This window comes from Clytia hemisphaerica, unplaced genomic scaffold, assembly GCF_902728285.1.
Source record: "Clytia hemisphaerica strain Z4C2 unplaced genomic scaffold, Clytia hemisphaerica genome assembly, whole genome shotgun sequence".
NCBI classification, from domain to species: Eukaryota; Metazoa; Cnidaria; class Hydrozoa; order Leptothecata; family Clytiidae; genus Clytia; species Clytia hemisphaerica.
Genome location: NW_027103761.1, coordinates 910,032 through 978,922, shown reverse-complemented (window position 1 = coordinate 978,922; position 68,891 = coordinate 910,032). Strand labels below are relative to the sequence as shown.

The window sequence follows — 68,891 nt, the reverse complement described above, 5'->3', positions numbered from 1 at the left end:
ATTATAGTCTATTTCATAGGTTTCGTATTTTCCTACATGATTTTTCTACCTCACGGCAGCAATCAACTTTTTATGATTGAAAACATTCTTTTGCGATTATAGATTATAACTTTTACAAAGGCAACAGCAATGGAAAAGAGTTCTTGAATTTCCAAGTCAATTTCAAAGGGAAATCTGCACATATTTATGTACTAGAGAAATTATGTATCTGGAAATAGCGAGTAAGGCAAGTAATGGCGGGTGAAAGCAAGTTCGATTTTTGACATACGGCATTATGTCGGCTTTGCTTATATACGGTGTTTTGGTGTTTTTCCCGCCTTTGGTCATGACACGCATCGGCAGCCCCGCAACCGTAGTCGTAGAATATCTCCGATACATTATCTGTCTATCTTTTCTACCATACAGTATAAATTGAATAGAGAAAAAGTATGTAACAGATACGTGAATCATATATATAAGCAAATTAGATTCTTTCTCAAGTACTGATACACCAAAGTCCACCAATCCCTTCTAGAGCATTTTTTGAAAGTGCTGATTTAAAGAGTGACTCCCCTACAGTTCTATAAAATGTTTTAATTTAGCTAGACATTATTTTCAAATATTTCCCAAAATATTTGGCCCCATATTTTATTCAACGTCTCCTAGCCGTTCCTTCCAAAGGTCAATACAATACTACGATACAAGGTGCCATGATCGTTACTAGGTAACAACAGCTAAACACATTCTTTTTTTATACGCGATCTCTAGAGTTCCCAAGTGAGGATCGATTGGATGCAAGTTTTCATTCATAGGACAAATTGCGGGTTATATTTATAAAAGCATAAACAACACGGCATGAAAATCATTGACCTGTCGAATTTGAAATTCACAATATTGTCTAAATATTTATCCTGAAATCTATTTATAAAAACATTTTAAAAGATTGAACAATTTTATTGATCATCTAGCATATTCAAATACGTCAAACAACTGTTGGTAAATCAATGGACAACCATTTACAACTGATAATATTCGCTGGCTAAATATAATTTGTTGAAATTTCTAAATTTTTCATGATTTTTTGGCTTAAATGTTCCTAAATTGAATTAATATGCTTACTTTATCAATCGAATGGGGCTCTAAAACCACCATTTTCTTTCTTAGGGCGGCGAAACTCGGACTCGGAATTAATTTACGGCCGTTGACCTTTCCAGTTAAAATAAATTAGGAAATATAATGACTCCCCTAGAGTAAAAGATTTCTTAGGAAATAATATCTCCCCATAAAAAAGATGAGAGAGTCATACTAAACTAGTTGATCATGAACTAACCATGAACCAATTGAACCAATTGAACCAATTGATTATATTTCTTATAAAATGCATGCTCTCGTTGATTTCAATTGTCCCCTTTATTTTAAACCCAGTTACTGTAGAGACACAGTCTTGGCACAATTCCACTGGAACCCCTTTCCACTGGAAATGTTAACCAAAAATATTGTCCGAAGTGGAAAATTATACCCCAATTTTTGTCCCCGTTGAAAATAATCAGATAAGCAAATCCTCACTTCAAAATATCGTGCTAGTTTTTCTCTCCCCATTGACTTTTCTGGCTTGAAAACAATGAAATTCTAATCCCAAGCCATAAAAAAACATGGGAATATCAATCTCCATCGAGTTTCTTTTCCCACCGGGTCTTTGAGAAGGAAGTGGGTAGAGTGCTCAAGCACCGAACCGTTTTTCGTTATTCATCCGGCTTATCGTCAACATTTTTCAATTAAATTATTTTCCAAAAATGGATATTTGGTTATGTTTTGGTAGGGATACAAGTACTGTTACTCGTTGTGGTACAACAGTAAATATAAAGATTTTTTGAACGAAAAAGTCTAACAGGATTGTAATAAAGAGAGAAGTGTATAGCAGGTTTTAAGTGTACAAAAGTTAAGCTAAATCTAATAATTTTTCAGGGAAATAAAAAATCATTTAACGAGGGAAGGAGAGTGAACAATAATATCATAACTGCGGACATAGCTAGTACACAAGAAATCGGCAAAAATCTGTTACTTGTATATCCAGCGTATAATAAATCCTTGATGTCAGGCATGATGTCGAACAGGTTGTAATACTTAACGAGGTCATTTCTTGGATGTTTGGAGTGTTGAAAGATAAAGATGTACTCGAACGAAAAAGTCTAACAGGATTGTAATAAAGAGAGAAGTGTATAGCAGGTTTTAAGTGTACAAAAGTTGAGCTAAATCTAATAATTTTTCAGGGAAACGAACGCTGCCATCAGATAAAATAGCGAGTTTATGTATGTGTGTTTTTCAGCGACGGAGACGGTAAGGTTCTAATTTGAGTAGATCCTGACCAGCTGAGGACGACGGTAAATCAGCACTTTTACCGTCCTCGATTTTGCGGGGCGGAATTGCGGGTTTTTCCAAATCGCTTCAGTCACTCTACCGTCCTCAAAAGTGCAAATACATAAACTCGGTAATATTTCTTTTTTGGGGGATCTGTAGGGATAACCCTGGATTGCCAAATGAATTTTCATTTTGTCATTTTAAACCAACGGAGGTCAATATTTCTAGGAAATAGGAAATCTAAGGGGTCTTAATTTACTAGTTTATTTTGAGGTGGGGAGTCACTATCTTCTACAATGAAGGTCATGATATTTGAGAAAAAAGGGAAATTCAAGTTTTGAAACCACAATCGATTTGTAAGTACTAGTTTTATAAGTAGAGTTTTAGCGCTAGACTTAGGACCTTAGGATCTGAGGATCCAAAAGCTAAAAAATAGTCCAATAAGGCTCAGAATATAGCCTGGAAGTCTGCCAACCAATCCCAAAATGAAATATTCGATTAAATTAAAGAGATAGCCCAAAATCGACTTTATCACAGGAACTTTAAATCTACTTTAAATCTTGAAAAACGTTAAAATTACCGGAATTCTCGATTTATTTCGACCATGATTGTAGTTCATCATAGCTGGGGAGTCATTATTTAGGTGTGTTGAATTTGTCGGTGACAAAATGATAAAACATGAAAAAATTGAGCTTTGCAGTAATAAGTGTATAATCCAGAGTTTTCTCACTCATTTTCAATATGCGCGTATAATGTAAATGAGGCTTTATGATAAAACGAATTTAAACATTCGAAAGTTTGAGTTCGAATGTGTTCCTTTTTTTTGAAAACTTTGTTGGAATCAAAACATTGTTAAAGTTTGATGAGAGTGAGGAGTTGCGAAAAGTCAGAAAATCAGAAAATGCTTAACAATTCTTACTATTTTTTAGTGGCGCTGAGATTTTGGCAAAGCAGCAAATGAACTTTAAAGTTGAAATTTTGATGTTACTGTTGTCTTTACCCTGAAATGAGAACCACATCTTTTTAACAGCCATGATTCATCCAGGTAATAAATTTTCAATTAAATTAAAGTTTCATTGTTTATCTATTCCGATTTCGAAATTCTAAAACATTCAACCTTTTACACGTTTTTTTTTTTATTAGAACACCTAAAATTTGGCTGAGCCTGGATATGCTTATTTTTTTTAGCAATTTTCAGCCTAAAATGTTCTTAAATGCGTTCTTAATTTTTCAGACTACGCTAAATCTACAATATGATACAAAATAAAGAGCACTTAAATTTGGCAAAATTTGGACAATATTTGACTCTCGAATTTTGAAGATCCACCCCTAGACTGGGAATCCAGTCGTTTATAACGTTTTTGTTGAAAGCGAGAAATTTTTATGTCGGGATATGGTTAAAATAAACGACTGGGCTAAGGTGGTTTCCGTAGCTTACGGGAGTTCCAGCAGGGCCCGCAGATTTCTGCGGGGTGAGAAAACAATCATATACAACAAAATATATAAACAAATAAAAATTTCAGCCAATGAGAATTTCTAAGTGAAAGAAAAAAAAACAAACCAAATCAAACCAACAAGACCCCCTGAAAATGTTATCCAAAAACATGAAAAAAGTGAATTTTTATGAAAAGTTTGTTGTGCACAAAATATTCTAGACGACTATATTGATGCTCCTGTCAAGTTTTCTACTTCCTATTTTTTACCGAGTTAAGTCGTATAGCATGCTAGACTAATCCACCCCTAAATTCGGTTAAAACTGCTTAAAAAGAGGAAAAAATTGTAGTTTCTTGTCATTTTTCCAAACTGAGGCTGGGCATGTTCTAAAGATGTTCTTAATTTTTCGACGAATTTCAGCCTATATGTTCTTATAAACTAAGTTCTAATAAAAAAACGTGTATTCGAATAAACTTTCACGAGCTGTTACGTTTACGAAACTTCAAAGACATTTATTTTCTATTTACATTTACCTAGAGTTTTACAAGAACAAACTATATAAGAACTTAAGGCTTCGATCGCCAAAATCTTAAGAACAAGTGATTTAAGGCCTAAACCCCCTGGAAAAATCATTTTGGGATTGGATAGTTGTTTCAGAATGTCATATACATGAGTTGTTAGGGTATAACCAAACTAAGAAATTTTTGATTTTTTTTTCGAAAAATGTCGCCATGGCAACCAACAATAATGGCTTTTGCAATCCACCTGAAATTTTCACTGAATGTTCAGCTATATTAACTGTACAAAATGAGCGAAGCAGATTTCTTAATTTCTTTTCTAATTATTGTTGACAGAATTCACAAGTGTCAAATTTTCGTGAAACGATTTGAGCATAATTCTTGAGACCGGTACAAAAAGTTAACAACCTGTTCAAAAAATCTGTTTCGCTCATTTTGTAGGCATGTATCTTAGGATTCTTGAGCCAAAATTTCAAACTGAACCGACAACTGGTTGGTCCTGAATCCTTGCCGGGGTAAGGCGCATATTTCAGATATTCGCTATACTCTACAGCCACTTTTTTCCGTAAACCGCCCGAATGCCCTGACTCTGCGCATATATATTGCCGCGTTTACTGAGCCTCTAACGGAAGATAGGAGTTTATAGACTTCCAGGCTTTATTCTGAGCCTTATTGGACCATTTTGGAACTTTTGGATCCTCAGAGCCTAAGGTCTAAAGTCTAGAACTAAAGTCTAGTCTAAACTCAGAGGTAAAACTCTTCCCTTCCAACCTAAGTTAGAGCGCTTCCAAATTGTTTTGTAGCTATCATATTTCGTGGGAATTTCCCTTTTTTCTCAAATATTATGACCTTGATTGTAGTTTCCTCACCAATCAAAAAAGAGATGAGGTTAGAGTAAGGTTGTCTAAAATTGTTTGTTCCAAAATAATTGGCTGTCCGCACATTTAGATATATTGTTCTTGAAGGAGAAAAGACATAATTGAAATGAATACCTCGTTGAAAAGATCATCTTAAGTGGATGATTGTAAGACTTTAAAATCTTTCAAAAATCTCAAAAATTAAGGAGAAAATGAAAATCAAATGATTAAAGATTTTTTATCCTTGACCAAAAATTTTGAATTCATACTTTTCAGATTTTTTAAAAGTTAAATACCTTCAAAGAAGGCTAAAAATGGCTACCCATTTTGGGGATGAGCTGGAGTTTTTATAAGATACTTCACTAATTGGTCATTTGAAATAATAGAGATGACGCGTTCTTTAGAAAAAGCAATAAAATCCTTTGTCTCAAGATTCAACCATCAACCGAATCATCGAAAACCTTGTAAAAACTCCAGCTTGACCCCCATTTTGAAGGCTGTAAATTTTGATCCAAAAAAAAAAATATATATAATGAAATCAGCGGAGTTCAAATTTTCAAAACAGATAAAATTCAAAATTTTTGATCTAGTAGAAAGAATCTTCACTTTTTCCTTCATTTTCATTTTCAAAATTTTCGAAAGATTTTAAAGTTTAAAAATTATTCGCTTAATAGTATCTTTTCAATGAGGTATTACTCGCAGCTATATATTTTCTCATTCAAGAGGAATGTATCAAAATGCGCGATTGCCAAATCTTTTGGAACATACTTATTAACCTAGTCAAGCAAGTGATTCTAATTTCAAAAGTAATTTATTAGTAATTTTAATCCAAATTTATAACTCTTTATAAGCCGAATAGACTTTGCATTTTCGTAATTTTGGAACCATCACAAATAGAGACTTAATGGTTTTGTTTTTAGATAGAAATTTGACCTTCCTGCTTTTGATGTCAGGCATGATGTCGAACAGGTTGTAATACTTAACGAGGTCATTTCTTGCATGTTTGGAGATCCCCCAAGGGATCAAAGGGGGCGCCATCCCGTTTGCTCACTCATCAATTTTAATTCACAAGCTTTTTCACATTGGATTGAGATGTGGAGCAAGATTGGTCAGAAAGAGTAAAAGAAAAACCTTTTTTTGCTTATATCTTCATAATATAACAATAGGCAGACACTGTCCTGATACGAAGTATGTGTCTGATATAAAAAGGGAACATTTATGTAAAAGTAAAACCTTTAATTATGTGGCTGTGAAAAGGTTTTATTAATGACTGGTCGAAATATTAAGAACTTAAGTAGAAAACTAGAAATCCAAACAGAAAATAGACAACGAAAAATGTAAAGTCAAGTTCTCAAGTTCTTGTAAAAACGACAGTAAAAATTATTTTGCTTCTACTAGCACAACACACAAAAACGCTCTCTTACTCTCTCCATGGAGGTATAAAGAAACAGGAGAAGTATGCTATTGTAACCATGCTCGCCCTACGATTAAAAAAATTACGAGGTATACATGCTCATAATCTCATATATCGTGCATTCTTAATGAGCTCTTTTGTTGACAGGTGAAATCTTATTGGCTAACTTAAGTGTTGGAAATAAGATGAGACGAGATTCATTGTTTCTGACATTGGTGTAAGAAAATATTTGGATTAAAAAAAGGCCTGTAAACTTTGCAATCCTTCATCAAATGATAAGATTTTTCGATCAACATTTTCTTCAAGGTGAACTCTATTGCTTAATACTTTCCTCCAAAATTCTCCAGCGACTTTTTGTCTACAAATTGGGTCTGAAATTGTGTGTGCTTATACATAACTTTTTATTTTCTGGCTGGAGAAAATATCTTTTCAAAACAAAATTTAATGGATGACAAAATTGAACGCAAACTTATTTCGTGGAGCTAAATTTTATTTTATTCTCGTATATTAGAAGGCTAAAAATATTCGATGCTGATAGTAAGAATGTTCAGAGCAAACTTGAGTTCTACTAAAAAGTCGTATTTCTTCGGGCGAGCCTAGAATTTCTTTTGATTTATTACATAAAAGAAATCAAAAGACTTTAACGACCAATTACCGACAAATTCATCTCCTGTCTTTCTTTATACCTCTATGCTCTCTCTGTGTCGAACTAGTTTACAAACAAAATAGTTACAAATATAAACCCAATCTAATTTCCCATGAGGGGCAATTATCTAGACGCAAGGGAATGTGACGCAATGCAAAACAAAGAAGCCTCATGAGACGCAATGAAATGAAAAGACACTAAACAAAAGAACTTATATACACCCGGGATTACAAATTAAACATAATTAAAACTCAATCATCAAGTTCATTAAAGATGGCTTTTCTGCCATCAACAACTGGCTCCCCTTCAATTTTTTAATTTTTTTATAGAAGTGTATTTCTCAGGTCTATTGACCTCTATGAAACAATCTTACATCTTTACAATTTATAGATCTTATCTTTCCATTCGTTTGTCAATTCTAGTTTGAATTTCCCTACGGACGGTGCATTTACAACATTTACAACATTGGTTGCCAAACTGTTCCAAGTATCAATGCTCCTATAGTAAAGTGAATTCGTTTGGTATCCTCTGATGCCGTCTTCAGCGAAATTCCTCTTCGAGATTGTGCTTACGTTGAGGTCGATTTCGAAGAACGAGTTTCTGACATAGGGAAGATTTATCATAGACATTAAGATGTTTATATACTTCCACCATGTCCCCGATTTTACGCCGGATCTTGAGGCTGGGTAGGTTCATGACTTGTAAACGTTCTTCATATGAATGGTTTCTATAACCACCGACAAGTCTTGTGGCCCTACGTTGGACACTTTCAATTGCATCAGAGTGTTTGATCAGTCGTGGAGACCAAACAGCTTGCGCGTACTCAAGGTGAGGTCTCACAAATGCAATGAAAAGTGTGCGGAGCATCTCGGGAGAAAGGAAGTCGAAGCTTCTATTAATCAATCCAACGATCGAGTTAGCCTTCTTGATCTTGGTGTAGATGTGTCCTTCGAAATTCAATTCACTTTCAATAATCACTCCAAGATCCTTCTCTTGATCAACATGTTCTAGGACAGAGCCAGCGATCTCGTAAGGATGTGCATGTTGAATGTTCCAGAATTTCCCTAGTGTCAACACGTGGCACTTGTCAGGATGGAATTTCAACAACCAGTCACCAGACCACTTTTCCATTGCCTCGATATCGTGCTGAAGTCTAATTGCATCTTCAGCGTTATTTATTTCTTCAACAAGCTTTGTGTCATCGGCAAAGAGAAACATTTCTGAGTTGGTAACTTCAGCTAGATCATTGATGTAAATAACGAAAAGGAGTGGACCTAAGACACTTCCTTGTGGTACACCACTTTGCACCTGGCATTTCTTAGATAACTTTCCATTGACCTTCACATATTGGTAACGATCGGACAAAAATGCTTTCATCCAACCAAGTACCCTTCCTCTGATACCATACGCTTCGAGTTTTCTTAGTAATCTGCGATGTGGAACGGTGTCAAATGCCTTTGCGAAGTCGAAATAGATTACGTCAACAACCTTATCATTGGATATCGAGTCTGCACATTTGTCTAAGTAGTGAAGTAGTTGTGTCACTGTCGATCGTTTACCCATGAACCCATGTTGTTTGGTTGATAGCAATTTCTCATTCGTGAGGTGTTCCATTATTTGTTTCTTTAGGATTCTTTCCATTACTCTACACGCAACTGATGTTAAACTAACGGGCCTGTAATTTTCTGCAAGGTTCTTTTTTCCTTTCTTGTAGATCGGGGACACATGTGCAGTCTTCCAATCATCAGGTAGTTTACTTTCTACGAAGGACTTGGCCATGATAGTATGTAAAGGACCGGCTATGTAAAAGGCCAGCTTTTTCAGCATGACTGGGTGAATCTCATCAGGTCCTAGCGATTTATTAGGATTCAAATCTTTCAGTTCCTTTTTGATCATGTCGATTGTTAGATCGAATGCTACATCTGTGTCTGTTCGTGATGGAAACTCAGGTAGTGATCCAGCAGGTTCATTCGTAAAAACACTGCAAAACTGATCCTGTAGGATGTCAGCTTTATCCTCATCAGTAAAACGAAGTGATGATTTATCATTTGGATCAAGGAGAAGAGGGGAATTCCCGTTTTGGTCTTCATTGAGTTCCGGATATGCTTCCAAAACTTCTTAGGGCTTCTTTTTGCTTGACCACAAATTCGTTCTTCTAGTGTTCTTCTTTCTCGTCTGATCTTTCCTGTAACCTTGTTTCTCGCAGTAGCGTAAATAGCTCTATTTCTCTGTTCCGAAGTTGTACCTATTGATCTTATCCATTTGCGATGAAGGCGACGTTTTTCTTTTAAGCTTTGTTGAATATCTTGATCGATTGCAAAACTTCCCTTTTTTCCGTAGGCATGTTTCCCCTTCGTACGAGGAACGTACCGATTTCTAAGCTCGAATAATTTATCTCGCAACATCTTCCAGCAATCATTTACGTTTGCATTTTCTGCTTTTTGATGGAAACCTGTAACCCAGTCAGAGTTCTCAAGATGTCCTTTCATTGCTTCAAAATCTGCCTTATTGTAGTTATAGTTTTCAATAATGCATTCTGTTTCAAGGTAACATTCGAACGTAAATGATAGAACACTGTGATCACTTTTATGAAGTGGTGAAAGATAGGTTATGTTGCTAACCTGGCTTTCTTCATTTGTCAGAATCAGGTCAATAATTGATGGCGTATCGGTACCTCTAGCTCTTGTTGGTTCATCGACGTGTTGGTAAAAGAAGGGGTCTCTTAAAGCTTCGAGAAATTGTTCGTCTTCCTTCGTGTCATCGTGAGGAGTTGACCAGTTTTCCCAATTGATATCTTTATAGTTGAAGTCACCGACGATACACTTATGACTGTATTTCTTATTCATTGCTATTTCCTTCAGAAGAAGATTAAGTGCTGTATTGTTTTTTGCTGATGTTGGCGTGTTGGTTGGACTTCGATACATACATCCAAAAAGCAAAGAATCCGCTCCTTTGAGTTTGATTTCCAGCAAGCATACCTCCTGAAATTCACTATTGGGTGTCACTTCGACTACATTATTGATCGATTTATGTGTCAAAACGATGATTCCACGTCCAACATTATTTAAGGCATTTGTTTCGTAGGGTTCGGAGTAGCCTTCAATGTGGTAGTCTTGTATGAGACGTTCTTTTTTCGAATGTTTCGGTTTTACTTCACAAATTGCAATGATATCAGGTTGTTCTTTTGAAATCACTTCATTTAGTTCTTTTCTCTTTATTTTAGTTAGTTGGTCTGCATTAGTATATAGTATGTTAAGGTTTTTTCGTTTGTTAGTTTGTTCGTCTTTCTTCTTTGTTACGTCTTTTTTTCGTGTTTGGTTTATTGCCGATCTTTGGCGTTTATCTTCTTTACACCGAATCCGTTTTTTGCAAAACCCCGCACTCTCCAGACTCCATCTTTTTCGGTTTGATTTCGTGCCTTAGCATCTTCTGCCGCCTCTTTGTACTTTTTTCTTTGAGCTGGAGTTAGATCTTCGCAAATGCTCGTCCCCTTATAGGCATCAATTCCTTTTAGCGCTGGGAGATTTCCAAAAACATTCATTTTCTCTTCCTCACTGTTCAGAGTAACAATGAGGGGACGCTTTTTCCCGTCTACTGATTTGCCAATTCTTGAGATATACTTGATGTTAATTTTGACGTGGAGCTTTTCGATGAGTGTTTTCACCCATGCCTCATCTTTTTTGGTAGCATCCTCTGTCGTTGGATCCTCAACACCATGGATGATGATGTTCTTTGATCTTCTGATCTTATCCCTTTCTTCTGCTGCCTCCTCCTCGTGGACCTCTTTAACGGCGGTCTTGATATTGTCATTAGGCACTTGGACATTGGCAGAAGTGGCTGCAGCATACGATTTTTTACATTCCTCTTTCAATGATGTTAAGATTTCCGTTCGGAAGGTTTCTAGTTTCTTTTCAAGTTTACTCTCTACATATTCGACAGTATGAAATGCCGGGTCATTAGACAATTTCTTCTCTAGATTAGTGAGCTCTTATAATCTCGAGAAGGTGTTGTTCATTAGACTTCAATTTCTTAATTGTCTTTTCGTTTTCTTTAATCGTCTCATTTAATTTTGCAAGCTCGGCGGCCGTTCGCAGGGATGGTTGAGGTCCAGGTTGAGGGGAGAAGACCAAAAGATCTTTATTTACTTTCACACAATTTTGACACACGTATTTGCATGCGTTCGCAGTTCTTCTCCCGTCTTTACAGACTGCAATCATGTAGGGTGGTAGCCTTGTACAAATGTAGTGCACTAGTCGATTACACTTCGAGCAGGTTAAACTTTCTTCGTTTTGGTCGTCAGCACAGGATGAAGGACTGCAAAGCGAATTTGGAGTATTTTTATTCCTCGTGGACGTCATGATGGTTGGTTATGGTGATGTTTAAGTTGAATTGGTTGATGTTTTTGATGAATTTGAGTGGGTCTAGTAGCGATTTTTCATGATTTTTCAGAAAAACTCAGATTTTGTTGAATTTGACTGTCGCTATCAGATGTGACCTTACTCAATTGTATTTGACGTCAATTAAATGAAAATCTTGAAAATCTTGAAAACTCCTCGGTGGGGAATCGCATTCTTCCAATAGCACAACGTTAGAAATAGGTCGTTTGAATTCACCGTATAATGTTTTAACTGTCACCTTTCTACAGTCACCGTGTTCGTCCGTATTGGCAACAATTATGCGCCCGAGCGGCCATTGATTTCGCTTGTCGTCCGTCTTAAGCAGCACAATATCACCAATTTGAAAACTTCGTCTCTTGCTCGTCCATTTCGTTCGTTCTTGAAGTTTTGTTAAAAATTCCTTTTGCCAACGAGTCCAAAATTCGTTGACAGCATGTTGAACACGTTCCCATTGTTTTCGTGAATATCCAGCTGATGAATCACTGAAGGCACCAGGTGGTGGTAACACAATCTTGGACTTTCCAGTCAACAGCATCATTGGAGTTATCGGCTTCAAACTCAAAGGATCGGAGATATTCTCCACAGTCAAAGGTAGAGAATTCAAAATACATTCAACCTCACACAGCAATGTCCTGAAAGACTCATCATTGTACGATTGGCTATGTGTCAACAGAATACCATTCAAAACATTACGAGCACTACGAATTTGACGCTCCCAAACACCACCAAAATGGCTCGAATATGGGGGATTCCTTTCCCAAACGATGTAATCAGCATTGAACTCATCTCTCAAAAACGATTTGATTTTACTATGATCAAGACTCCGAAACAATTCTTTCAACTCACTTTGACAACCAACAAAATTCGTACCATTATCACTTCTTATCATCCTGATAGAACCTCTTCTACAAATAAAACGTCTCAAACACAGAATAAATGAATCAGTATCCATAGAAAAGACAGACTCAAGATGAACACTTCGACTCGACAAACACGTATACATCACACCCCAACGCTTAACCATCGCTCGACGTTCCTTTACAAGGAAGGGACCAAACAAATCAACACCACAAAAACTGAATGGAGGTGCTTCAAGAGTTCGTTCAATAGGTAGATCTGCCATAATCTGAGTACCAAATTTACCTCTTAGCTTACGACATAGAAAACATTTCCAGATAACAGACTTGACAAGAGAGCACAGACTACTAATCCATATACCATTGTCCCTTATCTCGTTCATTGTTGCATTCCTTCCAGAATGGAAAACTTTCTCATGATAGAATCTGACGATTGACTTTGCAACTTCTGAATCTTGAGGGATGATTACAGGATACTTGATAGAATCATGTAGTACAGACCTCTTCAAACGACCACCTACACGAAATAAACCAACCTTATCACAAAAGGCATTCAACGAAACAAGTTTAGAATCAGACAAAGAAGAAAAATATTTTTCTTGAATAAGTTTAAAAATCCATGTTGTTGCTTTGGATAAAACGTCAACTGACAGAAGACTGTCAAACTTAAATTCAGATGTAGATCTTGTTTTTCTATAACGTTTACGAGTCTTTTTTCGACACTTTTCAATGAACAGAAGAATAAAGGACATAACTTTTTTCATCCTCAAAAAACGAGAAAAATGTTTCTCAAAGTAACTTATTATGTCAACAAAATCATCTTTTACGAGCAAAACCTTTGTTGCTTTTGGACTGACTAATTCAGGATCATTTTCAGATACAATATCAGACGAAAAATCATTAGTTCTCAAAGGATTTTTCCATAAGAAACTTGGACCATTGAACCACTCAGACAGCTTTTTATCATCTCCTTTAACTTTCAAGCCTCTAGATGCATGATCTGCTGGATTATCAACAGAATCAACATATTTCCACTGAGACGAATCAGATGATTTAGTGATAAGCGACACTCTGTTCGATACAAACTTCTTAAACCTTTTACTAGAATTTCGAATGTAACCCAATGTACAGGTATTATCACACCAAAACAATTCGTAAGCAATTTCGAAATCCAATTCTTTTGCGATGAATTTAGCAATCTGAGACGAGAGAGTAGCAGCAATTAATTCAAGACGAGGAGTAGTATAATTACTCTTTGCAGGTACAACACGTGATTTACCCATCATCAAACAACAATGGACAGAATTGTCAGAATTTACGAATCTAAGATAATGGCAACCACCGTAGCCATAATCACAAGTGTCTGAAAAATGATGGAGACTAATTTCTACAACCTCGCGAAATTCTTTAGGTTTGAAACAACGATCAATTTGCAAAGATTTCAAATCAGATAAAGATTCAATCCATTTCTCCCATTGAACAAGATATTCCTTCGGTACAGGGTTATCCCAACCGATTGGAAGTTGACAAACACTTTGAAATATCAATCTGCCTTTCAAGATAACGGGGAGATAAGACCTAATGGGTCATAAAACGAATTCAAAGCAGAAAGCATACCACGGCGTGTTTTTGCAAAGACTTTATCAGGTGCTTCAAACTGAAAGATGTCATTTTTCAAAGACCATAAAACACCTAAAACACGTTGAACTGAGGAACACTTCTCATCTTTTCTTTTAATCACAGGAACAGACTCCAATGCTTCTGGACAATTTGATGAAAACTTTGTCAAATGGAAACCTCCAGAATCACACAATCTTGACACGTCAGATATAAGCGACTTAGCAGACTCAACAGAATCAGTAGACTTGAGTAAATCATCTACATAGAATTTTTTTCTAAGTGTATCAGCAGCCTTAGAACCAAATTCAATCTCACCAGCAGAAGCTGTTCTTTTCAAGGCAAAGTTACTACAACTTGGTATTTAAATCATCATTTTATGACTTAATGGTTGACAAAACCATTTGAATGAAACACAATACAAATCCAAATCGTTACTTATTAATTATTTCGGTTTCTAAATATTAGCCAAAGGCTACACGATCTAACATAATGTTTACCTTTCCGATCTTCAACAATAAGTTGATATGTCCATATGCTTATCGTACTATATAATGATGATTGTAAACTAAATTAACTTTCATATGACACCAAAATTGACATCAAAATAACAAATCAAAGGTAATAATAATAAAGTGGACAATATTTAACATTCTCTGAATAGATAACTTTTTTTAATTTGTAAGATAAAATTTGTGCAGTTAAGTCCTTTTGCATCGTTTTATTATTGTTTCTGAGTTTCCACTATGAATGTTGATAATGTTTTCATAGTGTTGTAGTGTTATAACTACAAATTTTTGTAACATGCTGATAGTGTTTGTTACAGAGATGATTATACTCAATTTTTAAGTGTTGTTTTTTAAAAGAGTTTCCGCTATGAGTGTTGATATTGTTTTCATAGTGTTGTAGTGTTATAGCTACAAATCTTTGTAACATGCTGATAGTGTGTTTGTTTCAGAGATGATTATACTCAATTTTGAAGTGTTATTTTTTAAAAGAGTTTCCGCTATGAATGTTGATAATGTTTTCATAGTGTTGTAGTGTTATAGCTACAAATTTTTGAAACATGTTGATAGTGTTTGTTTCAAAGATGATTATTCTCTCAATTTTTTTTATAAAGGGTTAATTAAACTTTGTTTTACTTTTTTTGTCGTTTAAAAAATCAGTTTTTAAGATGCCTATAAGCAGCTTTGTACCCTAAACGTTAAGATATGTTGAACGTTTGTGTTTAGGGTGGGGTACAAAGTCCTATGGCTTATCCTTCACGTGGTGTACCCTGTTACACATCTTTAAAGCATATGTAATATGCCTTAAAAATGCTAACTGAAAGTCAAGGCTTAGAAGAACCTTAAAGGAATAAATTTTCGCTGAAAAGATTTCGAAAAATTTGGTGTATTTTGCCTTTCCAAATTTGAAATAATCAATGCTTTCTTCATCTTCACTTAATTAGTGATTTGCTTAAAGCAAAACTTAATCTCCACTGTAAAGTTATTTTTCATTTTTTAACCGAAATATGTTTACGCCAAAATTTGTTCCTTTAAGGAGTTTAAGTTATTTTGTCCAACTTTAATAGGAAAAATTTATGTAGATGTATTTATATGTATTTATCTCTTCAATACCCAAAGAGACATTTGAACTAACTTCTTTTTTCTCATGTCTAAAATCTTCCCCAATGTAAAAATCACACTTTATTTTTAAGGCCTGTTTTATATGAATTGTTTTGGGATTACCATTAATTAATATATATCTTTTCTTTACAGACAAAAATTAAAAACAAATTAGAATTAAAAATCATGTCACAGACTAGCGATGACTTTTTAATGGAAGAAATAACAGCGGAAGAGAAAAGGATAAGGAAAATGAAAGTAGCAATTGAGGAAGATCGAGAACAACTGAGGAGTGAGAAAGTATGGCTGAGCGAAGAGAAAGAAAAGGTGGAGAGGGAACAATTAAATAATCGAAACGAAAGGCAGGAATTAGAAAGGATGAGAAATGAATTGGAGCAGGAAAGGGAATTATTAACGGTGGAGAAGGCAAGACTAGAAGAGGAAAGGAAGGTTTTTGAGGATGAGAAGCTGGCCAACAAGAAAGACCTTTCAAGAAAGGCTTACGACCGCTATCGTAGCATACACGGCGGGCCACGGTCGACGAAATCTTTTAAACATTGGGTGGAGAAAGGTGGGCAGGATTCAGCTGGATTTTTGTCGTCCTGGAGCGCGAAGAATAATTCTTTGCAGCTTGCAAATCAAACCCCCCAACACCAACACCATTATAAAATAGACCAAAAAGTCTTCCATGTAAGTCTTTCTGGAGAGGCAGCCACTGGTGTCAAGCTATGATCGATTTAACATAGCTTGACTACAATAACTAATCGATGGATGATCCTCTTAGAAAGGCTTACATGGAAAATTTTTTGTATTAGTCTTGCACATTTTAGTTTTTACCTTTCTGACTAAGCCTAAAATTCTCACAAAACCACTATAGCAAGAAGGACAAGATAGTTGCTTGAATATACTTTTGTTACTCCAACAAGGTTCCACTTGCAAGTTTAAATCTTTGATTATATCCTATAATGTATCTTTTCATTCAGAAAAATGTTTCCAGGATTTGAGTTCCCGTTGAGAATTTACAAAATGAAGTATTCAGATCATTCCCTTAAAAAAGGAAAGGTTTCTACTGTTGACAATTTCGTTTAGAGTTTAAAGTTAGGTATTTTACCAGATAAAGATTAAACATCATTGCCATATGCATAAATTAATCCCTGAAGATCGCTTATTTAACCTACCTTTGCCCAGTCCATTTATTCATAAGAGTTAGCATTTTATAGTTGCCTGTGCATGTTACTCAGAGGTGTATAGATATTTCTATTATTTAGTTGCCTGTGCATGGTTCACACAGGGTTAGATATTTCTATTATTTAGTCGTCTGTGCATGGTTCACACAGGGTTAGATATTTCTATTATTTAGTCGCCTGTGCATGGTTCACACAGGGTTAGATATTTCTATTATTTAGTCGCCTGTGCATGGTGGCACACAGGGTTAGATATTTCTATTATTTAGTCGCCTGTGCATGGTTCACACAGGGTTAGATATTTCTATTATTTAGTCGCCTGTGCATGGTTCACACAGGGTTAGATATATTTCTATTATTTAGTCGCCTGTGCATGGTTCACACAGGGTTAGATATTTCTATTATTTAGTCGCCTGTGCATGGTTCACACAGGGTTAGATATATTTCTATTATTTAGTCGCCTGTGCATGGTTCACACAGGGTTATAGATGACAAGTAGAGAATTAAAAAAACAGTCAGTCACAACTTTGAAATAATATTGCTTAATTCTACTTATAGTCTTTCAGGGCAAGATAGAAACCTTTATTATTACCTCGATATTCTTTGCAAAATCAAACATAAACTTTAGTATCTATACATTTCAAGGTTTATTTAATACGCCAATCTTTCAATGTCAATGTCCCATTCATATCATTGGAATCGTTAGGAAAAGGTTCTTCGATATTATTTGCAAAAATATACGAATTGTTATCAATTTAAGATTTAATATGATTCATCTTTTTGTCATTTTCAGTAAGATACTAATTTAATGAATGTATTGAGTATTGTATTGGTATATGGTATGGTTGTATTGTTCCCGCTATACATAAAAGGTAAGTAAACATTTTTCTATAAGTTTAAAAACAGTGTCCTTTTTCTAACTTATTTTAAATAGGTACATTCCATTTATGTTTTACCTTTTCATTCATTATAGAAAACATGGCATGTGACGTGATAGCGTAACAGATTGAATATATGGCGAAATGTAAGAATAACTTTTTTTCTTCATACCTTACTATCCAATTTTATATTTTGTGCTCTTCGCCAACCTGTCAATAATATTTACAATCCAAAGGGCTTTTGATGTGTTCAACAACACTGTACTCGGCGGGTGCGACGCCGGGTGACGGCTAGTATAATTACTCTTTGCAGGTACAACACGTGATTTACCCATCATCAAACAACAATGGACAGAATTGTCAGAATTTACGAATCTAAGATAATGGCAACCACCGTAGCCATAATCACAAGTGTCTGAAAAATGATGGAGACTAATTTCTACAACCTCGCGAAATTCTTTAGGTTTGAAACAACGATCAATTTGCAAAGATTTCAAATCAGATAAAGATTCAATCCATTTCTCCCATTGAACAAGATATTCCTTCGGTACAGGGTTATCCCAACCGATTGGAAGTTGACAAACACTTTGAAATATCAATCTGCCTTTCAAGATAACGGGGAGATAAGACCTAATGGGTCATAAAACGAATTCAAAGCAGAAAGCATACCACGGCGTGTTTTTGCAAAGACTTTATCAGGTGCTTCAAACTGAAAGATGTCATTTTTCAAAGACCATAAAACACCTAAAACACGTTGAACTGAGGAACACTTCTCATCTTTTCTTTTAATCACAGGAACAGACTCCAATGCTTCTGGACAATTTGATGAAAACTTTGTCAAATGGAAACCTCCAGAATCACACAATCTTGACACGTCAGATATAAGCGACTTAGCAGACTCAACAGAATCAGTAGACTTGAGTAAATCATCTACATAGAATTTTTTTCTAAGTGTATCAGCAGCCTTAGAACCAAATTCAATCTCACCAGCAGAAGCTGTTCTTTTCAAGGCAAAGTTACTACAACTTGGTGACGAAGTACTTCCTTGCAAATGAGCATCACAGCGTGAAAGGGGTCGATATCCGGTACGATTTTTTCATTACATTTTACCGCATAAATAAAATATACTGTAATATATTTTGCAATTTTGATCCCGCATATTATAATATCCGTGTTACCACATACTCCAAAGTGAGACTCCGCATATTGTTATATACCCCTGAATTCATATCCGTGGAGTATAGTATATCGGTTACGTATGATGTATCTTTCATATTGACCGTATATTTTATTCCGTATATATCTGTATATTCCTGATACGTATGCAACGTGAATAAGGGAAGCCGTGTACTACTTAATATATTACATCATACCCCTTGTATATGAAAACGGGAGAATGATAGGGTTTCAAGGGTTTTTCATTTTTCTGTAATATACTCCAGTATACAAAAACAAAAGAGATTTTTTATTAGCACACAAACCTTTTCAACTTTTCAAAATTTGCTGTATAGATATTTTTGATAACCTTTCATTAAGTACTGAAGGAGACGAGAGAATCTTGTTTGCCAAAAAGAGCACTGTAATTACGAAAACCATAGGAGGAATCGAGGAAGAAAAATAAAACGAATAAAGACAAAACTATTGTAATGAAGTTGTTTTTTTTGTAACATAATAGACCAAGCAGAGCGTACAAAAAATTATTTAACAAATCTAAAATGTTTAATGAGATAAAAATAGAGGTAAATAATTTATTGATTGTGTTAAAAGTATCCTCGAACCGATCAAACAACTAAATCGACAATACAAAATTTTAACAACCCTGTATCAGTGACCCGGTGAAAAACATACACTTTTTTTTATAAGAACAATGAGGCTGAAAAATGCCAAAAAATAAGAACAATGAGGCTGAAAAATGCCAAAAAATAAGAACAATTTAAGAACAGTGGAGAGGCTGAAGTTAGAGAGTTATAGCAAAAAGAATCAATGGTTTCTAAAATCCTCTAAACAGTGAAGTAAATAGCCAAAACTTGTTTTTTACCTTAGAAAAAATAAGAACAAAGTAAGAACAATTCAAGGCTCAAAGTGCCAAAAAAATAAGAACAGCCGAGCCTCAGCAAAAATTTACTGGTTCTTATAAAAAAAAGTGTACTGTAGTCGACATAAAATTAAGGTACAAATTACGATAGGAATGAGATCGCTTGTCTTAAACGATTGTGTTATTCCACATGTTTTCTTTATAAGAACATAAGGCTTCGTTTGTTAAAATGAAAGAACATTTTAGACCCAATTTCTCAGAAAATGGATAAAATACCCCTTAGAAGATGAAATTAAAAATATTCTTAGGATTTTAAAAGAAAAAAAGTTAACAGCATCCCAAGGCTAAAAAAACCTTCATTATAGATCACCGGGTGGGTTCTCTAACCGGGTACAATTTGTCTGATTTTTACAATATGTAGAAGTACCAACGGGTCTGTGACACAATACAGTATATATTTATCAATCATTTGATCATTATGCTTATATTAAAGTCGCTGGCGTCTGAATCTTTATTCATCACCAGCCAAAATGTTGTCTTGTTCAGCCGTTTGATAATTTCTTTACGTCAAGGTTCCAAGTTATAGCTGAAAGACAAAATAAAATTTTCAGAAGGAGTTCCAAAATTCTGTCAATTTGGTAGCTTGAATGGGAAATAGGGTAAGCATCTTTTAAGGTTTATATAGCGCACACTTTTGACATAATCATTACTCTTCTTGATGTGTTTGTACGAGCTCCAATCCTTTTGCGTTTCTCTTGTACATTAATTGCATCATTTGACAAAAGATATGTAAGACTTTGCATGTATCTTTAATTGAGCAGCATTGCAACTCGTACAAATGTAAAAAATTTAAAAGTAATAATTATGACGTATGCGTTGCGGAGCACTTTTTGAGAGTTACAAATCAGCTCAAGTGTTCATATGGTTAAATATCTTTGAAAAGTGAAAAAAAGTGTGACCATATTAGATCCTTTTGCCTTATGAAAAACAATCTAAAATTGTACATTTCTCAATATAGTTATTACATGGGGAAAGGAATAATAGGCTTATACGCAAGTAATCAAAGTTAACTCAAAAATATTTATTCTTACCTCAGTTAACCAGTTGGTTTCACTTGTGCAAACAAAAGGATTTGTAACTCCTAAAAGGGAACAAAAACAAAATCTTATAGTTTAAGTGACATCATAAGTTCTTCACCAGCTAAATCGTACTTTACATCATAAGTAAAACCTTACACTTGAGGGAACAGACGGTATGTGTTCTAATAATAGGTCAGATTCTCTTCGTCCCCGATGGAAAATTACCCTGAGATTCCAGTCCACTATAAAAATTGACTTTCATTTCATCCCCATTTTAAATTCAATGTTTAAAAGTTGCATTCAAAAACCATCCCCACTGGATCTTTTAACCTTGGAACAATATAATTTCTATTCCCATTGGGATTTTGATACCAGTTTTTATCCCCACTGAAAGCAAAAGTTTCAAAGAGGCAGTGAGACAGGGGTGTCTTTTGAAACTTTTGATGAAATATTTGGGAGGGGCCACCAATTTGAAAAGTTACATTTACAGACTGTGCAAACTTATTGAGAATCATATCTAGAGGTGATTCAAAAATTTTTTTTGATAGACATTTTAAGGAAAAATATTTCACTGATGAAAAAGTCCAGGTATTTTAGCTCTTGAACTCTTCTTTTAACTCAAGCTTTGTTTTTATTAATAACACCCCTGTCTCGCAGCGCCGGTGGAACTTCTTCTCACAGTGGGGATGAACATTTCCATCAAAAAACTAACGGGGAAAGAATTTCTATTGTTAAATAGTAGTCTTTTACTGAACACTTTCTTCATTGGAGAGGAAGTAAAATAAAATTTTGAGAGTCAAGATACTGAGTAAGATCATGTTGCGACATAATAATGACTTACTTAGTTTAGGGTTAATTTCCTTGAAATTTAAACGATGTCCATGTACACGCAACATCACTTTAGTGCTAAAATAAAAAGTAAATATAAATAGTTTATAATTATTAAATATTTCCCGTTTTCCAAAAGGGAAATATTTGTTAAAACGGGCTTTCTCCATCATAATTTCCAGTGTCAAAACGCCTTCCGTACGCCCTGACTGACGCCCGTTTTAGCGCCTAAAGAAAGTCTACTTTATAAGAATCAAATCAATATCTCTTGATTGAAGGCAATATGCCTTTCGGTAATTAGTTATTAGAAAGTAAACAAAGGATGGCAAAAAAGATGAGCATATTTATTTTTATTATAAGCATCTACTTTATAAGAATCAAATCAATAACTCTTGAGCAAAGGCAACATGCCTTTCGGTAATTAGTTCTTACAAAGTAAACAAAGGATGGCGAAAAAAATGAGCATATTCATTTTTATTATAAGCATTTTCTTTATAAGAATCAAATCAATAACTCTTGATTGAAGGCAATATATCTTTCGGAAATTAGTTATTAGAAAGTAAACAAAGGATGGCAAAAAAGATGAGCATATTTATTTTTATTATAAGCATTTTCTTTATAAGAATCAAATCAATAACTCTTGATTGAAGGCAATATGCCTTTCGGTAATTAGTTCTTACAAAGTAAACAAAGGATGGCAAAAAAGATGAGCATATTTATTTTTATTATAAGCATTTTCTTTATAAGAATCAAATCAATAACTCTTGATTGAAGGCAATATATCTTTAGGTAATTAGTTATGAAAAAGTAAACAAAGGATGGATAAAAAAATGAGCATATTTATTTTTATTATAAGCATCTACTTTATAAGAATCAAATCAATAACTCTTGATTGAAGGCAATATATCTTTCGGTAAATAAGTCTTACAAAGTAAACAAAGTATGGCGAAAAAGATGAGCATATTTATTTTTATTATAAGTGTCTACTTTATAAGAATCAAATAAATTTCAGAATTTTTGGCGTTTTCACTGTGATAACGTGTGAGCGATAACTTCTCTTTTTGAGATGTGAGCGACCGTCTATCCCATGTCATCTAAAAAGTAAAGTTGAAACCAAGCTTTCTTCCTCCAACTTAAATCTTATCGATAAAACGAATTTAAAATCTACACATGCGTAATTTTGCTTACTTAGGGAAATTTCGATAAGAAGCTCTGCGGGGCATTCTTAGCGACAGCTACTTGCTAGTATATGTCAATAATGACCTTCATTTTTAAGGAAATATTTAGTCGCATTTTTGCGAATCTTGTTAGCATTAAATAACAAAAAGTGCTAATTCAATTGTTGGGTGAAGCTACAGATTTTTTGGTCATGGCCTTACAACAAGGATTTAGGCAGAGTTAATAGAAGAAAGATCAAAAACAGTTTACAACCAAGAAATTCAGGCTAAACAGGATAATGGAAATGCAATCCAAAATATATCTGGCCATGGCTAACTGACTGGTTACCGATTAGCATAAACTTACACTCATAATTAAAGATTTATCTAAAAAAATTTAACTTGCCTAATAGAGAAAATCTCAACACCTTGTCAAATAACTTTCATGCACAAAAAGACTTTGCAGAATAATCTATCTCAAACGAAATTATTTTGTTTACAAAAATGTTATTCAGAAGTTATAGTACACAAGGTTTTTTTGAAACTGCTTTTTAGCATTATGCTTTCCAATATTTCTAAGAAAATTAAGCTTTGAAAGTAATTACAAAAAACAAAACAAAAAAATTAAAGTCCAATTGAATCATAATTTTTACAGTTTAAACATGGTTTAGAATGTTTTGACTGTTGATGTTGTTTTGGCATTAAAATGACTAACAACATGCACATCTGATTCAAAAGAACTTCAAAGATTTTGTATTGTTCCAAAAATTACAATCATAGCTAGTCCCTTAGTTTTGAAACAAAGTAATATCCACATTTTGACACTCTATTGAATGGCTAATGCTGATATGTGTTTGGCATGCTTGATGACTACACATATGCCAGATATTACAGTGTTTCAAAAAGATCTAAGGGAGGAATAATGATCCATCTCTAATCAAAAAATCTACTCAAATTTAGTTTTTGCATTTACCATAACTGGAAATATTTGTTTAAAGATTTACATACATCAAAAGATTTTTACTATAATATGGACGAAATCAAAATATGAGTAAAACCAAAATGAAGAGAATACAAACACAACACAGCCATAAAAACAGAATCCTAGCTACAGTTATTCTAAATTATGTTCAAAATCTGTAATTCAAGCTTACTTTTCTCTTTACTATACAGTGCAGCATATAATGTACAGCAATGAAATAATATCAACACCGTCATTGAAAAAAAATGCATCAAAACTAAGCCATAAAAAAATTCAAACAGTATAGTACCTTTTTTCTGCCTTAAAATCTTTCTTATCATTTTTTAATAACTGTCTTCAATCTCAAAAAAACAATAGAAGTTTAAGTTTTAAAATAATAAAATATACTTAGCTTGGAGTTAATTCTGTTATTCTTGACAATAAAGTCCTTCATGTTACTTCAAATCTTAAGCTCAATGGGAACTTTCCGCCATCTTGCTTGCCGCCAAATTCAAGAAGACTGCTTTGTTGTTTTTGTGCGTTTCATAAAATCAAAAAAGGAGCTGGAACCCAGCAAGGGCGGATGTTTTTTCTCTGAACGGGCGTGAGTGTAGCGACACCCATAGAGTATAAAATGATATCCGAACACAGTATACCTATAATGGGTTATCCGAAAAGAATATAACGTAACCGGGAATATAAATCCTAATGATATGTTTACGGGAAAATTTATACTCCGTATACGTTTTATTCGTATACGGCACTGTATACTCACGGATGCGTATCTAAACAGAAATCGACATACTCCCGTATTCAGCTATGTTTCGCGCTGTGCATTCATCTCATAAGTGACAGGTGGTTTGGAATAGTCACCATCCCTCCACCACAGAAATTGATGAAACCGACGTTGACTTTCAGGAATTTTGATTTGGAAAAACATGGATTCAATATCAGCTGTGAAAGCAACATGTTCCTGGCGAAATCTCATCAAAATTCCAATCAAATGGTTAGCTAGATCAGGACCTTGCACAAGCTCTTTGTTCATACAGAAACCTTTGTATGACGAACTACAATCAAAAACAACTCTAATTTTATTTTTCGTAGGGTGATATACACCATGATGTGGAATGTACCAATTCTGACCCTCAGGATATGATGACGTAACCTCTTGAGCATAACCTTTCTCGATGATATTCTTCATGAAACTAACATAATCAGAGTGAAACTGCGCAGAAGATTGAAATTTTCTTTTCAACGAATCCATTCTTTTCAAAGCTTGTGGAAAATTGTCAGGGAAGGACTGATTCTTATTTCTAAATGGTAGTGGAACATGATAATGACCATCAATGAACTCTGAGGACTCAACTATTTCAAGGAAATGCAGATCATCTTGTGAAAATACCTCAAAATCAGACATGCGAGTTTCAGGCACAGTTTCAATAGAAAATAGGTTCTTAAGCATAGTCTCAATTCCAGAATCCTTAACTCTTGGCTCTTCAACCAACAGATGATTGGATCTACCATTAGAATTCACCGAAATTCTACAACATGCTACAGACTTAGATCTAGGAGAACAAATTGGTCCTACGACACACCAGCCTAACTTTGTCTTGTAAGCAAAGGGACCATCATCTTGGCTAGCAATTGTTTTCACAGGCTCAATAGCTTTAGGACAATTTCCTCCAACCAAAATTCCTATTTTCAAAGAAGCAGTGTTTGGAAGTTCAGACTCTATAGATTTCAAATAGGGCCAAGCTTGAATAGACTTAGATGTAGGAATCTCACTTTGATCAACTGGAATGTAAGATTTACTAAAAAGTTTTGGTAGAGATGTCCAACTTCCATCACCAGCATGCAATCCTTTCACTTTCAGTCCAGATACAACATGACAAGCTTCAGTCTTACAGGAAGTGATTGTGTCAACAGTCAAATCAGTACGTTCAGTTTGATTATTTACCTTTGATTACCTTTGATGTGTTTCAGCAAATTCTCTGCTCACTCAACCCGTGGGGTCCGGTGTTTGACCATTTCAACAATTGAATTCGAGTCAGCCATCCTGTAAGGGAGATAGGCAGGGAGCAGTGGCTGGTCGGGAACATCTTGCAGAAATTGATCAAGTTGTTTTTTGAAGGAATTTTTGGAACATTTGGTCATGTCACGTATTTTTCTTGGTAACACATTGAATAGTCTTGGACCGGTGTCTGAAAGGCAGCTCTTCCAAATGTTCTTGTTTGTTGTATTCACTGGTTTGAGGTGGCATTTTCTTCCCAGGCGTTGGTTTGTATATGAATAAATACCGCCTTCCCCTTCACCATAGTTAAAATTTGGCACCAGTTGTTCGATTATACACCATGTATATATAATTTGGTATCTTTCGCGTCTTCTCTCGAGACTGTACATGTTGAGGTGTTTGAGCTTCTCCCAATAATTCAAATTGGGTGGAAGTTGGATCCCTTTTATAAAGGATTTTTGCAGATACTCCAGTTCTTGCATCAGGGATCGCTTTGTAGGAGACCATAGCTGGGAGCAGTATTCCAGATGTTGAAGTACCAATGTCTTCCAAAGAGTGATCATTACTGATTTATCTCTGGACTTGAAGGTTCTGTATATCCAGGCACTTATACCCTTGACTCTGTCAGTGATCGTTTGAATGTGCATTTCATATGACAGGCTGTTTGATAGCAAGATACCCAGGTCTTTCACAGCACTTTTTATTTCGATTGGCTGCTGTACATCTGATTTGTAGACTGAGTGTACTTTCAGTTGTTCATTTTTTCCGTATGCAATGTGTTCAAACTTTTTCCCATTGAGCTCCATATTGTTGATGGATGTCCAGTCATAGACAACGTCTAGATCATCTTGAAGGAGACTCACATCTGCAGCGCAAGATATTGCCTTCATAAGTCTTGTGTGTCGTCAGCAAAAGATGAGAGGATGGAATGTTTAATCTTTTCGTTTATGTCACTAATCATTACCAGAAACAAGAGGGGGCCCAGAACTGAGCCTTGTGGAACTCCGCTTGTAACTTTTGCTTCATCTGATGGGAACGTGTTTATGGAAACTTTTTGGTATCTCTCAGTAAGGAAGGATTGTATCCAGTTCAATAGTTGTCCTTTGATTCCATTGATTTTTAGCTTGTGTAGCAAGATGTGATGGTCCACCTTGTCAAAGGCCTTGCTGAAGTCAAGGTAGATTACATCAACATTTTCATTGTTTTGTAGGTGAGATATCAGTCTTTCTACATGAGCCAATAGTTGACTCAAGCAAGATCGCCCTGGTCTGAAACCATGTTGTGTTGGATTGTATAGGTTGTTTTCTTCAAGGTGGATTTGCAATTTCTCTCTGACTATTTTCTCAAATAGTTGGTGTCGATACATTGATAAAATATCTTCAGAAATGAAGGAAGCTTGTGAACAATTGTCAACACAGCAAATGTAACAATGTCAGATTTAGACAATTCATGACGTAATATAACTGGAACAACACACATACTAATGTTTCTTTCAGAATCCTTATTCAAAATACAACTAACAGGTGGATTTGAAACTTCAGGCTTTTTAGGACAAGGTCTGACATCAGGTTCTTTAGATTCAGAGCTGTCTTTCTTCGAGTCTTTAGGAGGTAGACGTGGAGGATGACGAAATCTCATTCCATGAGTAATAGTTGGATGCTTTTTATTACAAACCAGACAAGTTCTTCGATTTTTACAACTTGAAGCAAGATGACCTTTTTCAAGACATCCGAAACAAAGCTTTTCCTTCAATATAAATCGAAACTTTTCCTCCATTGTTTTCCCTTTAAAGATTGGACAAACTTCAATATCATGGTCTACGTCACAAGCCGAACAAAGAAACGTCTTATAACCCTTTGTACCATCCTTTCTATCGTGTAATCTTTTTGGTTTGAAATCACTACGACCAACTCTAGAATCATCATAAAACCGATCTTTAAAAGCTTCCCTTGAGAAAAGTGGATCACTTGCAACTATCATTTCATTTTCCACGAACAAAAGCACATCCTTAAAGCAGGGCTCACGGTCAGACTCAGTTCGAATGTTTATCACCTTTCTATTCCATTTATCATGACAATGCAGTGGAAGTTTACTGGTTATTATGCAAAGATTATCAGCTGTATCAAAACTATTCCAAAGTTTATTCTCAATGACGGAACCACACTTAAGTAAAAATGAATAAAATTTACCAAAGGCAGAGGAGTCTCCTGGTTTAATAGCTTCCCAACGATCTAGTTCCTTTTTGAAAAAAGTCATAATTCGGTGGGGATCACCGTATTTTTTCTTCAATAGAGACTTAGCATGATTATAACCATCACTTAAGTACAGACAACACTGAATTAAGTCATTAGCCTCTCCCTCAGTAAAATTCATTAAGCGAGCTAGACGTCCTTCACTGTCAGAGATCCTCTTTTCAACTAGTTCTTCAAAATTTGTTATGAATGATCTATATTCCAATGGATCACCCTTGAAAACCTCAAGTTTAACCGCAGGAGCACCTTGCATTTTAACAAGATCAAAAAGAGCATTCGAAATATCAGCAGTATCAACGGTCGTTTGAAACTTAGAAACTCTTCTCACACTTCGTGTTCTAGGTTTAGAAGGTGGAGCTGGCAAAAAATTGACACTACCATGGCTAGATACAGACTCTGGCCAAGAAATTTGCTTAGAAGAAATAGGAATACTTTTTCTTGTAGACTCAGCCTTTTTCTCGAAGTTTGAATTTCCCAACGTCCAATTTTCAAAAATATCAGAAATTGCCCTTTTCTTAGCAACTTCTTTTTCAAGGAGCAAACGATCCTTTTCACTAACACCCTCCCTCTCAGCAAAGGCAAGTTCAACTTCTAGACTAGCCAGTTGAGTAGCATTCTCGAGCATTTTTTCTTCTGGAGAAGTCCTCTTTGACGAAGAACTAGTTGCCCCTAACGAAGATTTCTTCCCCGACGACCTTGTTGATTTCGTGATAGATTTAGCTTCAGATTCCTTAGCATAACGTATGGCAGAACTTTTAGTCAAGAAAATGTCGGTATCTACACTAGCCAAAAACGAATCTAATTCACGTGGTTCATTAATCAGTGGTTACAACTTTTCACATACAAAGAGCAATTCGGCAAAAGCCTTATCTAAACCCATGATTTCATCATTAACAGAACTAGATGGCAAAGACTTCAACAACATTTCATTAACATGATCACATCTTTTCATAATTTCAGCATCAAGCCTACACCTCTGTCTCTTAAAAAGCTCAAAATCATAATTTTTATCAGATCTTCTGGTCTTCCACTTAGTCACATTTCTATCCCAATCAGACTGACGAGCCGCTTCATTTTCCGATGGTTCAGACATAACTCCAAAACAAGTTTCAAACAAATTTTATCAAATTACGATATTATCAAGCAGCTAGTCAAAATCTAGATTAGATTTTCAACACTGAAGTGATTAACATCCGATATTTTACCAAATCACGTTACTATCAAGCAGCTAGTCAAAATCTAGATTGGATTTTCAGCACTGAAGTGATTAACATCCAATATTTCATCAAATCACGTTACTATCAAGCAGCTAGTCAAAATCTAGATTGGATTTTCAGCACTGAAGTGATTAACATCCAATATTTTTCTTTATTATTATATATGTAATTGTAAGATGTTATAATATAATATTACGAGATGACAAAATATTTTCAACAGATGAATCACAAATCAAAGCAACAAAACGACTCCGAAAAGAACTGACGGATCAGATTTCCTCTGGGTGAGGATGGTTCAAACAATTTTCATAAAATTCCTAAGTTAAAAAACTTTACCAAACCGCGCACTTATGCACTAGCGCATCATCAAAAAATCAAATCAAACTTGCAAAATTGAAAATCGCCTCAAGCTTGCAGCAAAACGTAAAACAAAAAATACTTTCAAAAAAAAATTCAAAAGTTCAAAAATCTCGCTGTTCAAAAATTCAAAACAGGACGGCCCAACTACTGGGCATTATCTCGCTCTCTGAAGATAAAAAATTCTTGTTACTTGAACAAGTTGCGCGCAAAAAAAATCCAACGAGGGTTCTAAACCCTACCGTTATTCACTCAAGCAATCGCAAGAGGAGTTCGACACACACACGAGAGAGATTAAAAAATCAAAAATCAAAATCAAAAAATGAACGAAAGTCTCAAAAGAAAATTCAGCAATTATTTTTACCTTTGTGGCTGTGAAAAGGTTTTATTAATGACTGGTCGAAATATTAAGAACTTAAGTAGAAAACTAGAAATCCAAACAGAAAATAGACAACGAAAAATGTAAAGTCAAGTTCTCAAGTTCTTGTAAAAACGACAGTAAAAATAATTAAAAAGAACTTATATACACCCGGGATTACAAATTAAACATAATTAAAACTCAATCATCAAGCTCATTAAAGATGGCTTTTCTGCCATCAACAAATTACTTTTTAATGACTTTTGTACCCCTTGAAAGACTTTCAAGGTGGTGAGAAAAAAAAACACTCTTAAGGCTTGCACGCAGTCGGCACCAATTTTGTCTAAGTACGGGGAAGAGCGTATGGGATATCAGTACATCAGGATTGGTCTTTTAAGATCGGTAAATCGGTATTAGGGGACAAATTTGATAGTTATTGGTATTTTAAGACCATCTCGGTATCGGTAAAAGACCATTTTTTATGTCGTTATTTCGGTATTTTTGGTTAACTATCCAAGACCAATTTTGGTGAAATAACTTTTATAAAGTTTTTTTTTTGGCTTCGCTTGCAATAAAGTTTTTTGACAATCTACCAATTTGCTGAACACAACTATTCAAAACAAAATATTTCAAATTTCTTGCTCGCTTCGCTCGCATTGGCTTCTTCCAAATTCTTTGCTCTATCAAATTTATCTCTTTATCTTTAAAGATTTGGCCCGTGGCGGTCAATAATTTTGAATTTTTTTCTGGTCGGCCATGGTGGGGCCTCCTTTCAAAGATATATTCAAAGATCTGACCTAATAAATAATCTGTCCCTGGTAATATCATACGTATATTAAGGAACGCTGTGGGGGAAGAGGGCGCTAGTTAGAGTATTTGTGACATTTTAGAAAAATTTGACTTTTGCCCCACCAAAAACCAGTAGCGTGGTGGCAGGAGGGGCTACTCCCCCCCCAGCGGACGTTCTTAAAGGGGCGACTAAATACAAAGGGTGCAAAAAGAAGCCTTTAATTACTAATTTGGGCACCCCTTTGCTCTTTTACACCTTAGATATGTCAGTTTTCGGCCAAAAAGAGGGAAAATACCCAAAAGATTTTGTGCTTTACATAGGGGGCACCAAAATCAAAATCTTCTACAATTTTCTCCTTAGTTTGCCCGAATTTTAGTCCAACCCACGCTACTGCCCTCAACCAGCTGACAATAGCTCTTAATCACTGCATTCTCGGCCCAAAACTTTTGTATAAAACCAATTTTTACTGAAAAAGTAACCCTTGGAGTGACCTTTTTTAGAAGTTTTGTAATCGTTAGAGAGACTTTTGAAGGTGAAAAAACTGACCCTTATTGTAATTATAGATTGCCAATTACCCCAAAGTAAGGCTCACTCCTTCACAAAAATGCCATTTTATGCTTGAGACGTATGTACGAAATGTTAAATCAAAAGTCAGAATTAAGATCCTAGCCTATAAAAAAGCTGTAAGGATATTTTAAGATGATTTTCCTAAAAAGAAAATAAGAATATCCACAATGAAATGGATTTACACCATTCTCATAAAAAAATAGTGTAATTGAGAGAAAAAATGATCCGTATATCGGTATTACGAAGTCCAGTACGCCCCCACAAGTATCCACGGGGCAATGAGACAGGTGTGTTTCATGTAGAACTAAATCACCACAATGAGTAATACGGCGTTGAAATATTTAAACTATATAGCGCTGTCAAGGCGAAAGCCCTTGGGCGAAAGCAATTGAAGATAGTATTGACTTTCAAAGAGTTTGAAACGACTTTGAAACGCTTATCAAGACTGTCTCAAGTTGCTTTAGGTTTGTGTCAATCAAAAGACTTTTTGCGTCACTTTAGGAAGGATAAATACGATTTGGTGTACTCGACGAAGAATCGTTTTGTAAAGACATGTCCCGTGTGGTCTAGTGGTTAGGATTTCTGGTTTTCACCCAGGCGGCCGGGGTTCGATTCCCCGCACGGGAGTGCCACTTTCATGTTGCGAATAAAATACATCTCGCTGACCTAAACCAACAGACAGACGATGATAGAAAGAAGGTGTATTGCCAGATGAAATGAAAAGGCTATCGACAGACCAATACCTACTCTTCGACATGAACAAAGTACGTAGAGTATTGCCATTCAAATTTCCCTGCGTCAACATCATTCGGCGCTGTGGCTTAGCGGTTAAAGCGCCTGTCTAGTAAACAGGAGATCCCCGGTTCAAATCCGGGCAGTGCCTCGTCAGTTTTCTTGTCTCAAAGTATCAGATTATGATCATAAGAGTCTCCAAAGTTCGTGCTTGGAGTTGCTTTAGGTTTGTGTCAATCAAAAGACTTTTTGCGTCACTTTAGGAAGGATAAATACGATTTGGTGTACTCGACGAAGAATCGTTTTGTAAAGACATGTCCCGTGTGGTCTAGTGGTTAGGATTTCTGGTTTTCACCCAGGCGGCCGGGGTTCGATTCCCCGCACGGGAGTGCCACTTTCATGTTGCGAATAAAATACATCTCGCTGACCTAAACCAACAGACAGACGATGATAGAAAGAAGGTGTATTGCCAGATGAAATGAAAAGGCTATCGACAGACCAATACCTACTCTTCGACATGAACAAAGTACGTAGAGTATTGCCATTCAAATTTCCCTGCGTCAACATCATTCGGCGCTGTGGCTTAGCGGTTAAAGCGCCTGTCTAGTAAACAGGAGATCCCCGGTTCAAATCCGGGCAGTGCCTCGTCAGTTTTCTTGTCTCAAAGTATCAGATTATGATCATAAGAGTCTCCAAAGTTCGTGCTTGGAGTTGCTTTAGGTTTGTGTCAATCAAAAGACTTTTTGCGTCACTTTAGGAAGGATAAATACGATTTGGTGTACTCGACGAAGAATCGTTTTGTAAAGACATGTCCCGTGTGGTCTAGTGGTTAGGATTTCTGGTTTTCACCCAGGCGGCCGGGGTTCGATTCCCCGCACGGGAGTGCCACTTTCATGTTGCGAATAAAATACATCTCGCTGACCTAAACCAACAGACAGACGATGATAGAAAGAAGGTGTATTGCCAGATGAAATGAAAAGGCTATCGACAGACCAATACCTACTCTTCGACATGAACAAAGTACGTAGAGTATTGCCATTCAAATTTCCCTGCGTCAACATCATTCGGCGCTGTGGCTTAGCGGTTAAAGCGCCTGTCTAGTAAACAGGAGATCCCCGGTTCAAATCCGGGCAGTGCCTCGTCAGTTTTCTTGTCTCAAAGTATCAGATTATGATCATAAGAGTCTCCAAAGTTCGTGCTTGGAGTTGCTTTAGGTTTGTGTCAATCAAAAGACTTTTTGCGTCACTTTAGGAAGGATAAATACGATTTGGTGTACTCGACGAAGAATCGTTTTGTAAAGACATGTCCCGTGTGGTCTAGTGGTTAGGATTTCTGGTTTTCACCCAGGCGGCCGGGGTTCGATTCCCCGCACGGGAGTGCCACTTTCATGTTGCGAATAAAATACATCTCGCTGACCTAAACCAACAGACAGACGATGATAGAAAGAAGGTGTATTGCCAGATGAAATGAAAAGGCTATCGACAGACCAATACCTACTCTTCGACATGAACAAAGTACGTAGAGTATTGCCATTCAAATTTCCCTGCGTCAACATCATTCGGCGCTGTGGCTTAGCGGTTAAAGCGCCTGTCTAGTAAACAGGAGATCCCCGGTTCAAATCCGGGCAGTGCCTCGTCAGTTTTCTTGTCTCAAAGTATCAGATTATGATCATAAGAGTCTCCAAAGTTCGTGCTTGGAGTTGCTTTAGGTTTGTGTCAATCAAAAGACTTTTTGCGTCACTTTAGGAAGGATAAATACGATTTGGTGTACTCGACGAAGAATCGTTTTGTAAAGACATGTCCCGTGTGGTCTAGTGGTTAGGATTTCTGGTTTTCACCCAGGCGGCCGGGGTTCGATTCCCCGCACGGGAGTGCCACTTTCATGTTGCGAATAAAATACATCTCGCTGACCTAAACCAACAGACAGACGATGATAGAAAGAAGGTGTATTGCCAGATGAAATGAAAAGGCTATCGACAGACCAATACCTACTCTTCGACATGAACAAAGTACGTAGAGTATTGCCATTCAAATTTCCCTGCGTCAACATCATTCGGCGCTGTGGCTTAGCGGTTAAAGCGCCTGTCTAGTAAACAGGAGATCCCCGGTTCAAATCCGGGCAGTGCCTCGTCAGTTTTCTTGTCTCAAAGTATCAGATTATGATCATAAGAGTCTCCAAAGTTCGTGCTTGGAGTTGCTTTAGGTTTGTGTCAATCAAAAGACTTTTTGCGTCACTTTAGGAAGGATAAATACGATTTGGTGTACTCGACGAAGAATCGTTTTGTAAAGACATGTCCCGTGTGGTCTAGTGGTTAGGATTTCTGGTTTTCACCCAGGCGGCCGGGGTTCGATTCCCCGCACGGGAGTGCCACTTTCATGTTGCGAATAAAATACATCTCGCTGACCTAAACCAACAGACAGACGATGATAGAAAGAAGGTGTATTGCCAGATGAAATGAAAAGGCTATCGACAGACCAATACCTACTCTTCGACATGAACAAAGTACGTAGAGTATTGCCATTCAAATTTCCCTGCGTCAACATCATTCGGCGCTGTGGCTTAGCGGTTAAAGCGCCTGTCTAGTAAACAGGAGATCCCCGGTTCAAATCCGGGCAGTGCCTCGTCAGTTTTCTTGTCTCAAAGTATCAGATTATGATCATAAGAGTCTCCAAAGTTCGTGCTTGGAGTTGCTTTAGGTTTGTGTCAATCAAAAGACTTTTTGCGTCACTTTAGGAAGGATAAATACGATTTGGTGTACTCGACGAAGAATCGTTTTGTAAAGACATGTCCCGTGTGGTCTAGTGGTTAGGATTTCTGGTTTTCACCCAGGCGGCCGGGGTTCGATTCCCCGCACGGGAGTGCCACTTTCATGTTGCGAATAAAATACATCTCGCTGACCTAAACCAACAGACAGACGATGATAGAAAGAAGGTGTATTGCCAGATGAAATGAAAAGGCTATCGACAGACCAATACCTACTCTTCGACATGAACAAAGTACGTAGAGTATTGCCATTCAAATTTCCCTGCGTCAACATCATTCGGCGCTGTGGCTTAGCGGTTAAAGCGCCTGTCTAGTAAACAGGAGATCCCCGGTTCAAATCCGGGCAGTGCCTCGTCAGTTTTCTTGTCTCAAAGTATCAGATTATGATCATAAGAGTCTCCAAAGTTCGTGCTTGGAGTTGCTTTAGGTTTGTGTCAATCAAAAGACTTTTTGCGTCACTTTAGGAAGGATAAATACGATTTGGTGTACTCGACGAAGAATCGTTTTGTAAAGACATGTCCCGTGTGGTCTAGTGGTTAGGATTTCTGGTTTTCACCCAGGCGGCCGGGGTTCGATTCCCCGCACGGGAGTGCCACTTTCATGTTGCGAATAAAATACATCTCGCTGACCTAAACCAACAGACAGACGATGATAGAAAGAAGTGTATTGCCAGATGAAATGAAAAGGCTATCGACAGACCAATACCTACTCTTCGACATGAACAAAGTACGTAGAGTATTGCCATTCAAATTTCCCTGCGTCAACATCATTCGGCGCTGTGGCTTAGCGGTTAAAGCGCCTGTCTAGTAAACAGGAGATCCCCGGTTCAAATCCGGGCAGTGCCTCGTCAGTTTTCTTGTCTCAAAGTATCAGATTATGATCATAAGAGTCTCCAAAGTTCGTGCTTGGAGTTGCTTTAGGTTTGTGTCAATCAAAAGACTTTTTGCGTCACTTTAGGAAGGATAAATACGATTTGGTGTACTCGACGAAGAATCGTTTTGTAAAGACATGTCCCGTGTGGTCTAGTGGTTAGGATTTCTGGTTTTCACCCAGGCGGCCGGGGTTCGATTCCCCGCACGGGAGTGCCACTTTCATGTTGCGAATAAAATACATCTCGCTGACCTAAACCAACAGACAGACGATGATAGAAAGAAGGTGTATTGCCAGATGAAATGAAAAGGCTATCGACAGACCAATACCTACTCTTCGACATGAACAAAGTACGTAGAGTATTGCCATTCAAATTTCCCTGCGTCAACATCATTCGGCGCTGTGGCTTAGCGGTTAAAGCCTGCCTTCTAGTAAACAGGAGATCCCCGGTTCAAATCCGGGCAGTGCCTCGTCAGTTTTCTTGTCTCAAAGTATCAGATTATGATCATAAGAGTCTCCAAAGTTCGTGCTTGGAGTTGCTTTAGGTTTGTGTCAATCAAAAGACTTTTTGCGTCACTTAGGAAGGATAAATACGATTTGGTGTACTCGACGAAGAATCGTTTGTAAAGACATGTCCCGTGTGGTCTAGTGGTTAGGATTTCTGGTTTTCACCCAGGCGGCCGGGGTTCGATTCCCCGCACGGGAGTGCCACTTTCATGTTGCGAATAAAATACATCTCGCTGACCTAAACCAACAGACAGACGATGATAGAAAAGAAGGTGTATTGCCAGATGAAATGAAAAGGCTATCGACAGACCAATACCTACTCTTCGACATGAACAAAGTACGTAGAGTATTGCCATTCAAATTTCCTGCGTCAACATCATTCGGCGCTGTGGCTTAGCGGGTTAAAGCGCCTGTCTAGTAAACAGGAGATCCCCGGTTCAAATCCGGGCAGTGCCTCGTCAGTTTTCTTGTTCTCAAGTCATTATCAGATTATCATAAGAGTCCAAAGTTCGTCCTTGGAGTTGCTTTAGGTTTGTGTCAATCAAAAGACTTTTTGCGTCACTTTAGGAGGAGGATAAATACGATTTGGTGTACTCGACGAAGAATCGTTTTGTAAAGACATGTCCCGTGTGGTCTAGTGGTAGGATTTTGGTTTTCACCCAGGCGGCCGGGGTTCGATTCCCCGCACGGGGTGCCCCTTTCATGTGCGAAATAAAATACATCTCGCTGACCTAAACCAACAGACAGACGATGATAGAAAGAAGGTGTATTGCCAGATGAAATGAAAAAGGCTATCGACAGACCAATACCTACTCTTCGACATGAACAAAGTACGTAGAGTATTGCCATTCAAATTTCCCTGCGTCAACATCATTCGGCGCTGTGGCTTAGCGGTTAAAGCGCCTGTCTCGTAAACAGGAGATCCCCGGTTCAAATCCGGGCAGTGCCTCGTCAGTTTTCTTGTCTCAAAGTATCAGATTATGATCATAAGAGTCTCCAAAGTTCGTGCTTGGAGTTGCTTTAGGTTTGTGTCAATCAAAAGACTTTTTGCGTCACTTTAGGAAGGATAAAACGATTTGGTTGTACTCGACGAAGAATCGTTTTGTAAAGACATGTCCCGTGTGGTCTAGTGGTTAGGATTTCTGGTTTCCCCAGGCGGCCGGGGTTCGATTCCCCGCACGGGAGTGCCACTTTCATGTTGCGAATAAAATACATCTCGCTGACCTAAACCAACAGACAGACGATGATAGAAAGAAGGTGTATTGCCAGATGAAATGAAAAGGCTATCGACAGACCAATACCTACTCTTCGACATGAACAAAGTACGTAGAGTATTGCCATTCAAATTTCCCTGCGTCAACATCATTCGGCGCTGTGGTTAGCGGTTAAAGCGCCTGTCTAGTAAACAGGAGATCCCCGGTTCAAATCCGGGCAGTGCCTCGTCAGTTTTCTTGTCTCAAAGTATCAGATTATGATCATAAGAGTCTCCAAAGTTCGTGCTTGGAGTTGCTTTAGGTTTGTGTCAATCAAAAGACTTTTTGCGTCACTTTAGGAAGGATAAATACGATTTGGATACTCGACGAAGAATCGTTTTGTAAAGACATGTCCCGTGTGGTCTAGTGGTTAGGATTTCTGGTTTTCACCCAGGCGGCCGGGGTTCGATTCCCCGCACGGGAGTGCCACTTTCATGTTGCGAATAAAATACATCTCGCTGACCTAAACCAACAGACAGACGATGATAGAAAGAAGGTGTATTGCCAGATGAAATGAAAAGGCTATCGACAGACCAATACCTACTCTTCGACATGAACAAAGTACGTAGAGTATTGCCATTCAAATTTCCCTGCGTCAACATCATTCGGCGCTGTGGCTTAGCGGTTAAAGCGCCTGTCTAGTAAACAGGAGATCCCCGGTTCAAATCCGGGCAGTGCCTCGTCAGTTTTCTTGTCTAAGTATCAGATATGATCATAAGAGTCTCCAAAGTTCGTGCTTGGAGTTGCTTTAGGTTTGTGTCAATCAAAAGACTTTTTGCGTCACTTTAGGAAGGATAAATACGATTTGGTGTACTCGACGAAGAATCGTTTTGTAAAGCACATGCCGTGTGGTCTAGTGGTTTAGGATTTCTGGTTTCACCCAGGCGGCCGGGGTCGATTCCCCGCACGGGAGTGCCACTTTCATGTTGCGAATAAAATACATCTCGCTGACCTAAACCAAACAGACAGACGATGATAGAAAGAAGTGTATTGCCAGATGAAATGAAAAGCTATCGACAGACCAATACCTTACTCTTCGACATGAACAAAGTACGTAGAGTATTGCCATTCAAATTCCCTGCGTCACATTCATTCGGCGCTGTGGCCTTCGGGTTAAAGCGCCTGTCTAGTAAACAGGAGATCCCCGGTTCAAATCCGGGCAGTGCTCGTCAGTTTTCTTGTCTCAAAGTATCAGATTATGATCATAAGAGTCTCCAAAGTTCGTGCTTGGAGTTGCTTTAGGTTTGTGTCAATCAAAAGACTTTTTGCGTCACTTTAGGAAGGATAAATACGATTTGGTGTACTCGACGAAGAATCGTTTTGTAAAGACATGTCCCGTGTGGTCTAGTGGTTAGGATTTCTGGTTTCACCCAGGCGGCCGGGGTTCGATTCCCCGCACGGGAGTGCCACTTCATGTTGCGAACTAAATATACATCTCGCTGACCTAAACCAACAGACAGGACGATGATAGAAAGAAGGTGTATTGCCAGATGAAATGAAAAGGCTATCGACAGACCAATACCTACTCTTCGACATGAACAAAGTACGTAGAGTATTGCCATTCAAATTTCCCTGCGTCAACATCATTCGGCGCTGTGGCTTAGCGGTTTAAAGCCTGTCTAGTAAACAGGAGATCCCCGGTTCAAATCCGGGGGCAGTGCCTCGTCAGTTTTCTTGTCTCAAAGTATCAGATTATGATCATAAGAGTCTCCAAAGTTCGTGCTTGGAGTTGCTTTAGGTTTGTGTCAATCAAAAGACTTTTTGCGTCACTTTAGGAAGGATAAATACGATTTGGTGTACTCGACGAAGAATCGTTTGGTCGTGTGGTCTAGTGGTTAGGATTTCTGGTTTTCACCCAGGCGGCCGGGGTTCGATTCCCCGCACGGGAGTGCCACTTTCATGTTGCGAATAAAATACATCTCGCTGACCTAAACCAACAGACAGACGATGATAGAAAGAAGGTGTATTGCCAGATGAAATGAAAAGGCTATCGACAGACCAATACTACTCTTCGACATGAACAAAGTACGTAGAGTATTGCATTCAAATTTCCTGCGTCAACATCATTCGGCGCTGTGGCTTAGCGGTTAAAGCGCCTGTCTAGTAAACAGGAGATCCCCGGTTCAAATCCGGGCAGTGCCTCGTCAGTTTTCTTGTCTCAAAGTATCAGATTATGATCATAAGAGTCTCCAAAGTTCGTGCTTGGAGTTGCTTTAGGTTTGTGTCAATCAAAAGACTTTTTGCGTCACTTTAGGAAGGATAAATACGATTTGGTGTACTCGACGAAGAATCGTTTTGTAAAGACATGTCCCGTGTGGTCTAGTGGTTAGGATTTCTGGTTTTCACCCAGGCGGCCGGGGTTCGATTCCCCGCACGGGAGTGCCACTTCATGTTGCGAAATAACATACATCTCGCTGACCTAAACCAACAGGACAGACGATGATAGAAAGAAGGTGTATTGCCAGATGAAATGAAAAAAGGTATCGACAGACCAATACTACTCTTCGACATGAACAAAGTACGTAGAGTATTGCCATTCAAATTTCCCTGCGTCAACATCATTCGGCGCTGTGGCTTAGCGGTTAAGCGCCTGTCTAGTAAACAGGAGATCCCCGGTTCAAATCCGGGCAGTGCCTCGTCAGTTTTCTTGTCTCAAAGTATCAGATTATGATCATAAGAGTCTCCAAAGTTCGTGCCTGGAGTTGCTTTAGGTTGTGTCAATCAAAAGACTTTTTGCGTCACTTTAGGAAGGATAAATACGATTTGGTGTACTCGACGAAGAATCGTTTTGTAAAGACTGTCCCGTGTGGTCTAGTGGTTAGGATTTCTGTTTTCACCCAGGCGGCCGGGTTTCGATTCCCGCACGGGAGAGTGCCACTTTCATGTTGCGAATAAAATACCTTCGCTGACCTAAACCAACAGACAGACGATGATAGAAGAAGGTGTATTGCCAGATGAACTGAAAGGCTATCGACAGACCAATACCTACTCTCGACCATGACAAAGTACGTAGAGATTGCCATTCAAATTTCCCTGCGTCAACCTCATTCTGCGCGTTGCTTAGCGGCTTTTTAAAGCGCTGTCTAGTAAACAGGAGATCCCGAGTTCAAATCCGGGCAGTGCTCGTCAGTTTTCTTGTCTCAAAGTATCAGATTATGATCATAAGAGTCTCCAAAGTTCGTGCTTGGAGTTGCTTTAGGTTTGTGTCAATCAAAAGACTTTTGCGTCACCTTTAGGAAGGATAAATCCGATTTGGTGTACTCGACGAAGAATCGTTTTGTCAAGACATGTCCCGTGTGGTCTAGTGGTTAGGATTTCTGTTTTCACCCAGGCGGTCCGGGGTTCGATTCCCCGCACGGGGTGCCACTTTCATGTTGCGAATAAAATACATTCGCTGACCTAAACCAACCAGACCGACGATGATAAAAGAAGGTGATTGCCAGATGAAATGAAAAGGCTATCGACAGACAATACCTACTCTTCGACATGAACAAAGTACGTAGAGTATTGCATTCAATTTCCCTGCGTCAACATCCTCGGCGCTGTGGCTTAGCGGTTGTTAAAGGCCTGTCTAGTAAACACGGCGTCCCCGGTTCAATCCGGGCAGTGCCTCGTCACAGTTTTCTTGTCTCAAAGTATCAGATTATGATCATAAGAGTCTCCAAAGTTCGTGCTTGGAGTTGCTTTAGGTTTGTGTCAATCAAAAGACTTTTTGCGTCACTTTAGGAAGGATAAATACGATTTGGTGTACTCGACGAAGAATCGTTTCGTAAAGACATGTCCCGTGTGGTCTAGTGGTTAGGATTTCTGGTTTTCACCCAGGCGGCCGGGGTTCGATTCCCCGCACGGGAGTGCCACTTTCATGTTGCGAATAAAATACATCTCGCTGGACCTAAACCAACAGACAGACGATGATAGAAAGAAGGTGTATTGCCAGATGAAGTGAAAAGGCTATCGACAGACCAATACCTACTCTTCGACATGAACAAAGTACGTAGAGTATTGCCATTCAAATTTCCCTGCGTCAACATCATTCGGCGCTGTGGCTTAGCGGTTAAAGCGCCTGTCTAGTAAACAGGAGATCCCCGGTTCAAATCCGGGCAGTGCCTCGTCAGTTTTCTTGTCTCAAAGTATCAGATTATGATCATAAGAGTGTCCAAAGTTCGTCCTTGGAGTTGCTTTAGGTTTGTGTCAATCAAAAGACTTTTTGCGTCACTTTAGGAAGGATAAATACGATTTGGTGTACTCGACGAAGAATCGTTTTCGTAAAGACATGTCCCGTGTGGTCTAGTGGTTAGGATTTCTGGTTTTCACCCAGGCGGCCGGGGTTCGATTCCCCGCACGGGAGTGCCACTTTCATGTTGCGAATAAAATACATCTCGCTGGCCTAAACCAACAGACAGACGATGATAGAAAGAAGGTGTATTGCCAGAGGAAAGTGAAAAGGCTATCGACAGACCAATACCTACTCTTCGACATGAACAAAGTACGTAGAGTATTGCCATTCAAATTTCCCTGCGTCAACATCATTCGGCGCTGTGGCTTAGCGGTTAAAGCGCCTGTCTAGTAAACAGGAGATCCCCGGTTCAAATCCGGGCAGTGCCTCGTCAGTTTTCTTGTCTCAAAGTATCAGATTATGATCATAAGAGTGTCCAAAGTTCGTCCTTGGAGTTGCTTTAGGTTTGTGTCAATCAAAAGACTTTTTGCGTCACTTTAGGAAGGATAAATACGATTTGGTGTACTCGACGAAGAATCGTTTCGTAAAGACATGTCCCGTGTGGTCTAGTGGTTAGGATTTCTGGTTTTCACCCAGGCGGCCGGGGTTCGATTCCCCGCACGGGAGTGCCACTTTCATGTTGCGAATAAAATACATCTCGCTGGCCTAAACCAACAGACAGACGATGATAGAAAGAAGGTGTATTGCCAGATGAAGTGAAAAGGCTATCGACAGACCAATACCTACTCTTCGACATGAACAAAGTACGTAGAGTATTGCCATTCAAATTTCCCTGCGTCAACATCATTCGGCGCTGTGGCTTAGCGGTTAAAGCGCCTGTCTAGTAAACAGGAGATCCCCGGTTCAAATCCGGGCAGTGCCTCGTCAGTTTTCTTGTCTCAAAGTATCAGATTATGATCATAAGAGTGTCCAAAGTTCGTCCTTGGAGTTGCTTTAGGTTTGTGTCAATCAAAAGACTTTTTGCGTCACTTTAGGAAGGATAAATACGATTTGGTGTACTCGACGAAGAATCGTTTCGTAAAGACATGTCCCGTGTGGTCTAGTGGTTAGGATTTCTGGTTTTCACCCAGGCGGCCGGGGTTCGATTCCCCGCACGGGAGTGCCACTTTCATGTTGCGAATAAAATACATCTCGCTGGCCTAAACCAACAGACAGACGATGATAGAAAGAAGGTGTATTGCCAGATGAAGTGAAAAGGCTATCGACAGACCAATACCTACTCTTCGACATGAACAAAGTACGTAGAGTATTGCCATTCAAATTTCCCTGCGTCAACATCATTCGGCGCTGTGGCTTAGCGGTTAAAGCGCCTGTCTAGTAAACAGGAGATCCCCGGTTCAAATCCGGGCAGTGCCTCGTCAGTTTTCTTGTCTCAAAGTATCAGATTATGATCATAAGAGTGTCCAAAGTTCGTCCTTGGAGTTGCTTTAGGTTTGTGTCAATCAAAAGACTTTTTGCGTCACTTTAGGAAGGATAAATACGATTTGGTGTACTCGACGAAGAATCGTTTCGTAAAGACATGTCCCGTGTGGTCTAGTGGTTAGGATTTCTGGTTTTCACCCAGGCGGCCGGGGTTCGATTCCCCGCACGGGAGTGCCACTTTCATGTTGCGAATAAAATACATCTCGCTGGCCTAAACCAACAGACAGACGATGATAGAAAGAAGGTGTATTGCCAGATGATAGTCAAATATAATTGCAAAAATTGTTTCTCTTGTTTAGATGACCAAAAGCGCCATATTTGAATGTATTTTTGGTTGAAAATTCGCGATTTTTAGCGGTTAAATTTGCGATTACGAAAATTAAGCTTTCACTTTTACACCAGTGGTAGTTAAACCTCAGGTCAAGAAGGTAATCAAATTTCAAGTCAAACAGAAAAGTTCTTCGGAAGATATGGGACCCGAAATATCTCTTGGTAGCAATTTTCTATGAAACATGAAATATCCAAATTCTGAACAAAACCGGGGGTAGTGATGATAAAACAGTTTTTCGAACATAACACATTTTACGATCTCTTTAATGACCTCATAGCCAAATTGTGCTTAGTGTTTTGAGAATTAGCAAAGTTCTTTAATTATTTAGAAATTACAAAGGCAATATATAAGTTCAATATGTTTATCGTCTCAATAAAAACAATCAAATTGTAGTTTTCAATTTGTTTCGAAATGATCAATGATACCAATAAAACTAATGCATCAACACTAAACGCTTTCCAACTTTTAATTCCACTGTTCAAAAAAGAAGACATAACCCCCGTTTTTAGTAAAAAGTTGAAGATTTGATATTTCACAGAAAAGTGCTACCAAGGGGTATTTCGGATCCCACATCTTTCGAAGGACTTTTCTGTTTGCCTTGAAATTTTACAACTTTCTTAACCTAAGGTTGAACTACCACTGGTGTAAAAATGAGCATTATAGGTTATAGCATAAGTAGAAGAAAAGCTCAATTTTTGCAATCGCAAATTTACCCGCTAAAAATCGCGAATTTCTCAACCAAAAATACATTCAAATATGGCACTTTTGATTATCTAATAGAAGCAAAAAAGACTTTTCCAATTGTATTTGACTATTAAAAGTTACAGGCATTCTTGTTTCCACTGCCAATTATATCTGGATACACTTTAACCGTCATTATTATTAAAAAATTGTTCAAAAAATATCTAAGAGGACTGTAATTTATCTGGAGAATTCTTATACCACATTTTTCAATATCACTAGTGCAAGTGGGGAACAGATAGATGAAAATAAAAAGCTTCAAAAAAGTACCTTAATAGAAAAGGAATGCTTGTTTCATTTTACAAAGCCTTCATAATTTCAATGATATTGATGGTGAAGAAGAAGAGAAGGAACTGCCTCAAGTATTAAAGGAGAAGGGAAAAAGAAAATTATGCACGGACTGCAATGAAATCATGAATGTTGATGATACTCATTGCACTAACTGCCTTGGAGGCTACTTGGATAACTTTTTACAAGAGATGTGTCTGGATTGGACCAGTCTTCAATTCAAGAACAGCATTCAATTCGAGAACAGGCTTTACTGATAGAACCATACCATGTTCCTCATCAAAACCAAGACCCTCCTCCAAGTGAAGATCTCCCCCCTGCTGCTATTCAAGTTTTGAGAATTAGGAGAATGCAGGTGAAAGAAGATATAATCTTTTAGTTAACTTTTTATTAATTAGTTTTACATAATTGCAAGGTTAAATTTCAACCTTTTTGTTCGAGTTTTTCTGTAAAAGCAGATCATGCTGAAATTATTAAAAATGGAGAGCTTTTTTCTTCCAAAAGTTGCGGATTCCAAATACTTTGGCAGGAATTTAATTTGGGGGACGAAGGACATTTTTGTCCAAAAAACGCCATTAAAAATGGAAAAACCTATTTTAAAGCCTGGAATAGCACGCATTTGGGGGAATAAATAGAGTAACTTAAATTTGGCAGATGATGGGAAAAATTTAATTTGGCCGATATTGACCAAATCGGCCAAATTTTCTTCCCGCCAATAGTAAACTTTTTTTACAATGTAAGATTAGAATGCAACAATTATGCAGCTGTTTCGTATGCATTTAAAAAATTTCGGACTAAAATTTTTGTAAACTGCAAAAATTGGGTTTTTCCCGAGACACAAGCTAGAGTTCGCTCTTACAAAGCTGAAATTGTTTAAAAAATCTTCCATGGGTTAAAGTGGAATTAGAATGAAACTATTATACAGCTCTATCATAGATAAATTTCAAAAAATGAGAAATAATTGAAAGTCTGTTCTGTTGGTGCTACATAAATGAAATAAGGCTTTATATTTCTTTGGAATAAAGTAGAATTAGTAGAATGTAATGACTATGCAGCTCCTTTTACAGATACCAGCATATACTCTAGGCAAAATCTATAAGAGATATATGTTGAAAGGGACAATTAAGCTTGTGCAAAAATCCATAAAGCAAAAAAAAAATTAAGTTTTCAACAGCCATTTCTGAAATCTACATCCTATCAAATATGCTTCTTTTGACGTATAAATGACCATGACAAAGGCCTCAAATTTTTAAAACTTATGTCCTTTTTGGACATGCCATACATCTCGAACAGTAAAAATATCCGTTAATATCGCGTCGTCGTTGATGACAGACGTCACACCACATAGACAAACATGAGATTCCTGAAACAGATCTTCCCTGTATACTGCCAGAACATTAACTACCTGCCGAACCTGTCCCCGATGAAGCCATCCTAAACAACAACCTCTCTGCCCCAGCAGCCACAAGACGAGCAGATCTCGAACGCCCCTAAAAAAGTCGCAAACCTAAACGTTCCGTCCATGCCAAGAGATATCAACTAAAAAACTCCGATGTAGTACTCGACAACGAAGTGACCACGCCCTCTCTTTTCAACGATGACTGGTCAATCCCATGATTTAGAAAATGTATATATGAACGTTACGTATAGTATTTAGCTTCCAAAAAGACTCTGTGTAGAATGTATATAGTTTATCATAGACCACGAGGCTATCCTCCTATAGATACTCACTTCTGGTAAACAGTCACGTTGTTGATCTCTTTTCATTTAACATTGTTTGTTATACTCTACAACGCTTATGAACTCTATTACTCATACCTACTTAATCTTAAACTTTACATTATTGACCGAGAATATTTCAGATAAATAAGTGTGAATCTCATTAGTGACATATTGAAAATATGTAGATGATGAAAACATAGTTGTTCATTTACTTGCAAACCTTCCCAAATCTTATGACATGTTTGTCACCGCGCTAGAGGTAAGCCCTGAAGTTCCGAAGATTGAAGTCGTTACCGAGCGTTTAATTCACGAGGAAACGAAACAAAAAGAAGGAATTCAGCGAGACGATAAATCAATGTCATCGAGACACGGCAACAGACGAGGATCGGGAAAAGGGCCACAATGTCATTTCTGTGGAAAATATGGACACTTTAAAAGGGACTGTTACAGTTATAAAAAGTCCTTAAAAGGTGACGAACCCAAGAACGATGATTTTAAACCAAAGAAGAGACCGATTACCAAACAGCAAGCCTGTCCAGCGGAGGAGCAATCGGATGATGAGGAAATTATTGGATTGTATGTCGAGCAAACAATATCAGAAATAGCAACCGATTAGATCATAGACTAGGAGCTTCGTGTCACATGAGCTTTGGTGGCTATGAGGCTATTCAATGAAATCAAAGATCTCGAGGAACCTCAGGAAACTGTCGGAGATGGATTTAAAGTGAAAGCAACAGGTGTTGGGACACTTGATCTATACAAGAAGTTACTAAACGGAAAGACAAATTGTAAAATCTTCTTAACTCTTAATAGTTCTGGATCATGAGTATCAGTAAAAACGTAGAAACATTGAAGATTTTAGATATAAACTTTATACGTCTTTCCGCTACTGAATATACTTTTAGAATGAATACAAAAACTATGTACAAAACGCAATCTAAAAAACGTGTATAAGTCACGTGATTGCGCACGCGTCGTTTCTCTATCCCTATACCTGTTACTATTTTCCACACAAATCACTGTAGATTGTCAGATGTCCTGTACGTACCAAAGTAATTTTTTTTATTTTTTTATTTATTCTTTATTTAAAGTTGGGTACACTATAATAGAATTACATAACATAACATAAGTAAGTCTAATCAAATCCAACTATGATAATTTCTAAGTAAAAAGAGTAAAAATTGTAAAAAGAAAAAAAAAAAAATTAATCTAACTATGTACAGGTTTTACAGGTGCATATGGGTGAAATCGTTTTTAGAGCATTTTTAAATAGAATTAAGGATTTATTATTTTTGACGGACGAGGATAGTTTGTTCCAAGTCGATACTGCTCTAAAGTCAAACGTGTTCACACCAAATGCACTGTTGTATCGTTTGTATAATGGCAAAGCTAGGGTATGACCGTTACGGAGTTTGTAGACTGATTGCTTCGTTTGGAATATATCATGCATAATTGGAGGACCCAGGTGATGAATGGATTTAAAGACCTCAATGAGTAGAAGTTTGAGATTTCTTACATGTATATTTTCAACATTACAATCAGTCAATAGAGCTTCGTAATCTAACCAAGAATTTTTCATAACTCTAAGTGCCCTATGATGGCACTTATCAATTTGGTTGCTACCCCCTTTCCCACAGAAACATCCAGACCAATGGGCAATAGTTAAATGGCGAAAGAATATAGGCATTGACAAGAAGTTTTGTTTGTTCTTCAGACAGAAAAGTTCTTATTCGTCTTAGCGCTCTTAATTTTTGATTTGATTTTTTGCAAAGCTCAGTGACATGTGGGATAAAGGAAAGATTGCTATCTATCTTGACGCCTAAGAGTTTAACAATCTCCACACTGTCAATCTTGATGTTACCTATGCGCAAAGACGAGCTGGCATTCAAAGTGCCCGGATAAATAAGCTGAAATTTAGAGGGGTTTGCAACCATAGAGTTATGCTTGAACCATTCTAAAATTATGTTCAATTTATAGATAAGATCATGATTTACATCATCAATGGTATCACCTGAAGAAGACAAAGTATTATCATCAGCAAAATTTGAGATTTCCTTGATCAAATAAAATAGATCATTAATAAAAATATTGAAGAGTAGTGGTCCAAGGATAGAACCTTGGGGAACACCTAATAAAACATCAAGCCATGAACTTAAGTGTGAGCCTATACGGACTCTGTGCCTTCTATTGCTTAGATAGTTATGCATAAGTTTTAAGCTTTTTTCCCCAAGACCATAGGCTGATAACTTTGCCAGCAAAAGATCATGGGGTAGACAGTCAAAGGCCTTTGACAGATCAATCAATACAGCTCCCACCTTTTGTTTGTCAGCAAGAGATGTCTGCCAGTTTTCTGAGTAAGTTGATAATGGCATGCTGTGTGCTGTGGTATTTTCGAAATCCGCATAATAATTTTGAAAACGATGGCTCAAGAAAAGAATTTAGCTGGTCTGCTAAGAGACGCTCGAAAATTTTTGAGACCACAGGGAGAAGACTAATGGGTCTGTAATTTGTTTTATCTGTCAAAGAGCCTTTTTTGAAACTGGGAATAATATCAGCCAGTTTTAATCTATCTGGGAAGGTTCCAGATGTAATAGAATTGTTAAAGCAAGAAGTAAGAAATGGCGTGCAAGAAGCAGCAGCAATTTTGAGCACACGAGTCGGTATATTCCCACTTACAGACTTTGAGCTGTTCAAACTTAAGATAGCTTTAAAAACATCCTGTTCCTCAACCCGAGAGAATTCAAAAACCACCTCGGAATTTTTATTTGATTTAATTTCTTTGATACTTGGATGATTTTCAAATTTTGATGTTAAGGTGTCTTCAGAATTCAGAGGTGATTCCTGACATTCCCAGTTTGGAATTTCAAGACTATCGGTGATCCTATTGAAATAATTATTAAATACATCAGCTACTTCTACAGATGTGTGTAAAGTTTCATCTTCAAGCAATTGAATTCTTCCTTCAGCTGCACAAGATTTATCAGAAAATTGGGGCTTGACGGCATCCCAGAAATGTTTAGGTTTACGTGTGGTGCTACTGAAGAAGGATTTCTTTGCTTTCTTATTCATCTTTACAACCAAATTTCTTTGACGCCGATAATTCAACCAATCCTCAGTTTTATCGAGTTCTATTGCTAAATTTTTAAGATGTGCTCGCTTCATGATGGCTTTTCTGATGTCTTTAGTGATATGTGGTTTATTATTGGCTCTAAGAAATTTGGTTTTGAGGGGTGCATGCCTATTCAAAATGTTTGTAAAAATATTCTCAAGTAATCATATAATCTTTTCAGCGTCTCGAGAACAACGAAAAGAGGGGAGAGAATTAAGTTCGAATATTCGATTTGTAAGGTACTTGATAAGGACAGGGATTTGATCGTCATTGGAATGAAGCGAGGAAATATTTATCAATTAAACTGTGTTCAACAGTCTAAAGGGACTAATGAAGCCGTACTTTGTAAAGCAGAGGGCAGAAGCCATCTGGCATCGACGCTATGGTCATCTCGGAGTTAAGAATCTAGACCGGTTAGCAAAGGATCACCTGGTCACGGGATTCGATTACGATGTCAAGAAGGAGGAGAAATTTTGTTAACCATGCGTTAGTGGGAAGCAACACCGCACACCGTTTCCGAAGACGCAGGAGCGGAAGTTTTGCTTAAAGAGAAGTCACTTCTTAGTGGTGAAGAATATTTTTTGACTGTTATTGACGATAAAACACGAAACACATGGGTGTACACAATTAAACATAAAAGTGAGACTCTCCAAAAGTTTAAAGAATGGAAAGCGATGGTCGAAAAGACAACTGTTTTTGTCTTGTCAAGTCAAAATTCGTTTACATCATGACATGAACCGTAATGAATACCAACGCTTACGGAGAAAAAACAATCAAAGATTAGAAAAAATTCTAGAAAAAGATTCTTCTGAAGAGCTAAGTGACACAGAGAATGAAGTAGCGCTTTGCTCTGGCCTAGACTTAATTTTTTCTCCAGAAGGTTTGTCAGAAACTAACATCAGTGATGAAGAAATAAATAACTTTATAAGAAAACATGCTGATGCTGATGCTAATAATGAGATTGATGTTGAAGGTAAAGATCTAGGAGGGTTTCCGTCGGATCTTGCGTCGTGGATATTACGGAATAAAATACCAAGGACAGCAAGTAATGAATTACTTTGTTTACTGAAAAATAATGGGCACGATGAAGAGTTGCCATAAGACACAAGAACTTTGTTGGGTACACCTCGTACAGGTTCAGTTGTGCAAAAATGTGGAGGGGGAGTACTGCTACCTCTGTATCAAGAAAGGAATCACGAAAGTGTTAATGAAAAATCCAACGATTAGTATTTCTGATAACTGTACCAAATTGTCTGTTAATGTAGATGGACTTCCGATCTTTGAGTCAACAAATGGCCAATTTTGGCCGATATTAGGTAACTTTTGTAGATTGACACCTTTCACAGGTGCTCTATATTATGGTACTTCAAAGCCAACCGATCTCCAGGAGTTCTTACACGATTTTCTCACTGAATATTCTTCCTTGAAACTGAATGGATTTGACTTTGAAGGCACAGTTACTATTTTTACTTTGCCATGTGATGCTCCTGCGCGCCAATTTTTGAAATGTGTCAAGGCACATAATGGATATAATGGGTGCGAAAGGTGTACTGTTGAAGGGGAGAGTATTTCCAGACGCATGGTTTTTCATGATATCAATTGTGAGAAGAGGACTGATGAATCATTTAAAAAATTTGAATATGCTGGAAATCGCTAACTCTAACTTTCTTGTTTGGCTGAGTTTGGAATTTCTTGCATTTCTCAATTTCCCTTTGACTATATGCATCTTGTATGTCTTGGGGTGCTCAAAAAGCTAATGTTTCTCTGGAAGGAGGGGAAAAGACCTTAAAAATTATCTGCTGGGCAAATCAACTTAGTTTCATCAAAGCTTAACAGTTTGAGCGGCACGTTTCCATCCGAGTTTGCACGTCAACCCAGAGGACTCAAAGATTTAAAAAGTTTCATAGAATCTTGAAAAACATGAATCTTGATAGTGTTGCTTACTTCTCTTTCAAAACCCAAGTTTTCTTTCAAAACTTGTTTTCCTATTTTTAATTCAATAAATACAATCGGCCTATCAATGTCATGTTTTAGCTGTTATGATCTGTCTAGATTATAAAGCGAGCCTAAAATATACGAGAGCTTGACGTTATGTATCATTTTACTCAATTAGGTTCAGAGGAGGGGTGTAAAGATTCGGTAAATGATGGGTACACCACAACATGTGATTCGGGAAATGAAAATGATCGTAAGTTTATACATGTCATTGGATTTATTTTACTGAATAAACTCGTTTAAAGAAGGAATTAGGTAATTTGAGAAATACGTAAGTTTATCTTAAATCTAGCTTTTTGGAACCTTTAATCCCATTAAGTTCTGTTGGAATATAAAATGAGGGAGGGGTCAACCAAGTAAGTGATATTTTGGATTAATAATGAGGAAAAGTGCACTTCAATCCCTAGCTTGTTACCCTTGGAAAACAAGTTACAAGGCAATAACTTTTAATTTAATTTCAATATTGTTCAAAGTTTTCCAACTTAGGTATTGCTACAGGTCTTTTCAAAATCTGTTTGAATTGCGAATTCGTGTATAACCATTTTTTGCACTTTTTTTAACTAGTGCTACCTGACGTTCCGTCATCAATGAAAACAAATTCAATCTGTTTTGGTAAAGCCATGGCATATCAATCCAACCAAAAGTCGTTTAATGTCGCTAAGTCTAAATCAATGAATTCTAAAGTTGCTTCATCCAATCCAACACATTCGATAAATGTTGTACCACTTTTTGCATCACCATCATCTCAAAATTCCCAAATGGAGCATGAATGTAAGTATTCAAACTTTCTCTTATCATCAGGAGCCATGTATCATGCAGCAACAGTATTGACTTTGAAAAAAATTTTAACATTTATCAACAAAAAAGATTCTTGGATTCTAATACCTAGTTTTTTAGTGGGTTTTCCTCGTGTTTACTAGCCTTCGTCAAAAACATGATCAAGTATAAATTCTGAAAAACCGGGGCGAAAACTTTTTAATACCGAAATTAATATAAAAAATCCATGTTTGCAATACCAAAACAGTTCTAGAAAATCAGATATGCCAGAGGAATTGTGTACGTTATCCGAACTTTCTACAGTAAGCAAAAAGACGGCCTCCTTCCTTGAAACTTAATTGATATATTGACTCTGTTTAAAACACATTATTATAACTTTTATTCTAGCTGCACCTGAATCTCCACCATCCATCTTTTCCAAAAGAGCAATGGCTCCTCGATCGAACCAGAGTATGTCTGGTGTCGTGGGATCCAATAATTCGACGCCATCTGAAACTACTCAAACCGACCGAGTTCTTTCAAAGAACGAACGAGACTTGCCTGCTCATTTGATGAGTGATGGATCATCTGTATCACCTACCCCTAACAAAACAGCTTTAAAAAATTTTAAAGGAATTATTTTTTTGTCGTGATCTTGTAGAGAAACTCAAAAATTTGATTTTGGTGTGTACAAGCAGAATCTTTTTGCCCATTCCACTAAAGAGAGTGTCATGTGTTGTTTTTAAGGAGAATTGAGTTAAATTGGAAGTTGTGTTTTCTGGTCTAGCACTCTCAGGTCCTTAATTGTGATCATTATTTTCTATTTTAGGCTTTCAAAAGAAAGTCCTCACAATGTTATGCCAAATCGTGGATATTTTGGAGAATGGCTGTGTCAAACAGGCTGCACCTTCCAAACACTAAGAATTGCACCAATTCGACACAATGGAAGAGTTTGAAGAGTACGAAAACAGTGCAGACGACAACAAAAAATGATCAATGGTGAGAAATTAGGCACAAACCTTTTAGTAGAGTTTGCCAATACAAATTTTTTTCTCGTCAATAAATGAATTCAATTATAATTATAATTGTGACCACACAAGCGATTTTAAGGACAAATTCCTGCCAGCAGAAAGCCTGTTTATTATACCAGCAAAATGGTGAAATGGTTTTTCTTTGTTTCAGATTGATTCCTTGAAATATATTGGTGGGAAAGATGTATAAGAAGCTATAAAGAACGCTTTGCTAAGGTAAATGTAAATTATATTTCTATTTGTAGCTGTTTCGAATGACAACCTTTTTTCTTTCGTTTTCTTTTCTTTATTTTTGCTAAATCTGCGAAAATTTGAATCCGCGAAATTTTTTTAGAAAAATGCTTTGAAAGGGAAGGCGTAAAGAATTTAAAGTAAAAATGCATTCGATTCATGTTGGGGAGAGTTAAATTAAATCCTTTACTCGAATTTGAAAGACTTTCCTTAAAAAGATTTCTGGGAGTGGGTTATACTAAATTTGACACAATATCCTCCACCCCAGTTCACCCCTCATGTACGAACATGATCTGGAAGAGCCCAATTATATTTGATTAATCAAAAATTTAGACTCGACAGTCAATATAATTATTTTAATTACAAGGTAATCAGGGCGTATCGAGGATTTTTAGGATACCCTGCAAAAATGTTCCAGCAATATATAGTGATTCAACTATATATAGTGTCTATATATGAGGGCCCACCATGGTTGGGCCCAACGGACGAGAAAATTTTTGAATTTCGACCCTCTAGATTGGCTAAACCAGCCACCTTTTTATGCCCAATGTACCATGAACCAGAGATAAAGAATTAAAATTCATTTCATTAAAGTGTTTTAAGAACCAAAAAAAGAGTGGCCTCCAAAATATGGAAAAAATGAAGGAAAGAGAAAGGAGATGTAAAACATGGGCAATTCATTATATCAATGACAACAAGCGATACTTTTATGGACCTACCTGGTTATCAAACTAATCAGTGAACATTGAAACAATGAAACACATAAGACATAACTGGTCAAAATACAAAAAAATAAAGAAAATGAAAGCATATCTATTGAGAGAAACTATCAACACTATTGAAAAAGATTTTTGAAAAAGAAATAAAAAAGCTATTAAGCGCTTTTCTTTATAAAAACCACTATCAGAAAAATGCACAGCTTAATAAATAAGGTTTCCAGAAAACTCAAACCGTCGCGCTCTACCGTGACATTTTCTTCTGTTAGAAAAAATAATAATAATAAAACAATTTGGCTAATAACATTGATCTATGCTCATAAATAGGGATTCTTATAGATAAAGATTCGTTTTTCAGCCAAAAAAAATAATAAGTGTTTACAAAACTCAAATCATTACCATCCACCGTGACATTTTCATCTAAAAAAAACTAATAAAAATAAAAATAACAATATGGCTAAGAACATTGATGTATTCTTATTAAAAGTGGTTCTTATAGATAAAAATGCGATTTTTGAGCCAAAAAAATTTTTTTGCAAAAATCTGCTTGAACCATCCTTTAACTATGATTGTACCCTACTTTCATGCTAAAAATCAAAAAAAATTAATGATCCAATTTTTCACAAAGTCCAAAAAACCCGTTTTTAAGCCGTTTTTTGGCCCAAATTTGCCCAAAAAATTTTTTTTCGAAAATCGGGCTCCGTCACATTCGAGGGTTTATGGCCATGCACCTTTGTGCCAAAAATCAGAAAAAACTAATGAGCCAATCTCGAGAAAAGCTGGTAACTAACACACTAACGAACGAACGAACATGGGTTAATTTATAGGACCTCCACCCCACCGGGGTAGGTCCAAAAATCATAACTATCATGAATTTTTGAAAGAACTTTTTGAACTTTACATAAAAAAGTGAAAAATGATAGCAAAATAATACAATAGCACACAAAAGATTATAAATTATACAAAAATCTTTATCTGAACGTGATGATAGCAATAACAATAACGATAATATTTACTAAACTGTCTACAATCATATTGTGTCAAATTTATTTATCTTATTGCTGCTAAAAGGTGACTTAAATAATTTCAAGCAGATTAATAATAATAACCTTTTGCCATTTCAAATGAAGATTTAGAGAAAAAGAGCAAAACTATTTTATTCAGACTGCTCAAGAAAAGAGTACTTCATTAGAAAATTGATTAATATGATGCAATAAAGTATCCAAAACTAGAATTTGTACTGAAGCTAAAATCTCTATAGTTGGTTCATCTTGAAATTGTAGTCTAGCCCCATTGTGGTGTCTCGTTTGGAACTGTTTGCCAAATCAAGCAGGGAATCCTGTACCAGGGGTAAAAAGTCCCCAATCCGAATTGAAAACAAACCATATGCCATCAGAAACTCATTTATTCATTATGTACATAATGCAAATGTTTTATGTTTGGTATCAAAATTCAGTTGTTAAGTTATAAAATTTATACTATATATACATTATGCATCCAAATTCAAAAGTTCTGCACACGTGCAAGGCATCGAAGTGTATCCATCAACGAACTGTTGGGAAAAGTGACGAATTTGAAATTTTGGTAGGGGGGAAGTGACGAAAATGCCTCTAGGTGATGAAATTTTTCCCCGACGAAAAAAAACCCCGACTGAATAAAACTCCGACATTTTTTTCCCCCGATAAAGTATGTCAAAATTATATACTGGCTAAGATTGAACTTTCGAGCCTTCGTCACGTGCTTATATTCCTAGATACCAACTTTTTGACCAAACCGTTTTTGAAAGTCACGTTTACTATGTTCTCAAAAATGAGTGTCCCGTGTACATTTATTTTCTTAATTTTTCATTTATCCGCGATGTCAAAATACAGTACCAAAAGTTCGAATTTTCAACTGTCGGCTTTAAAGCAAGAGCACAAAAAACACGTTCGAAAGCTTTTAGTAACTGTCAATCACAAAACAAAGTGGTGCGTGTAATTTTCTTCATTGTTCATTGTAATAATGTAGCATTTTTCTTTTTAGCTTAATGTTCCACGTATAAAAGGTCAAGAGGCCGTCAATGAACAAACCATTTCCAGCCATTTTATTTGAAGATCAAGATGGGAAACAGCAACATCACATCATGAAGGTAATAAATCTTTTTCAAATTCAGCTTTGTATTCACCTAAGCGCTGATGTTCTCCCTTACGATCTTTTAGATCTTGGATCAATCTTTTTAAATTGTAAGAGCTGAACTATTTTTGTATCGATAGAATGCTTAAATTTCTCCGAGTTGATTTTTTAAGTAACTTTTAAATCAATTGTTTTTATTTATTTTTTTCAGCCAAAATCAAAACCTTCCGGCTCAAAGTACGGAATGATACCAGCTCAGTTGCGGATGTCTTGGTAAAGGCACACGAAAATTTGGAAAAGACAATCTTCCTCCGAAGACCATCGTTTCAATGCGTGTGCTGACAACATTTCAAGACCTGGTGGTGTCGACTACAACAAGGGCGAGGACAACAAGGCGAGACCGGCTGCTAATGAACGGCGAGGCTGGTGTTGGAAATCGAAGAAGGAGACGAAATATACATCGTGCTAACAAGAAAGAAGTAAGCTATTAACTTTTGTACATATTTTACGTATTTTCTTGTTAGCACTTTTCTGACTTCGAACACCATTTTCTCATTTTCGTTCATATTAATTTGTTCTCAAAAGATAAGTAAGCGTCTTGTCTTTTCCTTGAAGCTAATCGAAGAAATGTAGGTCTTCTGTAAATCCGTAAATTCTTTTGGAATTCGTTTTCTTTTGTTTGTTTTTTTCCCCCGAATTTCGTGTGCTTTTATCGTTTTCTTTTATCAAAGCCTTAATGTGGAAGGAAGAGACTGACCACGGAACTGGACGGTCATGCTCATGTAGCGTGTTGATTGCGAAGGGCGATTGCAACTTTTGGCTGATGTTTTGCTTTTTTGATTGAATTTACTGATTTATTTTGCTGTTTTAACTGGTTTGAAGTTGTTGTTTCATTATGAGTCAAGGAAGAGTCCTCAGAAATTCCTCTGAAGCTGCCAAACAAGAGGAGATCCTGGAACAAAAATTGCTCGAGTTTGGAAAGAAACTGGCAACAAAAGAGGACATTAATGATAATAAAACTTTATTCACCAAGCTACACGAACGTCTTGACGCACAAGAAAAAAGAAGATCATCCACCTCTCTCGAAGAAGACAGTATGCATCACGAAGAAAGAATTTTTCAGTTAGAAAGCACGATATCCGAACTAAAAACCACAGTCAATCATTTATGTGATAAAAATACAGTCCTATCAAGTTCAGTTGTTTTTCTCACCAGACAAAGTGACAGCCATGAACAGTATTCAAGGAGATATTGTCTTAGGATTAACGGAATTGAAAAAATGGCCTACGAGTCTGCTCCAAAATGTGTGGAGAAAGTTGTTGAAATCTGCAATGAATTAAACTTAGACATTTCCTCTACTGATATAGACAGAGCTCATCGTGTTGGTAGGGAAAAACAGTCTATGATTGTAAAGTTTCATTCGTTTGGAAAACGTACAGCCTTGTACAAAGCCAGAAAGGGTCTTCCTAACCAAAAAATCAAAATCCGGCTTGATATCACTAAGGCAAGGTTGGACCTCTTAGACCAGGCAAGGGCATTGATTGTGGATGGTGGGCCAGTTGGTTTTGTTTTTGCGGATATTAATTGCAATTGTGTAGCACGTTTGAAGTCCAAAACATACAAATCTTTCAATGACATTCAGTCCTTCAAACATAACATCTTAAACAAGGAATAGTTTTCTTCATACATCTGTAATTTTTCTTGTGTTATCGACTTTTTTGCAACCTCATTTTTTTTATTAACTTCAATCGATTTTTTTGTGAAGTCTTTTCTCAAAGTAATTACTGATTACTTTTAACATTATCCTTTGATTGCGTAAGTGTTATTGAGCATTATCTCAATAACTTTTCTCTATCTACTTTTTATAATGTATACATACTGTTTTTTTGTTTATATGTGTTTTTTAATATGGAGCTACTTTTGTAATGGGATGTTTGGTTTTGGATTTGTCGAACCGGTTGACTTGATATGGGAATAAGTCTACAGCAGTATAGAGCGTGCGTTGGAAATTTTAACTCTTGCAAATATCTTTTCGGGAGATTAAGTCTGTGTATTAATCTTACGTTTGGGGGTTTACCAAATCTTCTTCCCTATCGTTTCCATCTTTTCTGGTTACAACAATATTTTATATACTTTTTCAGCTTAATCTACTTCTTTTAAAGCGGAGAGATATCGAGTCCAACCCGGGGCCGAGAGAGAAAGATAACGCCTTATCAATTTCTCATTGGAATCTAAACAGCGTTTGGGTTGATAAATTTTCAAAGATTGCTCAAATTACTACTGCCTTTCTGAGTGCTCACAAGTTTGACATCTTCTGTGTTGGTGAGTCGTTTCTTGATTCCTCTATCGAGAGCGATGATTCGAGGTTGAAGATAGAAATTATGAGTTGCTCAGATGTGATCACCCATCTAACTCAAAAATAGGTGGTGTTTTGTCTTTATTATAGAAGGGGTCTTTCTGTTGAGAGAAGGCCTGAGTTTGTCTTCTCTTGACGATGCCTTGTTTGTGAGGTTAATTCTGGTTCGAAAAAACTTCTTCTTTGTCTCTCTCTACCGAACTCCTAGTCAAAATGCAGAAGAATTTTCTGCATTTAAAACAAAAATTGGAGGAAACTATCAGAAAAATTTATGATGTTTCTCCTACTTTAGCTATTTTTCCTCGGTGACTTTAACGCAAGAAACTCAGTTTGGTGGACGGGTGACATTACAAATTCTCAAGGAGGAGGACATTAGCGAGTTAGCTTCACAATATGGGTTACATCAACTAATTGATGAGCCGACTCATCTTCGTCCTGTGTGTTCTCCTTCTTGCATTGATCTTATTTTTTCATCTTCGCGGACTCCTATTTAGATTCCGGGGTTTTACCTTCACTCAATCCACGTTGCCACCACCAGATACCCTTCGTAAAACTAAACTTTCGAACTATATTCCCTCCAGCTTATAACGCAAGATTTGGGACTTTTTCTCGTGCTGATGAGAGGGGAATCGTGCTTGCCCTGAATGCCATTGATTGGGAAACCTCCTTTCTGGGACTCAACGTAGAAGATCGTGTTGCCCTACTCTCTGAATATATACTTAATATTATTTCTAATTTTGTTCCAAATAAAACTATCACCATCAGAGACAAAGATGCGTTATGGATGACTCCTGAGATTAAGCAGATGCTTTTGGATAAGGCTAAGATTATATCGTCGTTGGAGAAAATGGGGAAATCCTTTAGATGGTCAGACACTTGATGACATGGTTGACAGGTGCAGATTGGCCATCAAGACTGCCAAGGATAGTTATTTTTCTCGTCTTGGCAACTCTTTAAATGATCCAAACATAGGAAGTAAGAAATACTGGTCTATGCTGAAGCAATTTCTGAACGTACGTAAAACCCCGAAAATTCCACCTATTCGAAATGAAAGAAACATCCTTGTAAGTGATGTTTCTGAGAAGGCCGATATTTTTAACTCTTTTTTCTCAAACCAATGCTCACTTATCGATACTGGTAGTGTTTTGCCACCTGAACAATTTCTTACTAACTCTAGACTGGATAATCTTGTATTTGAAAAAGAAAAAATCGAGTCTATTATTAATTCTTTGAATGTTAACAAGGCCCATGGGTGGGATAATATTTCTACTCGTATGGTCAGAATCTGTGGTAAGTCTCTAGTAAAACCTTTGCTTAGCATATTCAATCTTTCTATCAACTCTGGCATCTTCCCATCACAGTGGAAGAAAGGTAACGTGGTTCCTGCCTATAAAAAAGGAGACAGGAGCATAGCCAAAAACTACAGACCAGTGTATCTTCTTCCTGTTTTTGGAAAAATATATGAAAAGTGTATTTACGATACACTTTACAGGTATTTTGAAAACAATAACTTATTTTCTCCTTGTCAGTCTGGTTTTCGGGAGGGGGATTCCTGCATTTCTCAGTTGTTATCCATAACGCATGATATTTATATCAGGGTTTGACAAAGATCCTTCTCTAGATAACCAGGGGGGTGTTTTTTAGATATTTCAAAGGCATTCGATTCGGGTGTGGCACGATGGCTTACTCTTTAAACTCAAATCTTATGGGGTGACTGGACCGTTGTTTTCCTTAATTCGCAGCTTTCTTAACGATAGGCATCAGAGAGTTGTGTTAAATGGAAAAACATCTGATTGGAAGCGAATCAATGCTGGGGTACCTCAAGGCTCGATTCTTGGTCCATTGTTCTTCTTAATATATATTAATGATCTTCCAAAAAACCTTGAGTCAAAACCGAAGATCTTTGCTGACGATACCTATTTATTCTCTCTTGTGATTGATCAACTCTTGAGCCTTGATGTACTTAACAGAGATCTCTCCAGGATAACTGACTGGGCTCATCAATGGAAGATGCATTTTAACCCTGACCCATCGAAGCAAGCCATTGAAGTCTATTTTACCTGTAGACTCACTCCTCCTAATGCTCCAGTAATCTCCTTTAATAATTCTAATATCGCAACCAGTGAGTACCAGAAACATCTTGGTCTAATCTTAGATTCAAAACTTTCTTTTGATCGCCATCTAGACGAGAAGATAAAAAGGCCAATAAAGGAATTGGTCTTATTAACCGACTTCGCAAGCATGTGCCTAGGAGATCTCTACTAACCATTTATAAATCTTTCATTAGGCCTCATCTTGATTATGGTGATATCGTATATGACCGCCCGGGAAATGCTACCTTTGTGCAGAAGCTTGAATCTATTCAATATAATGCCTGTTTAGCTATAACAGGCTGTTTTCGTGGAACGTCTCCAGAAAAACTATATTCAGAACTTGGTCTTGAAAGTCTTGCTGACAGGCGCTTTGCTAGAAGAATGACATTCTTCTATGGAATTATTAACAATTTAGCCCCTTCGTATTTACGTAACTACCTGCCAGTAAGACTTACAGCACCAGGTGGCTTTAGAACAAGAAATCCTATTTCCTATTTATCCTCTTAATATACGAACTGAGCGTCTCCGTAACACTTTTTTTACGTACTGCATATCTCAGTGGAATGTTCCGGGAGGTAATATACGAGATCTACCTTCAATTAAAACTTTCAAAAAAGCAATCTATGAAGTTTTGAGACCCAAGCAATCTCATGTTTTTGATGTTCCTGACATTCAAGGAGTGATCTTTCTTAATCGACTTCGGGTCGGTTTCAGCCATCTCAACGAGCATAAATTTAGACATGGCTTCCGCGACACTTTAGACCCTTTCTGTGGTTGCCGAACTAACTCTGTTGAAAATACTCAGCACTTTCTTCTGCACTGCTCTATATATTCCCATGCAAGACAATCTTTGTTCGACAAACTTCAGACCCTAGGCATTATTTTTCATCCGCCGCTTAACCCTCCTTTTTTCTGTCGGCTTTTATTATATGGGGATGAAAGTTTGACTTCAAATCTAAATAAATCTATTCTTTGTTCTGTTGTTGAATTTCTTAACGAAACTGGAAGGTTTAGCGGTGCTTTATTTTAGGCTTTTACCTAACAATTGTAGCTTCCTTCCCCAAGATTTTTTCTTTATTTACTTAATTATTTATTTTTTACATAGTCTAGTACCTCTGGCGATATAACGTTAGTTCCTAGCGGGGGGAGGGACTATATTTTATGTTTAAGTAAATGTAGTTCTATAAGTTTTAAAAATAGTGGTTTGAATTAATAATTCATAGATTGGATTTGATTTATAAAAATGTTTCAATTTTTGAAAGTATAGACTATACTATTTTCCATTTTCTTACAGCAAAATATAAATAAAAATGGAAAGAGTTTCATACTTATACGATGATAAAGGAAATGAATATTACAAGCTCGAAGCCAAAGACAAGAATGCAGAATCAGTCAGAGAGAGAGTAGTAGATTATGTTGAAAATAAAACAAAACGCTCCAACACAAGAAACATAAAGAAGAAAAGGAATTATCGAACATATGGCACAACTCCAATTAGTTACAGACGATCACGTGTACTTGGAGTTTTATCACTCTGATACGAAATCAGATCAACAGGTCTTTTGTACCAACTTGAAAGTTCTTCTTCAGAAAGCAAAAGATATATCACCAGTAGCAGTAGGCCCCGATTCACTCCTATCAACAACCAACACATATGTTCCAGAGTTCCAAAGACTTTTAGATCATTCTACCGAAGTAACACTAGAACTGTTGGACTCTTTTTTGTTGAAAAACTCCCCTTCCTCCCAGAATGTAAAGAAATAAAGGGCACTATACAGAAACCAATGTCAAGTGTTTTAAGCTTTCTGGAACACAAAAGACGATATTGTGGATAGTTGGATAAATTGTTCAGCTAGAAGGTGCAATCACTGGGTGCACTTTATTTGCATTGGCTTGGAATGTAAGAACGGAGCTGACCAAAAGGAACTCAAAGGTCTTTATAGATATTGGTGTGAAACACATAGACAATCAAAGTTGAACTCGCTAAAGAAACGTTTGATAAAATAACAAAATTATATAAAGTCTTCTTTGAGACCATTCTACAAGAACCTTTGCTGAAAGAAATTGAACTCTTTAAATCATAAGTAGAGCTAATAAGAGAAACTGGTAGATTTTTCATAAGTGCAAGGATTATTTAAAAATGGACCGTTGACGTGTTATAGTTTATTAGTCATCTTCATCTTTGTCACCAGAGTCTTCTGTAATTATATGTTGTGGTAGTATATTGTCCGGCAATATCGCACCAATTCTTATGTTTTAAGAGGCGTTCCTCCCAAATGAGCTTTCCAGTAAGCTAAACGTTTATCTTTTTTATATTCGCTTTGACATCCGCGGAGTACAGACGTGTCAAAATTTTTGGCGCTTAAAACACAACACACCTAGTTTCTCGAGCCAAATTTTGTTTTAAATATGTCTATCACAACAAGAAAGCAAAAGAATGACATTGCTGATATTATTGCTGAGATTCCTGATGATTATCCCACCCAACTACAGACTCAAGATCCACCACCAAAGGAAGGAGATACATCAGTTGTTGATGGGGAAGTATATTATTCTACCTCTAAGTCTTTTTTTGATTTGGATCCCACACGAGAGATAACTTTGGAAATGATTTATTATGAGATGAGAATTATCAAACATGACATTGCTGAAAAGATCAAAGATACTAAGGATGAGATCATCATTAAACTTCAAAACGAAAACCTAGCTATGAAAGCAGAAATTGACACTTTGAGGCAAGATTTAGATTCAAAGTCCTTGATTATTGATGATCTCAAATCTGAATTGAAAAATATCTCAAGTGACTTATGTAAAAATGACGACATGATACAACTTGAAAGGGAATCTGCTGAGCTTCAACAATATACAAGACGAAATAACATTGAAATAGCTGGTATCCCTGATTATGTTAACCAACAGGATCTAGAGGCAAAAGTTATTGAAGTTGCTAAAGCTGTTGACATTACAATCTCTTCACAGGATATTGAAGCCTGTCATCGACTCACTCAAAACAAAAATCAAAACGGACCAAAACGTACTATTGTCAGATTCGTTAAACAAAATTTGCAGAAAAATTCATCAAAAAAAGGAAAGGAATTCAAAAAGAGAGAAGTTTTGTCAAAAGTGAATCTTTCTAACACGTTGTATATTAACAATAACCTTTGCAGTTATTATCGATATCTTTGGGGAAAAGTGAAATCACTCTATAATAAGAATGCAATTGAATCGTTTTGGGTCTTTAATGGGACAATTAACGTGCGTTTTGCTGACAATAACAATGAAGTAATGAAAGTAACACATCTGAATGACTTGATTGAATCTTTTCCTGATTAAAAGACATTTTCTATTCTTAAAAAGTAGATAATTCCCTGATTTTTGTTACGCATTTCTTTCTTTTCTATTGTGATAGAGTCTTCTCTTATTGATATTATATGACACTAGTTTTGGCTCGGGAAACATATCCCTTTGAACTTTGAGACACATGATTAACAATTCTTCAAGCATGCAAAGTGCGAGTGCACTTGTTTGCCTAAAAAAAATCTCTAGAACCACTCAAATTTTTCATTTTTGTCCAAAATGTGAGGGACGATCCCATGCTAAGTGCCTCGGCGTTGAAACCAAAATTTGTAAAAAACATCTGGCTCTGTAAACTCTGCAGGCAAGACGCTTTACCTAATTTTGAAACTGAGGATAAACTACCTATTGGTAAAGACATAAGTCATCTAAAATCCTATTTTAAACATCTCAACTCAAAATCTAATCATTTTTCTAACTTTGATTCTCAAGTCGACGATCAAGAAGACGATATAACTTATGACGATCATGTATCTCACTTTAATTGCAAATATTATAGTACTCAAGAATTTCTTCTCTGCCTCTTAAGAAAAAATCTTTTTCTGCTTTCCATCTAAATATCTGTTCTTTGGAAAAAACACCATGACAATCTTACAACTTTACTTTCTGATCTTAATCATAATTTCAGTATCTTCGGTATCACTGAGACAAGGCTCCATTCTAAAATTGAAGATACCGAACTTTCCATCAGCGGCTTCATACTTTTGATACTCCAGCAGTCTCCACTGCTGGGGGTACTGCCCTTTTTATTTCTAAAATCTCTTAAAGGCAAACCTCGTGAGGATCTTCAAATTTTTATTAATTCTAACAGCGGCAAATCTTGAATCCACCTTTGCTGAGATTGTTTTGAAGAATCGAAAAAACTTCATCGTTGGTTGTATCTACAAACATCCTCTTCTCGATGTTGATCTTTTAATAAAAATTTTTTATCTCCTTTATTGAAGAAAAGCCAAGCCAAAAATAAAAATCTTATCTTATTAGGTGATTTCAACATCGATCTTTAACTTGTGACACTGACCTTTCTCACTCTCTCTGCGTTTCTCGACAATCTCGGTGCCTACCAAATCCTACCAACAATCACCTTGCCAACAAGAATTACTGACACTTCGAGCACTCTCATTGATAATATCTTTACCTCTCCTGTCAACTGTACTTCAGTCTCTGGAAATCTTACTGTTGCTATTTCCGATCATCTTCCTCAGTTTTTTTTAGTTCTAAACACAGACTGCGGTCCCGAATTTAAGCCTGAACTTCCTTTTCGTCGAGAATGGTCTAACTTTGATGAAGCCAGCTTCAAGGAAGAATTTGACAGTTTTGATTGGGAAAATCTTCTTGAAATCGACAAGGGGAATGTAGACTCATCTTTTAACACTTTTCAAACCCATTTCTCTTCATTGTATGATAAGCATGTCCCTTTGAAAAACAAACTTACTAGGCGTCAAGCTGATCTCCTGCTGAAACCCTGGGTTACGAGTGGCATTCGTACCTCAATGAAAATCAGGGATAATCTCAAAAATGACTATCTGAGCGTTCCTGATTCTGCAAAGGATCTCAAATCTTTCCTTCGAGGTAGGTATAAATTCTATCGTAATCGAATAGTTTCACTCATTCGTGCAAGTAAAAAACTTCATTATTCTCGCTATTTTTCAACAAAAACTCTAATAACCTTCGTAAACTTTGGCAAGGTGTCCGGGAAGTCATATCTTCTTCGAATTCTAGGTCTAGTATTTTCTCTCAACATCAATGACTCTCTTTCTTCATGCCCTCAAGAAGTCTCAGAAGGCTTCAATGATTTCTTCTCAACGATTGCTGGTAAGATACGATCAAAAATCCCTTTCACACGTCATCACTTTTCTGAATGGCTATCAAATGAACGTCGAAAATCCTAATAAACTTTCTCATCTCGCCAGTCTCCAAACTCGAACTCTCTAAAGTTTTAATGTCCTTGAGTGAGAACAAAGCTTCTGGTCCCAATAGCATCCCTTATCGTATTATTTCTTCTAACCTAAATAGTCTGTCTTCGATCTTCACTGACATCATCAATCTTTCTTTTTTTACTGGTGTTTTTCCAAGTCAACTCAAGAAGCGAAAGTCATTCCGATCTTCAAAAACAAAGGATCTCCTTTTGATGCTGAAAATTACAGACCCATTTCACTTCTTTCAAACATCGACAAAATTTTTCAAAAAAACTTATGCACAAACGACTGATAAATTTCTTGATCAGACAAATTCCATATATTCTTTACAATTCGGTTTTCGCTCTGGAATTCTACTGAGACAGCCCTTCTTTACTGTGTTAACCAAATCTCAAGTGCCTTGGATGAAGGTGATTTCGGTTGTTCCATCTTTATTGATCTGCAAAAAGCTTTTGACACTGTCGACCATTCCATCTTACTAGCTAAACTAGATTTCTATGGCATTCGGGGAAAATCTCTTGACTGGTTTCGTTCTTTTCTAACTGACAGATCACAGTTGTTTCAGTTTCAGGTAAAAATTTCTACATCTAGACGCATGCAACATGGTGTCCCCAGGGTTCTGTTCTTGGCCCCCCTTCTTTTCCTTCTTTATGTGAACGATCTTCATACTGCTCTTCGATATTCTCTTGTCAATCTGTTTGCTGATGATACTATGCTCTTTCTGAGAGATGAATCTTTAAAACCTATAGCTAAACGAGCAAATATCGACCTTAAGCTTCTCATGAACTGGCTGAAGGCGAAAAGATCTCGTTAAACGTTGGTAAGACTGAACTTATGATCTTTCGTCCGATTCGAAAGAAGATCAACTATGACTTAAAAATCAAAGTCAATGGACGCAAACTCATACCAAGCAAAGTTGTCAAGTATTTGGGTGTATATCTGGATGAACATTTGAACTGGAAACAACCATATAAACTTTGTTTGTAATAAATTAAAGAGAGCTAATGGAGCTCTCAGTAAACTTAGGCATTATGTCGACAAGAAAAACATTAACATCATTATATTATTCTATTTCTCAATGTCATCTTTCTTACGCAGCCCAAATATGGGGTCAACGGCAGACAATCTATGCTCGCAGGGTCCACATTCTTCAAAAACGAGCTCTTCGGATTATGACTTTCTCTGACTTTCGTGCACATTCATCTCCTTTATTTTTAGAATTCAAGATTCTTCGCTTTTTCGATTTTGTCAAATATCTAAATATTATCTTTCTTTTCAAGCACTTAAAAAACAAACTTCCTACTCCTTTAGTGCAAAGTCTCGAGTATAAGCGATTAAATGATACTGATCGTCATGAAGTTATCCGTTCTAAGTCCGGACTTTTAAAAATACCCGAAGTAAAAACAGTGACTTATGGCAATTACTCAGTTTTATACCAATCAATTCTTGCTTGGAATGAAATTCAACATTTCTTAACATTTGATGACAACTCCACACTTGCATTGGATCGTCTTAAGGACTTTCTTAAGTTATACTTTTTGTCTTCGTATACTTAGCTCTCGTTACAGTTTGTCTTCTTATAGTTATTTGATTATTTGAGTTGGTTAATTTTTTTTAAACTTTGTTTTTTTAAAGCATTTTTACGAAAAATTTCTTGTCAATTTCTACTTAAAATAAGACCTTTAAAATTATTCAATCTTGTAACTATATCGTGCGGCCACCTCCTTAGTTTAGCTTTTTTGTCTATGAGTGTGGTCGCTCGTCTCGCTTATTAGGACAAATAAATCATTTAATTACTTACTTACTTACTTACTTACTTTAAGGGTTTTAGAGAAATCTTGCAGCTGATCATTCAAAACTTTACCATCAATATTTAAAGCTACCAGCGGATCATTAGATTCCAAAAATTTAGAGTGTCTTAAAACTGCACGCCACTCGAGTATTTCTTCGCCAAGAAGCGTAATGCGTGATGCTGGTTAATCTTTAAGATTGAAACATTTTCGTAAATTTCATCGAATTTGTCAACACTTCGTGATATTTTCTGCCATGTTGCATTTTCAATAGGTCCTTTTGGTGAAATTGTTTTTTGCCTTTTAATTTTTTTTTTCTTTTCATACTTGTTTAGATATTCTTGTTTTAATCTTCTTAATGACTTGGTTGCATCGTACAAAGAACTAAGGGTATATCTTTATTTTGCTTCAATTCTTCTTTTCTGTTTGCCAATTTTGTAGTGCTGTTTTGGGTTGGAAGTTTTGTTTCGATATTTTTTTTCTCCAAACTCTCCCTGATATTTGCCTAATTATCTCCCTTGGGTGTTTGACCACACATTCAAATAAAAATAACAATAATGGTAGGGAAGAAGTGGGAAGATCAAAACATGGGAATTTTTAGATGTTCTTGTTGTTTTCTTTCCAATTACTTGCTTAGATATTCTTGCTTTAATCTTCTTAATGACTTGGTTGCATCGTTTAAAGAACTAAGGTATATCTTTATTTTGCTTCAATTCTTCCTTTCTGTTTGCCAATTTTGAATTGCTGTTTTGGGTTGGAAATTTTCCCCAAAATTCACTTTGCACTTTTTGTCTAAACAGACTTTCCACCACACTGTCTATATTTTATGGTCAAGGCTGCCATTCTAAATTGATTTATCACTGCTGGGGTACCATCTGGAAATCATGCATGTTATTATGTGCATATAGTAAAACTTATAGGTAAAACTTAATTTTTCTAAAATTTTGAGCTTGGATATCCAGGCTACGTAGGTCACGGTATTCAATCTCTTGATAAAATGGATGATTGAAGCATAAAAAAAATTAATAAAGGAATAACGGCAAGCATCACTGATAGATACATCATTATTTCTATCACCAACTCGTTGAGTGTAGATTGCAAAACCAAATTTTAAAACAAAGCTAAAAATCGTATTTAGTGTAGCAGATTGGCAACTTTTCTCCCAAGCAATAAAACAAATAGCACTTAATTCCTTTGTAGTCTTTGAA

General features: G+C 36.8%; 2 protein-coding genes, 1 long non-coding RNA gene and 32 other non-coding genes across 35 annotated transcripts; 33 read left to right on the top strand and 2 right to left on the bottom strand.

Annotated features, from left to right (window-relative positions):
- Positions 1–11,706: 11,706 nt before the first annotated feature.
- Positions 11,707–13,743, bottom strand: LOC136805649 (uncharacterized). Its single transcript, XM_067062225.1, has one exon. The coding sequence runs from the start codon at positions 13,741–13,743 to the stop codon at positions 11,707–11,709; it is 2,037 nt and encodes a 678-aa protein (XP_066918326.1).
- Positions 13,744–15,870: 2,127 nt separating this feature from the next.
- On the top strand, positions 15,871–16,699 carry LOC136805648 (troponin T, cardiac muscle-like). The gene is made up of 2 exons (XM_067062224.1): positions 15,871–16,255; positions 16,668–16,699. The coding sequence occupies exons 1-2, from the start codon at positions 15,871–15,873 to the stop codon at positions 16,697–16,699; spliced, it is 417 nt and encodes a 138-aa protein (XP_066918325.1).
- Positions 16,700–20,879: 4,180 nt separating this feature from the next.
- Positions 20,880–24,447, bottom strand: LOC136805656 (uncharacterized). The gene is made up of 3 exons (XR_010846434.1): positions 24,215–24,447; positions 21,702–21,766; positions 20,880–20,922 (listed from the first exon to the last, which is right to left on the bottom strand). It is a non-coding gene; the product is annotated as an uncharacterized lncRNA (long non-coding RNA).
- A 7,466-nt stretch (positions 24,448–31,913) lies between these two features.
- On the top strand, positions 31,914–31,985 carry Trnae-uuc (transfer RNA glutamic acid (anticodon UUC)). Its single transcript has one exon. It is a non-coding gene; the product is annotated as a tRNA-Glu (tRNA).
- Positions 31,986–32,168: 183 nt separating this feature from the next.
- Positions 32,169–32,241, top strand: Trnat-agu (transfer RNA threonine (anticodon AGU)). Its single transcript has one exon. It is a non-coding gene; the product is annotated as a tRNA-Thr (tRNA).
- A 166-nt stretch (positions 32,242–32,407) lies between these two features.
- Trnae-uuc (transfer RNA glutamic acid (anticodon UUC)) lies at positions 32,408–32,479 on the top strand. Its single transcript has one exon. It is a non-coding gene; the product is annotated as a tRNA-Glu (tRNA).
- Positions 32,480–32,662: 183 nt separating this feature from the next.
- Trnat-agu (transfer RNA threonine (anticodon AGU)) lies at positions 32,663–32,735 on the top strand. The gene has a single exon. It is a non-coding gene; the product is annotated as a tRNA-Thr (tRNA).
- A 166-nt stretch (positions 32,736–32,901) lies between these two features.
- Trnae-uuc (transfer RNA glutamic acid (anticodon UUC)) lies at positions 32,902–32,973 on the top strand. Its single transcript has one exon. It is a non-coding gene; the product is annotated as a tRNA-Glu (tRNA).
- A 183-nt stretch (positions 32,974–33,156) lies between these two features.
- On the top strand, positions 33,157–33,229 carry Trnat-agu (transfer RNA threonine (anticodon AGU)). The gene has a single exon. It is a non-coding gene; the product is annotated as a tRNA-Thr (tRNA).
- A 166-nt stretch (positions 33,230–33,395) lies between these two features.
- On the top strand, positions 33,396–33,467 carry Trnae-uuc (transfer RNA glutamic acid (anticodon UUC)). Its single transcript has one exon. It is a non-coding gene; the product is annotated as a tRNA-Glu (tRNA).
- A 183-nt stretch (positions 33,468–33,650) lies between these two features.
- Positions 33,651–33,723, top strand: Trnat-agu (transfer RNA threonine (anticodon AGU)). The gene has a single exon. It is a non-coding gene; the product is annotated as a tRNA-Thr (tRNA).
- Positions 33,724–33,889: 166 nt separating this feature from the next.
- Positions 33,890–33,961, top strand: Trnae-uuc (transfer RNA glutamic acid (anticodon UUC)). The gene has a single exon. It is a non-coding gene; the product is annotated as a tRNA-Glu (tRNA).
- A 183-nt stretch (positions 33,962–34,144) lies between these two features.
- Trnat-agu (transfer RNA threonine (anticodon AGU)) lies at positions 34,145–34,217 on the top strand. Its single transcript has one exon. It is a non-coding gene; the product is annotated as a tRNA-Thr (tRNA).
- Positions 34,218–34,383: 166 nt separating this feature from the next.
- Positions 34,384–34,455, top strand: Trnae-uuc (transfer RNA glutamic acid (anticodon UUC)). The gene has a single exon. It is a non-coding gene; the product is annotated as a tRNA-Glu (tRNA).
- Positions 34,456–34,638: 183 nt separating this feature from the next.
- On the top strand, positions 34,639–34,711 carry Trnat-agu (transfer RNA threonine (anticodon AGU)). The gene has a single exon. It is a non-coding gene; the product is annotated as a tRNA-Thr (tRNA).
- Positions 34,712–34,877: 166 nt separating this feature from the next.
- On the top strand, positions 34,878–34,949 carry Trnae-uuc (transfer RNA glutamic acid (anticodon UUC)). Its single transcript has one exon. It is a non-coding gene; the product is annotated as a tRNA-Glu (tRNA).
- Positions 34,950–35,132: 183 nt separating this feature from the next.
- Positions 35,133–35,205, top strand: Trnat-agu (transfer RNA threonine (anticodon AGU)). Its single transcript has one exon. It is a non-coding gene; the product is annotated as a tRNA-Thr (tRNA).
- Positions 35,206–35,371: 166 nt separating this feature from the next.
- Trnae-uuc (transfer RNA glutamic acid (anticodon UUC)) lies at positions 35,372–35,443 on the top strand. Its single transcript has one exon. It is a non-coding gene; the product is annotated as a tRNA-Glu (tRNA).
- Positions 35,444–35,625: 182 nt separating this feature from the next.
- Positions 35,626–35,698, top strand: Trnat-agu (transfer RNA threonine (anticodon AGU)). Its single transcript has one exon. It is a non-coding gene; the product is annotated as a tRNA-Thr (tRNA).
- Positions 35,699–35,864: 166 nt separating this feature from the next.
- Positions 35,865–35,936, top strand: Trnae-uuc (transfer RNA glutamic acid (anticodon UUC)). Its single transcript has one exon. It is a non-coding gene; the product is annotated as a tRNA-Glu (tRNA).
- Positions 35,937–36,357: 421 nt separating this feature from the next.
- Positions 36,358–36,429, top strand: Trnae-uuc (transfer RNA glutamic acid (anticodon UUC)). The gene has a single exon. It is a non-coding gene; the product is annotated as a tRNA-Glu (tRNA).
- A 677-nt stretch (positions 36,430–37,106) lies between these two features.
- Trnat-cgu (transfer RNA threonine (anticodon CGU)) lies at positions 37,107–37,179 on the top strand. The gene has a single exon. It is a non-coding gene; the product is annotated as a tRNA-Thr (tRNA).
- A 656-nt stretch (positions 37,180–37,835) lies between these two features.
- Trnae-uuc (transfer RNA glutamic acid (anticodon UUC)) lies at positions 37,836–37,907 on the top strand. Its single transcript has one exon. It is a non-coding gene; the product is annotated as a tRNA-Glu (tRNA).
- A 183-nt stretch (positions 37,908–38,090) lies between these two features.
- On the top strand, positions 38,091–38,163 carry Trnat-agu (transfer RNA threonine (anticodon AGU)). The gene has a single exon. It is a non-coding gene; the product is annotated as a tRNA-Thr (tRNA).
- A 1,389-nt stretch (positions 38,164–39,552) lies between these two features.
- On the top strand, positions 39,553–39,625 carry Trnat-agu (transfer RNA threonine (anticodon AGU)). The gene has a single exon. It is a non-coding gene; the product is annotated as a tRNA-Thr (tRNA).
- Positions 39,626–39,791: 166 nt separating this feature from the next.
- On the top strand, positions 39,792–39,863 carry Trnae-uuc (transfer RNA glutamic acid (anticodon UUC)). The gene has a single exon. It is a non-coding gene; the product is annotated as a tRNA-Glu (tRNA).
- Positions 39,864–41,263: 1,400 nt separating this feature from the next.
- On the top strand, positions 41,264–41,335 carry Trnae-uuc (transfer RNA glutamic acid (anticodon UUC)). The gene has a single exon. It is a non-coding gene; the product is annotated as a tRNA-Glu (tRNA).
- A 184-nt stretch (positions 41,336–41,519) lies between these two features.
- Positions 41,520–41,592, top strand: Trnat-agu (transfer RNA threonine (anticodon AGU)). Its single transcript has one exon. It is a non-coding gene; the product is annotated as a tRNA-Thr (tRNA).
- Positions 41,593–41,759: 167 nt separating this feature from the next.
- Positions 41,760–41,831, top strand: Trnae-uuc (transfer RNA glutamic acid (anticodon UUC)). Its single transcript has one exon. It is a non-coding gene; the product is annotated as a tRNA-Glu (tRNA).
- Positions 41,832–42,015: 184 nt separating this feature from the next.
- Trnat-agu (transfer RNA threonine (anticodon AGU)) lies at positions 42,016–42,088 on the top strand. Its single transcript has one exon. It is a non-coding gene; the product is annotated as a tRNA-Thr (tRNA).
- Positions 42,089–42,254: 166 nt separating this feature from the next.
- On the top strand, positions 42,255–42,326 carry Trnae-uuc (transfer RNA glutamic acid (anticodon UUC)). The gene has a single exon. It is a non-coding gene; the product is annotated as a tRNA-Glu (tRNA).
- A 183-nt stretch (positions 42,327–42,509) lies between these two features.
- Positions 42,510–42,582, top strand: Trnat-agu (transfer RNA threonine (anticodon AGU)). The gene has a single exon. It is a non-coding gene; the product is annotated as a tRNA-Thr (tRNA).
- Positions 42,583–42,748: 166 nt separating this feature from the next.
- On the top strand, positions 42,749–42,820 carry Trnae-uuc (transfer RNA glutamic acid (anticodon UUC)). Its single transcript has one exon. It is a non-coding gene; the product is annotated as a tRNA-Glu (tRNA).
- Positions 42,821–43,003: 183 nt separating this feature from the next.
- On the top strand, positions 43,004–43,076 carry Trnat-agu (transfer RNA threonine (anticodon AGU)). Its single transcript has one exon. It is a non-coding gene; the product is annotated as a tRNA-Thr (tRNA).
- Positions 43,077–43,242: 166 nt separating this feature from the next.
- On the top strand, positions 43,243–43,314 carry Trnae-uuc (transfer RNA glutamic acid (anticodon UUC)). Its single transcript has one exon. It is a non-coding gene; the product is annotated as a tRNA-Glu (tRNA).
- The last annotated feature ends 25,577 nt before the right edge of the window (positions 43,315–68,891 follow it).

What these genes read in the sequence shown, in the direction of transcription:
- LOC136805648 (XM_067062224.1), top strand. Translation starts at nt 15,871, where the DNA reads ATGTCACAGACTAGCGATGACTTTTTAATGGAAGAAATAACAGCGGAA. An exon ending in TAAACATTGGGTGGAGAAAG is followed by an intron (nt 16,256 to 16,667) that starts GTGGGCAGGATT and finishes CTTTTCATTCAG; the next exon opens with AAAAATGTTTCCAGGATTTG.
- LOC136805649 (XM_067062225.1), bottom strand. Translation starts at nt 13,743, where the DNA reads ATGGGTAAATCACGTGTTGTACCTGCAAAGAGTAATTATACTACTCCT.